The 72,089-nt window shown below is 31.8% G+C and overlaps 3 protein-coding genes across 4 annotated transcripts in view; all 3 read left to right on the top strand.

The window, feature by feature from the left end:
- The first annotated feature begins 13,937 nt into the window (after positions 1-13,937).
- On the top strand, positions 13,938-20,531 carry LOC111697885 (uncharacterized). Its single transcript, XM_023468020.1, has 4 exons — positions 13,938-14,090; positions 16,352-16,464; positions 19,879-19,957; positions 20,437-20,531. Exons 1-4 carry the CDS (start codon positions 13,956-13,958, stop codon positions 20,503-20,505), a joined length of 396 nt encoding a protein of 131 aa, XP_023323788.1. The 5' UTR covers positions 13,938-13,955; the 3' UTR covers positions 20,506-20,531.
- A 4,542-nt stretch (positions 20,532-25,073) lies between these two features.
- On the top strand, positions 25,074-51,571 carry LOC111697878 (double C2-like domain-containing protein beta). The gene is made up of 21 exons (XM_023468011.1): positions 25,074-25,223; positions 27,196-27,232; positions 27,486-27,556; positions 28,094-28,156; positions 29,252-29,365; positions 29,559-30,058; positions 30,926-30,959; positions 31,401-31,461; positions 31,934-31,971; positions 35,207-35,274; positions 37,161-37,240; positions 37,440-37,514; positions 37,878-38,001; positions 39,338-39,450; positions 41,456-41,542; positions 42,414-42,478; positions 45,964-46,048; positions 47,447-47,540; positions 48,640-48,716; positions 49,480-50,403; positions 50,865-51,571. Exons 1-20 carry the CDS (start codon positions 25,117-25,119, stop codon positions 49,522-49,524), a joined length of 1,938 nt encoding a protein of 645 aa, XP_023323779.1. The 5' UTR covers positions 25,074-25,116; the 3' UTR covers positions 49,525-50,403; positions 50,865-51,571.
- A 7,559-nt stretch (positions 51,572-59,130) lies between these two features.
- Positions 59,131-72,089, top strand: part of LOC111697879 (PDZ and LIM domain protein 1) — a 17,247-nt gene continuing 4,288 nt past the window's right edge. Inside the window, exons 1-8 of one of the 2 annotated variants that reach the window (XM_023468012.1) lie at positions 59,131-59,221; positions 63,974-64,002; positions 64,755-64,791; positions 65,285-65,302; positions 65,457-65,512; positions 67,190-67,292; positions 70,167-70,220; positions 71,498-71,572. In XM_023468012.1, coding sequence (XP_023323780.1) covers positions 59,135-59,221; positions 63,974-64,002; positions 64,755-64,791; positions 65,285-65,302; positions 65,457-65,512; positions 67,190-67,292; positions 70,167-70,220; positions 71,498-71,572 — 459 coding nt within the window. In that variant the 5' untranslated portion in view covers positions 59,131-59,134. The remainder of the gene's footprint in view (positions 59,222-63,973; positions 64,003-64,754; positions 64,792-65,284; positions 65,303-65,456; positions 65,513-67,189; positions 67,293-70,166; positions 70,221-71,497; positions 71,573-72,089) is intronic. The other variant, XM_023468013.1, reaches the window with a different exon arrangement.

Raw genomic sequence — 72,089 nt, 5'->3', positions numbered from 1 at the left:
AAACAGAGATTATTACTTTATGAATAAAGATGTGAATTAAAGTATCTTATCTTGTCTGTAATCCGTATGATGCAGATACAGGGTGAATAGTATTGAATGTCAATTCCAAGAGCTTTATGACTTTTTGCTCTTTAATTCATTAAAGAAATATTTTACTCAAATATATTTTACTTTCATATCAAAGGAACTGAGTTTTTGCCACAAATTATGATTTTACAATCGCCATATCTTTTCAACCTGATGGTGTAAAACTTTGATATTTCAAACTTTCATTATTTGCTCTAAAGAGATTCATCTCTGTCAATAAAATGGAAAGATATAGGGAAAAGAAAATCAGAGTTTGTGACAAAAACTCAATTCCTTTACTATAATAATAATATATACTATATTATAATAATATAATAATACTATAATTTACTATAATATAAATGTCATATAAAATTTTATTTTTCGCTTTGGTATCAAACAACTCAACTAAATATGGAAGAATTGAGATTTTAAACCATTTACCAACTGTCATGTTTTGTGGGACACCCTGTATATTATCTCTACAATCAATTGCACCGTCATGAAATGAATATCAAACATACGTAATTGTTACAAAATAGTATTAAACCTTTATCTTTTTCTCTTAATTTCTAGATTTTTGGGATTGAAGACATAATTTCATGATTTTTCCATGATTTTACTTTTGAAAATTGATTATTTTCAATTCTGATTTCTCTATATAAGTGAATTTGCGGATCTATACTTCAGAAACTTCAGAAACAGAGGAGGAAATTTCTTGAATCAAATACAGATGCCGATATTTTACGACACATTGTTTATCATTAAAGGGACCGTTCACTTATTTGGGTTATTTCAGGGTAAACTAAACAGCCTATTCGCTCTTGGTTGGTAATAGTCTTACTTTTCAAAGACAACTGTGGCCGGAGAAAAAGTCGATTTTTCGTTCAGAATTCGTGCGCAAAGGGACGGTCCCTCACATTGTTAATCATTAAAGGGACTTTTGTGAATTGGTGATGGCACTCATTTAATGGGCGGTCACTTCAATTATACTTCAATGACATTAATTGTATAAAAGTTTGAATACATTCTCGTAAACCATTTTTTTTATAAAGAGTATAATTGTTGGACATTCTTTATGCTAGTATAGATATATGTGTTTAATGAGGGCTGTTTGCATACTTTTATATATATATGTGTATATACCCACATAACCTTGATGCAATATTCAACATTAAACATTGTTCAATATATTTAACCAAATACAGGAAAACATAACAAATGTAGAAAATAACTTTAGCAACCTCTCGTGATTTTCCTATTCCAGGTTAGGTTAGGGTTGGATTTAAAATATAGTTATGAACATTTTCTTTTTGTCAGAAGGAATAAAATACATGTTCTGGTATTAATTTTGCCCCTTTTCTTATGAAAAATATAGTTTTGTCATTTTATTTTCTCACCAGAAACTCTCCATAGTACTCGGAGCAAGGAGTATGGAATAGGAAGGATTAGGAATCGACCAATTCCGCCTCATCATATGATTAGACACATTTTTTTGTTTAACCAGTCTTCCATTTGGAAAATACATGTTCTGGTATTAATTTTGCCCCTTTTCTTATGAAAAATATAGTTTTGTCATTTTATTTTCTCACCATAGACTCTCCAAGTACAATTATAGCAAAGAGTATGGAATAGGAAGGATTAGGAATCGACCCATTCCGCCTCATTATATGATCAAATACATCTTTTTGTTTAACCGGTCTTCCATAATAATAATAATGTCTTAAAATTCGTTCTTTATGAGTAGATATTCATAAAAGCAATTGAATCAAATTCACTTTTGTTAATTCAAAAATAAAGTTAGTCTCACACATTTGTTGCATCACCCCAATTAGCGTTATTCAATCTACTTCTTATCCTGTAAAATGTGCAAGATTCAATTACTATAATTCTATAAATTCAGCTGGATTTATACTTTGAGCAAATAGTTCAGGAAAGTCCAAACGACGACATTTAAAAACATGTATTAAATTTAAACATCATGATTAGGCGGAACTGGTCGGGTTATAACTTCGAGACTCGGATTCATTGTTGTTTTCAAAAAAAAGAATCTTGAATCTTGATATAATTGCTCTTCAAAATTTACTATTAACTCCTGGTTCGTAAATGAAAATGTAAATGAGAAAGCAGTACTTTTGACTCAGCAGAAATTAATTATTCCTAATTTTTACAAATTGCCCTAAATGGAGTTTAAGATTTTATTGGGGGGGGGGGGGGAGATTTTTACCTTAATAAAGTTAACGAGATTTTTTTTAGATGAAGTACGCTGTCGGTGTAGATCCCGGCCTAAACATTTGTGTTCTATACACTATATATAACCTCGTTGATTTAGATATGTTTACTTGTATATCAATCAATCAATAATAATAATAAATTCAATACCAGAGCCCAAAACTTAAGACAGGGTATCGTTATGAAAACCAATTTTGAAACCCGGGTTTCACTAATAGGGTTAGGCAGTTTTGTGGATATAAATATTTTTCTTATGAAATATTATTTTTTTCAGTGTCTTCATATTCTTCATTTTTTTGAATTTCTTAAATCAAAATCTACACAAATGCTAAGACCACAAAAATTAAGGTAACTCGGGAGTTTCGTTCAACGATACTCTTTTAAATTTATAGCTCAGACTTTCGGCCGGATATACGCACGCAAGCGAGAGTTCAAAAGATATTTGAATATTTAGAAAATTTAGAGAATAAAATTGAAAAGGAAATATAGAAGGTTAAAGTGGAAAAAGATTTAATTGAAGAAAGAGAATTGATTCATACTTGGTTAAAACAACAACAACACAACAACAACAACAACAACAACAACAACAACAACAACAACAACAACAAAAAGAAAAACAACAACAACAACAACAACAACAACAACAACAACAACAACAAAAAGAAAAACAACAACAACAACAACAACAACAACAACAACAAAAACAACAACAACAACAAATGGAAAGATATAGGGAAAAGAAAATCAGAGTTTGTGACAAAAACTCAATTCCTTTACTATAATAATAATATATACTATATTATAATAATATATACAACAACAACAACAACAACAACAACAACAGAAATATCAACAACAACAACTACAGCTACAACAACAACAACAGCAACAACAAAAACAACAACAACAACAACAACAACAACAACAACACAACAACAACAACAGCAATATCAACAACAAAAACAACAACAACTACAACTACAACAACAACAACAGCAACAACAAAAATAACAACAACAACAACAACAACAACAAAAACAACAACAATATCATAACGAGAACAAGAACAATAACATAAAACGAGCAAGAACAAGAATAAGAGCCACGACATCAACGTATTGATAGTTTCAACAAGAACAAGAACAAGAACAAGAACAAAAAAAGAACAAGAATAAGGACAAGTAATATCTTAATGACCAGAACAAAAACAAGAACAAAATAAGAACAATGGCAAGAAAAATAACAATACCAAGAACCGGCACCAGAACAAAGACGAGAAAAGGGGACAAGCACAAGGACAAGAACAAGGACAAGACCAAGAACAAGAACACAACCCGGAACCAGAACAAGAACGAGAATAAGAATTAGATCATAATCCCGAATGATCATTGAATATATTTAAAATTGTGTAGAAACTAAAATAAACTTATATTATGCTGTAATTATCTTTAATCTTTTAATGACCAATTGATTTTCTGTAAGCATAGCGTGATAGTTCCAATACTCCAGAATTTACAGATTTCAGACGATTCTTTTATAAAATCCAATTTTGAAAACAAAATTTATTTGGAAATTAGAAAACTTTCTTTGACAACAAAATTTCAAGTGAGCACCCATTGATAGAGTTTCATGTTCAATTCACAGTGGTACTATTTAAAACTATATATCGGCAAATTGGAAAAATAGTTTTTCTTCTTCAAACTTTTATTAACGAAAAAAGAAAACATAAACCGTAGTATTTTAATCTTTATTCCGCGATTGTGAATCGCTTTTCCCGATTTACCACAATCGATCAATTTTCAAAAGGAAAAAAGATATCTCTATAATTTTTTGCATGTCTAACACTTCATCATAAAATGTTTTCTAACTATAGACGGTGAATTTTTAGAAATGGATGAATTTCGATGCTAAACATTCCTTTAAAGAGAGAAAGAGATCAGTTTGAGAGAAATGGAGATAATTTAACTATCCTTTGTTTCCATCATTATAAACGTACATGAATGGTTCACTGACTTTCTTTATGTTTTCTCTCTCTTTCTCTCTCTCTCAGTATAATGATACAGGTGTTGTGGAGGCTGTAGGGTTAGTTGAATATAATTCCCAAACCTTGCAGGGTCTGAGAACCGAGGTTCAGTTCTATACATCTCCTCCTCCAACCACAACCAGACTAGAACAGATGTTCAGTGTTTATCTTTATACTCAACTAGAATTAGTGAACTATTGATGTGAATATTTTAAGGAAAGAAGAGGAGGGGGTGGAGGGGGGGACTGTTTATTTTTTTCAGAGTGTATTCTAGTTTAAATTATAATAGTGCCATGTGCGCTCATATGGTTGATTTTATTTCTAAAACCTTTTGTGTACAAAGAGCAGAACAATTTTAAATACGTTTTTTTATGATATTTGGTATACACATGTGTACATATTAGGATACCACCTTCTTGAAAACATTTTTATACCAACTCAAGTTTATATTTTCTTCAACTGTTAACTCACACGATGTTACTCTGCTCGGGTAATTTCCCAGATGTTCAAGATTTAATCTTCCAAACCAACTTTTCCCGACCAAACTTTTCCCAAACCTACTTTTTCCCAAACCATCTTTTATACAAACCAACTTTTTCCCAAACCAACGTTTCCCCAAAATATTCAGAAAGTTCTGTTCTTGTCATAACTGCAGCGCTCGACCCACTTCACCACCCTCGCGTACCTCGTCAAAATCAAAATGATTTACAATTTTCCATTGACATTCGATAAGTTTTGTTAATTTTATTGTAGGTAATTTTTTAAGACTGCAAAAATTCAAATTTTCGACGAAAAAAACTCAAACAGTAGTTCTTGGCTTACCTAACACAACGTTGACAATTATTTTTGAGGTTGGGGAAATAAAAAAAACGATTGTATTTTGCGAAAACCAAACTACAAAAGTGAACATTTTTCTAAAACGCACAACAAAATAACTTTTAGGTTTTAAAGTAAAGATTGAAAAAATAGTTACTAAAAATAACTGATAATGAAACAATAAAAAAATTCCTCCCCCTTCACGGAAAACTTGAGGTTCAGGTCACTCATTAAATGTAGATTTTTTGTACGCCATATATTTTATACTTTTTGTTTGTATTTTGAATAATTAAGTTCATATTGTCTATTGCGCCTTTTTAAAAATCTGAATAAAAAATGAAAATATTCCCATTTAGAAAATTTTCACTTCGTTGTAGTAAATNAAAATGTATTAATTTGAACCTTGGAACATTTATCTGAATGCATTTTCAGGAAATATAATTAATCAGGAGCAATCAATTGACCAATCTTTCTTTATATATCGTTTGTAAAGCAAAGTGCATATTTATTTTTAGAACGATATTTTATGTTTAGTAAACACATTACACACACACATGGTAAAAACAACTTTTTATTTAACCTGATATTACTATGTCTATATATGTCTAGCCAGAGGGATTTTTTGGACGGGAAGAGGGTGGGGGGGGGGAGTTATTATTTTTTGTGTTATGATTTTGTTTTTATGAATTATTGTCATGTCTGATATAAGTTTGAAAACCGCAACAAAGTATCTTTATTACCTGGACAAGGGCACGAAAACTCAATGCTTTTTTTAAGATGTTAAATGGTTGCATTTTTCAATTGTAAGGTTTTCCCATGTTCATGATCAGGAGACTGGAACTTCTGTGTGGATATTTTAAATATTAAACGCTTGATCTAAATATCCAATTGTGGGAACTTTTAAATTCAAGGATCAATGCTTGATCCAGCGCTCAAATCGTGAAACACTCGGCAGAAAACGAACTCCTCTCCTGTGCCAAAACAATTATCTTGATGATGAATATTGAATATGCTATCCTACTATCTCCCGGAGGCAACTGTAACAATTTTGTATTTTTGTTGTGACTCTTGAAAGTGTTGGGGTTTGTCCAGAGCTCTAAGCAATAAATAAACACACATACATATTTCAAGAAAATACATTTTTTTATTTTAGAAATCTCTCATTGTTTACAGCAAAATTCGAAACATTTTGAGTTTTACAAGTACGAAGGGAAATTGCCGCCTAATAGCAAGAATCAGACGCTTATTTTGTTGTTTAAAGAGGGGCGCAAAGCGCCCTGAAACCACAGTAAAATAAAAAGGGAGAAAAAAAATATTAACTGAACGTTGCAAAGCCAAAATAAAATTAAACCTTTTCTGAGAATATCTTTTTCTAATAATCAAATTTTGAAATGAAAGTAAATTCCCCAAAAGATTAGAAAACCTTTTATTTAGTTTGATTTACTTTTAAATTGATTTAAGAGTGGGAATTTTTTAAACATGAAACCGTTTTCTTTTAATTCCTTTTTATAAATTGAATAATTCTTCAAATGTACAACTATTAAGGTTTCTGTAATTCCTTTAACCAAATTAATATAAATCTCGATGATCAAAAGTGGATTTTTTCAAGTGATCTTCTATAGTAAGTTGTGTGGTATGAATCTCAGATAAGTCTACGAAAATATTAAAATCAGAATTTTGGATATATTAAATAGATCTTCTGTCTTTAATAGGTCTTACATAGGTCTTTAATAGGACGTTATTAAGTCTTGAAGAGGTCTCCAGAAGTTTTGCAATAGCTTTTAATAGATATTTAAAAAATCTTTAATTATCTTCAATAGATCTTTTAAAGATCTTCAATAGATCTTTTAAAGATCTTCAATAGATATTTAATAGATCTTTAATGGATCTTTAATAGATATTCAATAGATCTTCGATATGGTTTCAATAGATCTTCAAGAGATCTTCAAGAGATCTTCAATAGATCTTCAAGAGATCTTCAATAGATCTTCGATATGTTTTTAATAGGTCTTCTAAAGATCTCAATAGATCTTAAAGAGGTTGCAATAGGTCTTCAATAGATCTTCAATAGATCTTCAATAGATCTTTAATAGATCTTGAATCGATCTTAAATAAGTCTTCAATCGATCTTCAATAGGTCTGAAATAGGTAATATTTAAGAAAGTTATCCATCATGCAAAATAATCAAAAGTGAATGAAATGTGAAGTAAAGAGAAAATAAATGTCAATAATCATCAAATGTCATGTAGCTTGAGTTTTATTTTTCTGGTCTAATATGTACTTTTCATGATAAAATGTTTGAAAATCTGTTCTACATTGTGACGTTGATATTTTTGGGGGGTTGGAAATTCATTGTGTTTTAAAAATATGTTAGAAAAATATACATTCTTAACTTAGAAGTGTTATAATGGTGCAATTTCAAACTTATAATAGTGTATCCTTGTTCAATTATATATAATATATAGATATATATATTTATATTCAACACAAAATTCATATTAATATTATACCTTTATTTACTTGAATATAGTTATGATTGTTTATTTCCCCTGTCTGTATAAATAGATAGTATATATTTATACATGAATTCTTAATCAAGCAAACCTATTTACTTTTACTTACAAGACATATTACATGTATATAGATCTGTTTCTTAGCTTTTCTGTTTAGAGCCAATATATAGTATATAGATCTGTTTCTTAGCTTTTCTGTTTAGAGCCAATATATAGTATATAGATCTGTTTCTTAGATTTTCTGTTTAGATCCAATATATAGTACATAGATCTGTTTCTGAGCCTTTTTGTATAAAGACAATATATAGTATATAGATCTGTTTCTTAGCTTTTCTGTTTAGAGCCAGTATATAGTATATAGATCTGTTTCTTAGCTTTTCTGTTTAGAGCCAATAAAACAGAAACTGCTGAACTGATGAGGAGCAAAATTTTGCTTTGGACCTCATACGAACCAAAGAACGTTTATCGGACAGTCATAAAAAATACATTATTTTTTTTCTTCCAAAGGAATTGAGTTTTTTCCACAAACTCAAATCTTCTGATCCCAATATCTGTGCAACCAGATGGTGCAAACCTTTGATATTTCAAACTTAGATTATTCTATCTATAAGTATTAATAGTTTGAAATATCTAAGGTCTTCGACATTGGGTGGCAAAGATATAGAGAATAGAAAATCAGAGTTTGGGGCAAAAACTCAACTCCTTTAACTTAAAAAAAACAAAACAAATATTATCGCTTATTTAACAAATCCCCCATTGAAGACTGTTGGTGTGAAAACAGTTCCTAAAGAATTAAAAGTATTCATAACAATGATTTTTCTGCTGGTTTCTTGGTAAGAAATAATAATATAATAATGAAAATAACATATAGTTTTTTACAAATGTGATACATAACTATTGACTGTATGTATTCAAGGTTATAAATGAATCGTTGTATAAGCTGGGTAAAAACTATTTAATATTATATAACGGGAGCTATTACCAAGGTCAACGTCAAGGGAGCACACATGTGTTCTCTACAGCTGCTGACGCAATAGTTTAGTTTCGTCTCATTTCTCTCAATAAAAGGGATTGTTCATTATTCAAAACTGAATGATTTGAAAAATTTATTTAAAAAGTTTTTCTCTCAATTTCCCAAAGAAATGGGTTCTAGGGAAAGGGAAAACATAAAAAACATTGATGTAATTTACCTGAGCTGAGAACTTCTGGGTTGAATACCCATCCATAGTCTCATTCGCTTTATCTCGATGTCCACTGTGGACACTTTTGCATTTGTCGCAGAATTTACTTGACCTCTTGATTTGGGATATCAGCTATTTCTGTGTTAAACGAAAAATTCTTTGGCTTCTGATTGGCTCTTTGTTTTTTGTCACAGGCGACACACTTCACGGAATATCGAAGAGATTAAAGAAGATTTACAAAAGATTGAGATCAAAAAATGATTTCGATTTATTTGGTGGTTGGGGTCTATTTAGGATTATATCTTCAGTTGAATTACATTCCCAATAAAAATGATAATTACGGGAAAACAAACTTTATTCACGAAATAATCGAACATAACATTTTGAAAGTCAAAGTCCTTCCCAGAAATATTGCACAGATGAATATTTTGCAAATTTATAAATGTTGTGAATGCAAAATGTACAATTTGGATAAAACAATCAAACTTTGGGCGGATGAAAATTAATGACAAGGTAATGATTAAAACTTTATAAATATCAGATTTGTTACAGTTCTATGAAGAAACTGATTACTCAACTCAAATCTAATTTATATTTAAATAAGCGTAACCTTTTCAGTCCCTATGAGACACTCTTTATGCATGTTTCAGTTTCGTAGTTAGGGGGGGGGGAGTAGGGGATGGGGGAACATTGCATCGACAATTTGATAAGATTCTAACTGTTGTAAATGTACTAAACAGTCCTATAAAGTTATAATGTGAATAATCTGATAAGTGATTAAACTAATGTGTATCCTGCTGTTCATGCAGAGTAGGATTAGAGAGCTTATACAGCATGGTACCACTATAACCTTGCAACGCAACCTATTTATTCTCTACATTGTACAGTCTAAGATTTTGTATATCCATTTTTTTGGTGGATTTCAAACAATTTTATTGATAAATTGATTAATTATGAACCGGTGTTTAACCCTATTTACCCCGGGGGGGGGGGGGATCGTTTTTTTGCGATAACTAAAAAACTTGAATTAAGAAGCTCAAATTTTCTGACTTTTGCCCATTTTCTAACACATGCCCATCACTTAAGCTGGGCTTTTATACCTACTGCCTTATTTTACGTGTACCAGACAAAATATTTTTTGGATTTCAACATGTTATAGCACTTTGGAAAGCCTATAACAAAAGCATCCAGATTGCACAATGTTGGCAAAGAAATTTGCACAGATTTTTGCACCTTTAAAGGGAATTTGTACATTTTTCAGTTTTTCTTGAATTCACATTTAAGTTTTAAAAATTTTGCAAAAGTTTTTGAGCATTTGAATTTGCGAAGTCCAGGGCTTTTCAAAAGTGTACAATTTGTTGCAATTTGCAATTTTTTGCACATATTTTGCTTAATAACTAGACTTTGCAGTAAATATTTGAATTTTTGCAAATGTGCCACTTTTTTCCAAAAACGTATCAAATGTTATAGATTTGTATCACAATAAGAAAATAGAGGGGGGGGGTCAAGTTGACCCCCCCCCCAAGGAACCAGTCAGGGTTAATAGGGTCAACCATTTGAAAAATAAAAATAAAATATTAAACTAGATGATTAAATGTGCATCTATTTATAAATGTACATATAAAACTTTTCCACGATGTATAGTTGTACTGCGTTTGAGTGCAAAGTCGACGTTCAAAATCATGAATTTGGGTTGGTACGTTATCAGAATCGGTTTTTTAAAATTATTAAATAGCGACGACGAAAACTAGAGTATAAATTATACAGTAAACTAATTAGAAATAGATATTTCTTAAACGAAATTTTTCTTGGTTTTGAACGTCGACTTTGCGCTCAAACTTAGTAAATATACGTCGTAGAAACGTTTTATTTGTCTCAAATAATTCCTAAACAATTTGTCCACATTACTACATATTCAGTTTAACCACCATACATTGCCGTTCACTCCCTTTAACTACATATTGTTTATTGTTCATTATGACACATATATTTATATGTGCATGCAATATGTATATATATATATATATAAAGCTTAATAAGTCTTGTATATTGTACAACGATAGAAAGCCTTGGAATTAATCTTCTTTTCTAAATCTAAATATAGACTGGCTATAAATATATCTAGGTAAAATTATTTATTTAATAAAGCTCTTCGCTCAAATAATTTCATTTTTTAAGTAAACCTATGTTTGGGAGTAACATAGACTAAACAAGTTGACATTTTTTTCTTCTTCTAAATTCGAATTTTTTATTTTTCAAGCGTTTATAAATTATATATAAATACATATAGGAATATATAAATGTATCTAGATACATCTATAAATATATTTCATCGTGATAAAAATAGATACACGTACTAGAATATATATTGGAATATGAAATATATCTAGTTATATCTATAAATATACATACATCATGATAAAAATCGAAACACGAACTAGAATATCTATTAGGATATGAAATATATCTTAATGTTATATCTATAAATATATCATATCGTGATAAAAATAGACACACGGACTCAAAGTACTAATGCAAGGAAAGTTATTTCAGATGTGTGCGCATTTTTTGTACTGCAGTATACTGTCTTTGGGCGGAAAAGTAAACACAAGACGGATGTCACAGCCTGACATGGAATCAATTTTCACAAAAATAATCTATGAAATATTCTCGTCATAGGAAACTATTATGTGAATATTTAAAATTATCAAAATTTAATGCTTTCATCTTCCTCGGATACTAGACGAAAACTAATGCAAATATTCTTGTTTACAAATTCCGCCCAGAGAGAACTGGTTTCAATATGTACGCAGAGTGTACGCGACCGCAATTAACTTTGCTTGCATTAGTACCTTGCACGTACTAGAATATATATTGGGATATGCAGGAAAGGAAAAGAAAAGATCTAGACTACTATGAAAAGTTGCATCAATTATTATGACATTGAAATTCTCCATATTGACTTAACACCTCAATTACATACTTAAACTCCAAGGGTGTATTGCAAGGAAAGGTTATTGCGGCCGTGTATACTCTGCGTACACATTGAAACCAGTTTTCTTTGTAAACAAGAATAGATGCATCAGTGTTCTTTTAGTATCCGAGGAGGTTAAATGCATTAAATTTTGATAATTTTGATGATTCACATAATAGTTTCCTATGACCAGAATATTTTATTGATTTTTTTTTGTGAAAGATGGATCCCATGTCAGGCTTTCTTGTGTTTACGTTACCGCCCAGAGACAGTACACTGCAGTACAAAAGATGTGTACACTTCTGAAATAACTATCCTTGCATTACATCCTTGGCCCCATCCATGTACATTTTAGATCTCTATACAACTAATTGGCAAAACCATAGCAAATCGTGTAATCGAACTTCTCTTTTTTGGGCATCTTTTATAGTTTTTTTTTGGACATCTTTTATAGTTCTTTTTTGGGCATCTTTTATAGTTTTTTTTGGACATCTTTTATAGTTTTTTTTGGACATCTTTTATAGGTTTTTTTGGGCATCTTTTATAGTTTTTTTTGGACATCTTTTATAGTTTTTTTTTTTTGGACGCAAATCGTTTAAGATATAATGTTTTCGAATATTAATCGAAAAAAAATAAAATTTGAAAATGATAATTATTTTTATGCTTCCATGCTATAAAGTGTACAGTGTACATCCACAGCATCAGTTCATGGAAGTATCATAGCCAATTACACACCAAACAAAACTAAATTAAACTAAATTTTACGAAAAATTAAAACCCTTCATGTTTATAACAATTTTAAATCTTTACCCAACTATTGAATAAATCATAAAAAGCGTATGTTTCAGAGTTTCAAGTTATCTAAACAATATGCATTATCCTTCGTGGGTAAAAGGAAGCATCTATTTTTCTTTGCAGTAAGAATTGTTTACAAATGTACAAGATAGCCTGATATCCAATTTTCTATCGAACCTATTTGTTGTCAATTCTATATAGGTCGTCAAATATTTATGCAACACTGTCCAGTTAACGCTACTATATCTTCAGTGTACGGCAGATTACTGCAGTACACTGACCGAAAGCTTAGTTAAGGGTATGTTACATGTAGTGTGTATATTTTTCCTTTTATGTACTTTATGTACTTGTTTTATTGTTTGCAAATTCATTAACAGTAGTTGTATCTTGCGCATAATTGATTTTTTTCATAAAACAGGCTTATACACAAAGGACCAGAGACGACTGTACGGAATTTATGCTGTATATTTTCCTGCACCTGTACAGTGTACACTTGCCAACTTATTAAAAAGCCATTTCAAGACCACATTCAAGGCAGAATTTTATCTTGGGATCGTCATTGAAGAGTTTTAAGTCGTCTTTACAGTCCAATCCATTTTCTATCAATTGCAACAGATTGACTGAAATCGAGTGTAACTAAGCCAACTGTTTTTCATTCCTTTTAGATATCTTTTTTAGATTTAAAATGTATTAATTTTAACCTTGGAACATGAATTAGAAGTATCAAAATAAAGTTTAGAGTTTTTAATCATCTAGATTTTAATCATCTATAAAACTTTTTTGAAAAATTAATTCATGAATTTGAATAAATGAATTTAATTAAGTAATGCTGAATTTCCCCCAATTTTCCCAACATTGTAAAAGAAAATATTTGTAATCGCGTTAGTTTTTTGTTTCATAAAAGTTAGGTTTACAGTTGGAGGAAATTTATATCTAAATTTTCTGGTCACATATATGGATTTATAAGTCTTTTTTTTTTAAATACACTCCTTAGAGAAAAGTTTTACATTTGGCAACGGTCAGATGATAGTGCGCTGCGGGTAGGATAAGCTAAGACTGAATGTGGCTAGGAGGGCTATTCAGTAAATTCTGAAGGAATTGAGCATTTATCACAAACTCAAATTTGTAATCCCTATATCTTTGCAACTCAATGTCGTGGAACTTAGATATTTGAAACTATGAATTCTGTAAGATCGCATAATTTAAGTTTCAATCAGAGAATTACACCATCAGGTTACAAAGATATAGAATTAGAGAATTTGAGTATGTGGAGAAGATTCAATGCTCTCCCGAAAGACTAACATCCAAATTAATATTTCATAATTTTTTTTAGAAAAAATGGGCGGGGCTTAAGCATGAATGGAAGAGCAAGTATTGGGGGCGGGGTGGGGCAGCGACAGTCCCCTGTTGGCAGCGGCGGGAGCAGTTTGTCCCCGGGAGATTTCGACTCACGCCGTCGACTTTCAGCTCCTTGTAATACCATCAACCAGGTAACATTTTATTGTCAAGTGACCCTAAATTCAAAAACCCCAATGCCCGATTCACAACGGTACCCTTGAACCCTTTTTTTATAAAAAATGTGAAAGATATTGTCGTTTTTCCAGGTTTAAAGTTTGTATTTCTGATATTTCCATATGTTTTCCTGCAGGAGAAACAATTGTAAATAATCTATATATACTTCATCAACAGACAAAGGTTTTATAGGGTACGGTTGTGAATCGGGTGTTGTCATCTTTGCATGGAGAGTCACTTGAAATAAGGGAATTTATTACTCGCCACAAATTCTAATCTAGTTTCGATATGTTTAGTTTTTAATCTGGATTAGGTGGTAAAGATTAAAACTATTAAATTTTTCTGAGAAGAGAAATCAACAACGTTCATAAGATCATAAATAAATAAGGGTAACATTTTTACTTGGTATGTTTCTTAGAGTCAGATATACAGGGATAAACTTTTGAATTGAAGATTAACTCTTTAAATCGAAAGAGAAAGTTGTCCATTTCTGAGATGGAATTTAAAGAATTTGAGCCGCGGTTTAAATCCGTCAAAACCCGGTTTAAATTAAGCGCCGGCTTAAATCTTGACACATTTGATACAATTTTAAGTGGAACCAACCATATTTAAATCGCGGCTTAAATTTATACCGCCGCTCAAATTCTTAAAATTCGGCCTCTGGTAATACTAAGGTTTAATTGTCAACTTTTGTTTCTGTATTTTTTTTAAACAGGGTCAGAGAAAAAAATTAAAATGTTGTTTTGCAGTTTAATTCTCTTTTCAGGTTTTACTCTGATAAGATAAAATGAAAAGAATTTAGAAAACTTGTTCAAAGAAATTCCACAAATTGTTTTTTTTTCAGAACTATTGATAAATAATATAATTGTATCTAATAATTCTATTTTCTTTTCTTTTTCTAAAAATAGGTTAATACAAAGATTATTAAAAACAGTTCTTTAATAAAAAATAGGTTTTTAATTAATATAGATATAAGATTGCATAATTGCTATGACAAATTAATTGTAGAATGTTTTAATGACCGGATGAATAAATGATGGTTAATTTGAATGACTGATTATTAGAATAAAATCGAAGAATAGAGTAATTATTTTAATTAAACGAAACCACTAGTATGAATGATTTGATGAAGATGCTAGGGCAAATTATCGAATAAATCTCATCGCTTGTGTGTATGCTAAGAATATTCTAGGATGAATGATTTGATGAAGATGCTAGGGTGAATTATCGAATAAATCTCATCGCTTGTGTGTATGCTAAGAATATTCTAGCATGAATGAAAGAATGAAGATGCTAGGGTGAATTATCGAATAAATCTCATCGCTTGTAAGTTGTGTGTATGCTAAGCATATTCTAGGATGATTGATTTGATGAAGATGCTAGGGTGATTGAAAGAATTAAGATGCTAGGGTGAATTATCGAATAAATCTCATCGCTTGTGTGTATGCTAAGAATATTCTAGGATGAATGATTTGATGAAGATGCTAGGGTGAATTATCGAATAAATCTCATCGCTTGTGTGTATGCTAAGAATATTCTAGGATGAATGATTTGATGAAGATGCTAGGGTGAATTATCGAATAAATCTCATCTCTTGTGTGTATGCTAAGAATATTCTAGTATGAATGAAAGAATGAATGAAAGCGGAATATGTTTTTATCTTTATTATATTTGTATTGCAGTTTCATAATGTTAAAGCGAGGAAACAAGGATGAAACCATGAAATAACGTTATGATTAAGCCTTTATTCCATTCCATTGCACGGATTCAAATTAAATTAATTTCAGCACAGAGAGAAAGAAAACTCATTACAATTTTGAATTTATTACAAGCTGTGAAAAGAATAAAAAATCTAAAATTCTTTTTTTTAGCGTAAAGGATATTTTAATTCAAAACGTTATTTAACCTTAAATGTCGAACAAAATCTAAACAATACTGCGATATCGGTCTTTAAAATTAAAAACAAATCGGGATCAAAAAAGGCTAAAGGTTTAAATGTTCTTTGCTCAGATTCAGAATATATATACTATAGAATAACAGGTGGCACCTGGTATGACATTGGTATGACATTGTAAACATGTATTGGTATGATATTGTGTACTGTAGTACACTGTTCTGGGGGATTTGTTTTGATCAGTTGTAAATGAACAAAACGATCGTATTTTTTAATAAACTGATACAACTGTAAAAATATTTAATGATAACTTAAATTTTTTTTTGTAAAATTTTATTACTTTAGATATCTCCGACCTCCCCTGTGCACCGAGCCTCCTCCCCCTCCCTCGGGAGGGACAAGATGTCCTCCGACGCCTGGGTTTGCCCAAGCGATAGACAACTTGCTCTCAGAGCAAAGTAAGTATTGTAACTTCCATATGCATAGACATGTTCGATTCCCGACGGTACCGTTCAAATTCGTTGCTTCACACAGTGCCACAACCCTAGCTTTTTTCTTAGAAAAGTTTAAACAAAAGATTGACAACGACTTCCTCTCCTGTCGGGCATTTAAGTTATATTCATTTTATAAAGACTTTAATTTATATCTTGTAAAGTTTTTTTTTCCTCTTCTTGCTAAAGGAATTTAGTCTTCGCCACAAACTCTGATTTTTAAATCTCTATATTTTTGCAACCCAATATTGTAGACCTTAGATATTTCAAATTATAAATTCTGTCATGTCAAATATATCAAATAATCCAAGTTTGAAATATCAAAAGTTTACATCAATAGGTTTCAAAAGTATAGGAATTTGAAATTTTGAGTTTAAGAAACAAAGCACGGGCATCCGTAGTACATTTGAATTTCCGATCCGGGTCAACCTTTCCGGTCCCGGTTTGTACTGTATCGCCATTACATTGGGTAAATACAGCAGACACTTAATAGGACTAGCCGGTGCAACAAGGCTGACGCGGTCAGACTTTAGGTTAAATTTACTTTTACTAAAGGGTCAGAGGTGCGTGAAAGACTCAATTCCGTTAAAGTACACTTAAAAAGAAAAAACCAACAAGTCAATATTTTGTATTATATTTTAAAGTATCTGAAAATCCTTAGAGTTAAAAAAACCGGTTGAAAGTCAAACATTACCAAAAAAAGAAAAATAAAAGTTACGTATAAAATACATATTTGATCAAATTTTTATTAAATACAAATATTTACTTGTTTTCAATTTTCATGATCTTTGCAAAAAAAAAACAATTATCATCATTATTTTTAATCTCTTATTTCATGAATGAAAAGGTACTGAAATAGAAGATGTAGAAAAGTAAATTAAAGAAGATTGACGTATACATCTAATGATGATAAACTATTAAGATTATCTATGTTTATCTGAAAAGATGGATTCTAATAATGTTTTTCTTGTAACCAATCCATCCAATCCATCCAATCCATAGTTAATGGCAATAATAAGGGCTCAACTAAAAGGTTAAGCTGCTCTTCCAGTTTATATTATTTATCAAAAAGTTCAGAACATTTATGACAAGAATGTTTATATTATACCAAGTAAAACAATATTTTGACGTAAAACAAAACTTTCGATTTAAAATCAGTCAATTTAAAATTTGAAAACCAAGCTAAGAACATTCCAGTGGTTCTTCAGAGATCCCCAATCAAACTTTGAGGCAAATCGGTGTAGGGGTTCCTGAGTTATGATCGGACCAACAAACAGATAAACAAAGAACACTTCTTTGTATAAATACTAGGTTGGGAATCCAGCTTTGCATGGAGTTTCCGCATAAAACTAGGCTAATAAAATAGGTTCTTCTGAGTTAGGATCGGACATCCCTACAACCAGGGATTACTAATTTATATATATATTATTATATATTATTTGTGGGGTGGCGTGGAGAGTGTGTGACACCAGTTCTCGTTAGATCACTGAAGTTAAGCACACTTGTCCACAGCCAGTAATTGGATTGGTGTCCAGACTGGTGTTCACGGGTTCGATTCCCGTACTCCACACAAACCTGTGGTTTCAAAAACATCTGAAGCCGACATCTGGTTTAGCAGTTATGACCACCTGACGGATGTAGGAGGACAGAGGGGCGGCTGTCAACAGCTCTCGCAGCGAAAGGGTGCGTGCTTTCTACTCAACAAGAAAGAAGCTTCAAGTGGGATTGATCCAAGTGAATGACGATGAAGAGAGGAATGGTGGACAAGCAGGGAGAGTCTATGGTTGCCAGCTATAGGTACCTGGGGGTATCCAATCCGGGCTTACAGATGTTAGGGAGCAATGAGTGTGATGTTTCCTATCAGTACGGCACCCGGGCCTCATTCCAGTATATCAGAAGGATTCCTGCACTCTATATTCTCAGGCCTAAGAAGAATCTTAGGCAGCTGGAATCTTGTCAACCCTCTTCTCAGAATGAATGAAGCGTGGATGGATGAATGTGCTGCCAGATTACAACCCCTGGTAGATCAATAAAAAAACCCAGACAACACCAAACTTTCGCAATAGAAAAAATTCCGAGATTTGATCGTAACAACCCGATCATGTCCTGGGGACAAAAAAATCTCTTTTAAAAAAATTTATATATATACTTCGAAGTACTGGCTTAGGAACCCAGTTTTGCCTTAATATCTAAGCAATATTTTAAACAAAGCTAAGAACATTCCCGGAGTTTAACAAGTTTCCCTATCAACATTTAAGGCAGATCAGTGAAGAGGTTTCCGAGTTATGATCAGACACACAGAGATTACTACTTTATATATTTATCAAAAGATAAAAATTGGAATTGTCCTTATGCAGAATTTTGATTGAACATTATAAAATAACTGCTATCTTTTGAGATTCTTATTCTGGAATTTTCTCTGTGTTGTATTGAGTAAGAATTGATAAAATTTCTATTGTTATGATCAACATAAATACAAATTAGTTTTATAGTATATCCTGTATATCCGTGGTATCCCTCTACTAATCCCACTGTATTACAACGCATTCTCTCTATCCACTGATTTATACAAAATAGACAGGAATATACAGGGTGTCCCATATCATATTCACACTTGTATGCCGATTCCATTAGCGCTTCATCCAATCAGGGTTCAGTCAATTGTTTGTTGTCTATTCTGAACCAATAGAAATTTTATGGTGGTAACATCTATGTTTATTATCATTATCCAATTAGAGATATGAATCATTTAATAGGCGCCAACAGTAAATGGAAATACTTCTACTTAAACTCTAGTGTATTAGATCGTCAATGGGTCTAAATCACGTTTTTCGTGACGGATAAGAAATCTTAAGAAGAATAAATCATTTTGTGAAATTGAATAAGGCTTATATAAAATTTTCTTTAAAATAATGTTAGGTTTTTTTAGTATTATTTGTGTTTTTGGCGTTAAAGCTTGAAGATAATCTAATATGATACGGGCACTCTGTATTATTTAATCGTACAGGATGTCCCAAAAAATAACAATTTACTTTTATATCGCCTTAGAGCAGAAACTACAACTAATGTGTAACAATTTGGAAGGGAAACTAATTAATTCTTTGCTACTATCACTGATTTTCTAATTTCTTTATCTTTGCAACCCAATGTCGTAGACCTTAGATATTTCAAAATATAAATTCTGTTCGATCAAATAATCTAAGCTTGAAAAATCAAAGACATAACGGAAAAAAAAGATAAAGGCAATTGAACTCCTATGTCCCACGCCTGGGACATTTTTTTCTTTCTCACTCTTTTCGGTATGAAATGAGGTTTTTAAAGTTTATTTGTTTGTTGCCTTTTTCGGATTTCTTATTTTATTTACAAAAAATATGTTTTAAGGTTGCACGCAGGCTGGTCGGTGAAAACAGCAAGCATTAACCATTGGAAGCAGCCACAGCCTTTATCCAACTGCGAACAGGAAACCAAACCAAACCAAATAAATCTTAATAAAACAGTTTTTATTAAGAACAGGAGGGGAATTACAAAATGTAATACAGCTTAAGTTACTTCGTTATGTTTTTCAATTTGGAAATTTTTTAATTGGGACATGGGAGCTAGTTACTTGGAATTTCGTTCTTTGGGGGCTAGTTAGTTGAATTCCTCATTTTTAACATTTTAATTTTAATTTTGGGTAAATTACTTTATTTATCAAATGATTTGATTTGAATTTTAATTTTCTCAATTGGTTCTCAATTGGTTGATTGAGTTTATAGATCGATTGGTTGGCAAATTGAATGATTGATTAATTGATTGGTTGGTTGATTTATTTCTCAATTGGTTGATTGAATTGATTGATCGATTGTGTGTCAATTGATTGATAGATTAATTGATTGGTTGGTTGGTTGGTTGGCTAAATGATTGATTTATTGATGATTTAATTGGTTGGTTTTGGTACAGGAGAAGATAGTTTCCGTGATACAGAGAGCTGAGGCTCTCGAATATATTGAGAAGGAACGACTTCAGTAAGTTTTTGTTACACACAAATAAAAATCTCATTTTATAAAGACTGTACGCGTAATTTCAAGTAACCCTTCTAGCACAGATGATAATGCTCGATTCACAACGTTACCCTTTAATTTAGTCATCGAGGCAGGAAAACTCTGTCCAATCAAATGAAAACATCTACATCAACATAGTGTAAACCAAGGAAATAATGCAAGGAAAGTTTTTTCAGAAGTGTACGCATCTTGTGTACTGCAGTGTACTGTCTCTGGGTGGTAATGTAAACACAAGACGGATGTCAAAGCCTGACATGGGATCCATCTTTCACATGAAAAATCAATGAAATATTCTAGTCATAGGAAACTATTCTTTTAACCTCCTCGGATACTAAACGAACACTGATTCATCTATTATTGTTTACAAATTCCGCCCGTAGAGAACTGGTTTCAATATGTACCCAGAGTATACGCAACTGCAATTAACTTTCCTTGCATTATAACCTTGGTGTAAACAGGAACCCTGTTACACAAAAAAAGCTCGTATTTGACCTAAAAGTCTATGGTTAAAAGGGTACTGTTACCGAATAAAACGATATTAAATACTGGCTTTAACAACAATAATTAATAATTTACAGTCCCTTTAATAATTAAATAATGATTTATTATTCCAGAATGTATTAACAGAAATTATGGAATAAAACGATATTAAATACTGGCTTTAACAACAATAATTAATAATTTACACACTGTTAAACATATATTAAAATTTTAAGAGGCATTTCTTTTGAAACCTATTTAACATTTTTGCATTTCAAATTTGCACCATTTAGAAAATTATTCGAAACACTTTTTTAACATTTTACAGAACACTTTGCATCTAGAGCAATTTATAATAGATATGTTATGCAAAGATAAATATAAAGTAAATTTTTGACCAAAATCATAAATATATAAGGAGAATTCGTTGCATACTTTTTACGGGTAAGAAATTTCTTTCCAATTGAAAGTTTCAATAATCACTAGTTGTTTGCTATACCGGGTAAAACAAGTTTGATGATTAGAAAGGACCGAGTTAGATTAAAATCTTTTACGTTTTCAACCCTAACTTTTGCAATTGAAGAGCATAATTGTTTGTCATTTCTAAAATATAACCAAATATTTTTTCTTCTTCATATTTGTAAAATTAAATCTAGAGAAGATACGAGGTCACAAAATTATACCGGAGATCAGTTTCGGTTGCAGTGGGATAGTTGAATTATAGACCAATTAAATTCATATTAGAGAAACAGAATACATTTAGACCTGGTTAGTCCATGGGGTAAAATGGTTAGTCCATGGGGTGAAATGGTTAGTCCATGGGGTGAAATGGTTTTAGTCCATGGGGTAAAATGGTTAGTCCATGGGGTGAAATGGTTAGTCGATGGGGTGAAATGGTTAATCCATGGGGTGANAAGCTGATGGCGTAAACCTTTGAAAACTTTTTTATCTAAGCTCATAGTTTAAGATATTTGAGGTCTATATCGTGTCGCAAAGATATAAGGATTAAAAAATCAGGTTTTATAGAAAAGACTCAATTGCTTTTTTATTGGTGAAATTTAAAAAAAAAATATTCTTGAAGAAGACTTTTTACCAGCGATAAACCTTTCGTATAGACCATATCGATTAATCCCTTTTGACCTTTTTTAATGTCAATCATATGATCTTTTACGTATTTATCTACTAACCTTTATCATCATTATCTTAATAATTTTGGAGAAATAGTTTTATCTTCTTTACAAAAATATTCAACTTATCTTAATGAAGCTAAGCTGAAAAGAGCTACTCTCTTATTAAAAATATTTATTTTTAAAATACAAATTTTAAACATTGTTCTGAAAAAAATATTGTAACCTTTACTTTAAAATAATGAGTCTAATGAACGCCTTTAAGAAGGCTATAGATACATATTTTAATAATTAGACAAAATGTAGTTTCAGTAGAAGTAAATATTTCCATTTACTGTTTTAGTGCCGATATTAGAATTTGTCTCTAATTGGATAATGAGATAGATAGAAAGATAGATGTTACCGCCATACAATTTCAATTGGTTCAGAATAGACAACAAACACATGACTAAACCTTGATTGGATCAGGCGCTAATGGACTCGACAGACTATATGCTATTTAATCATAAATACAATTTATTTTCTGAGTTGTACGAAAAGTTTGACGCTGATTCCATGTATATACATGGAATCAGCGTCAAACTTTTCGTACAACTCAGAAAATAAATTGTATTTATGATTAAATAGCATATAGTCTGTCGAGTCCATTAGCGCCTGATCCAATCAAGGTTTAGTCATGTGTTTGTTGTCTATTCTGAACCAATTGAAATTGTATGGCGGTAACATCTATCTTTCTATCTATCTCATTATCCAATTAGAGACAAATTCTAATATCGGCACTAAAACAGTAAATGGAAATATTTACTTCTACTGAAACTACATTTTGTCTAATTATTAAAATATGTATCTATAGCCTTCTTAAAGGCGTTCATTAGACTCATTATTTTAAAGTAAAGGTTACAATATTTTTTTCAGAACAATGTTTAAAATTTGTATTTTAAAAATAAATATTTTTAATAAGAGAGTAGCTCTTTTCAGCTTAGCTTCATTAAGATAAGTTGAATATTTTTGTAAAGAAGATAAAACTATTTCTCCAAAATTATTAAGATAATGATGATAAAGGTTAGTAGATAAATACGTAAAAGATCATATGATTGACATTAAAAAAGGTCAAAAGGGATTAATCGATATGGTCTATACGAAAGGTTTATCGCTGGTAAAAAGTCTTCTTCAAGAATATTTTTTTTTTAAATTTCACCAATAAAAAAGCAATTGAGTCTTTTCTATAAAACCTGATTTTTTAATCCTTATATCTTTGCGACACGATATAGACCTCAAATATCTTAAACTATGAGCTTAGATAAAAAAGTTTTCAAAGGTTTACGCCATCAGCTTGCAAAGATATATGAATCAGAAAATTTGAGCACTCAAGATTAGCGTTACTACACTACACACATAAATCCCAACCTAGTTGGCTGGTTTTTCATTATTTGAAGACGGGTTTTCCCGAAACATATCGAACTAAAAAAAACTCTTAAAGGCCAAACTTCAGCTTCTGTTTAACTTTAGTAAAGTTAAACCAATACAATTATCTTTTTATCCTGCAACTACAAGTTGTAGGAGGAGGGGAATAATAAATTTCGGTTACAACCTTTTATTTTTGGAGACTTTTTGAGATTTCTTTTACATTATGTCCCAAATGTTTGAGATTTGTTTTACATTATGTCCCAAATGTTTAAGATTTGTTTTACATTATGTCCCAAATGTTTGAGATTTGTTTTACATTATGTCCCAAATGTTTAAGATTTGTTTTACATTATGTCCCAAATGTTTCAGATTTCTTTTACCTTATGTCCCAAATGTGTAGTGAGACATCATGAAATCAGTTTAAAATCTCATCTGAATATCTCAATGTCATAACTAAACTCAGGACAAGGTACTCGAGTACATAAATAAACTCAGGACTAGGTACTCGAGTACACAACTTAACTCAGGACTAGGTACTCGAGTACATAACTAAACTCAGGACTAGGTACTCGAGTACATAACTAAACTCAGGACTAGGTACACGAGTACATAACTAAACTCAGGACTAGGTACTAGTACATAACTAAACTCAGGACTACGTACTCGCACATAACTAAACTCAGGACTAGGTACTCGAGTACATAAATAAACTCAGGACTAGGTACTTGAGTACATAACTAAACTCATAACTACGTACTCGTACATAACTAAACTCAGGACTAGGTACTCGAGTACATAACTAAACTCAGGACTAGGTACTCGAGTATATAACTAAACTCAGGACTAGGTACTCCAGTACATAAATAAACTTAGGACTAGGTACTCGAGTACATAACTAAACTCAGGACTAGGTACTCGAGTACATAACTAAACTCAGGACTAGGAACTCCAGTACATATGCTGTTTATTATTGCATATGCAGACCCATAATATCAATATGTTAAGATTTCAGGACCATCAAAATTTCTCTTCGCAAAACTAAAAAAATATTTTATTTTATAGATATTGAGTTAGGATGACAAAGTAAATAATGTGGTGACCTGTGTTTAAGGATGAATCGTTTTATTTTATTTTCTGAAAAAAAACAAAATAATAGCTTCGTTAACGGATAACGACGTAGAAAAATCGAAAAACGAAAAGATCTTTCTTCAAAAGAATGGCTTTCTATAAATTAGAAAACGAAGTAGTAGTTTTGCTTTTTGTTCGTTGTTTCTTTACCGAAGGTAGGAATTTAAAAATCGTTAACGAGATACATTTTAAAAAAATATTGTTGTTAACATTATCTAGTTTTCCTTAAAATCATTTCTGAGTCGGACGAGCGGTCACAAATGTTAAAAATTATGTTTTTCGTTTTCAAGATATCAAATCAAACAGTTCATTAGATTTAACGTTGAAAAAGAAGGTTTCTTAGTTTTGAAAATTTTAAAAAAACGAAAATCGATGACTTTCTGTTCATTTTTTGAACGATTAACGATTAAAGTTAATTATTAAGGCATAAGAACCTGATGTGTGTTGACTGTAAGAAGGTGGTGTGTACTAAATGTGGAGTTGAGACCCAGGGCTGCGGAAAGGAAGGAACTATCTGGCTTTGTAAGATCTGCTCTGAAACCAGGTCTAGTAATAGAATCAGATAATCAAGGAAAACAAATTAAGGAGGGAAATCCATTCTTGTTTCAGGGGTTTCTTTTGATATTTATTTTAAACTAGTAATTAAGGAGGGAATATATTCTTGTTTCAGGGGTTTCTTTTGATAAAAAAACCTAAGATTAATATTTATTTTAAATTAGTAAGAATGTTTTTAAAATGTCAGATACATTTTTGTTAAAAATACCAAAAGGTTTACAAGATGTTTACAACAAAGGAAACCCATCTTGTAAGGATGCAGGAAAAATATGAGGTTTTCATGCAGACAAAAGAACTGAGTTTTTGTCACAAACTTTGATTTTCTAATCCCGTTATCTTTGCAGCCCGATGTTGTAGATCTTTAATATTTCAAACTATGAATTGTGACAGTTATAGTCTAAGTTTGAAATATTAACGATTTACACCATCAGGTTGCAAAGATATATGGATTAGAATATTTGAGTTTGTGGCAAAAACTCAGTTCCCTTGTTTTGTTTTACATTCTTTAAAAACGAAAAAGAAATTTGTGGATGTGCCGTATTTTAGAGAATTGCTGGTTGAATTTAATTCTTGAAGGAATTATTGACCTTATTCTTTGACTTAAATTTGCCTAACATCTCCATAATATCTCCATATTTTTTGGAAATATTAACATAATTAACAGCTAAAAGATGTTCTTGAGAGCCAGAATGTTCAAAAATTCTGTGTCCAAAGAATCATGGCGTTTTTTATCATGAAACCAAGTTTTCTGATAAATTTTGTCATTTTGTAGGTTCTATGGATATTTAAAGAATGTTGTTTTGTTTCTTAAAATTGTGATATTTTATATTTATTTTCAAATAAGTGAACCTTTCCTTAAAATGACACTTCCTTTACAAAATTGATTACGTAGACACATTCATATTCGATTATTCTTTCTAATAATACAGAAACTACAAATTATCTTTTCTCACACATATAAATTTATATTTTTGCAACCTACCGTATACGTAATGTATTCTGACCAAATTTCTAAAATTTGAAATTTATAATTTTATACCATCAGGTTGCAAGGAAATAAGGATTGGAAAATTAGAGTAAGTGTTCATTTAACCATTTCTGGGTCACTCAGAACCTTGTGGTAAAATAAGTTTGAAAAGTTTCTAAGCTTCAACTTGAGACTGTGTAATTAGATCTTGAAGAATCCTTCAACAAGGATAAAACGCAGTACACACATACAGATGACGACATCGTTTTTATCAACGCACGAATTTTTCGTTAACGATGGTGTCAGTTAGAAAAAAAACTATATAGACATCGGATTGTTTAGAAAAATGAAAAAAACAGTTTTTTCAAAAACGAATTTTCCAAAGAATTTGAAAAAGCGCCATTTTTTTATTAAACGAACGATTTTTTCGATTACAATTTTTAAAAACGATAGTTTTTTTCTGCAATAACAATTTTATTGAACGAACGATTTCTCGAGATGAATGATTTTTCTGAACGATCAGTGAAAAAAACGAAGAAAATAGAAGAAAAATGAACGATAATTTTAGACCAAACGAAATCATCTTTTTTAACGATCAAAAAAAACGAACGAAATGAATCAATCACAAACGATACACGAATGAAATTTTTTTTTTAATATTAACGCGCTTATCTCTAACTATACAGTGTGTATGTCTAGATTTCTAGACGGATACAGTGAAGAGATGCAAAAAAGTTTCTCATAACCACTTATTTTTGTAAATTTTAATATAATTTTGAACCAAAAAAAATTCACAACACATTTCTGAAATACTTCTGTTTTGCTTATGTTTACAAATATGGTTATTAGAATAAAATTTGTTTTACAAATTGTCTTTTAAAATTAAATTTTACATACTAAAACCAAACTAAGCTTTGCAATTTTTCTGTGCCCCCATTCTTAGTACGGAGAGAAACTCTGAACGAGGTTAAAAGATAAATATTTTATATTTCAGGGAGGTCTGGAAGAAGTCTGGAGCTTGGTTTTTCAAGGGAACACGGACCTTAGTCGTCATTAATAAATAATTATTAAGATTAAAGTTTAAAGTTTAAGAAAATATCTTTTCATATTTTCACAAATGTTTCTTATTAAACTAAACTAAGGCTTATCCATATTAATAACCATTTCTTTTATCACAAAAACGGATTAAATCGTTATTTAAATATTTAAGGTTGGTAAAATTAATAAGTTTTCTGTATCCTATATGTTCGTGTACTATGTATCCTATATGTTCGTGTACTACAGCAAGGAATGCCTATGCAGGATCTCATCGGAGAAGATTTATTCCAAACCAGTCCTGAAGAGCAGCATTCAAGGTAGAGTTCGACATTGTTTTTATCCGTTTAAAAAAAAATCTCAAACTTTTGCATATTTTTCTGTTTAACATTTTTTAAGGCAAAAATTTTCAACTTTGACCAGCCATAAACCTTCCTTGGGGTCAAGTGAGTTACAATAAACCTTCCTTGGGGTCAAGTGAGTTACCATAAACCTTCCTTGGGGTCAAGTGAGTTACCATAAACCTTCCTTGGGGTCAAGGGAGTTACCACAAAAATATGGTTGTTGTTACGTTTCTTAGATACAAAAAAACACCAGGGCAGACTAGCCAAAAACTGAGACTGTAAAGACGACCCAAAACTCTAAAAATATGACAATTTGAAGCTTGATTTTTAGTTTCTGCATTCAAAATATCTTGACTGACTCTGTGTTAAAAGTTGAAATATTTTAAACTTCGAAAATTTGTATAAAGCCTCTTGAAAGCCCTAAACCCCTGAATTTTAAAGCAACGAATACAATGCCCATTGCCAATTGCCCAATGCCATTGCCTAATGACCATTGCCTAACTTTGACTCTAGGGAACGAAGATACACCGTGTATAAACCAACAAGAAAGAAGGCTCCAGAAGATGCTGAGGAGAGGTAATTAATATTTCTGTCTTTCACTTTTATTGTTTGTGTCTAAACTTCAGCTAGAAATGTAACAAGTTTACCTCAAAAAGTTGCAAAAAAGATTAAATTGCAAATTATGCCACTAATGGAAGATCAAAAATGCAAATTTTTTTTGATATGTAAAATCCCCCCCCCACATCATCCCCCCCCATTCTAAAGGTAAAAGCTTAATACATAGGTCAAATCCGTGTATGTATAAATAAAAATAAAATATGCCAAAGGAATAATTCTGTCATATACTTTGATATTTATAAATATTATTTCTGATAAATCAAATTGTATAAAAGTTGCAAAGATGCAAAGATTCGAAAATTTAAGTTTGCAGCAAGTGTTCAAAGGCCGAACTTCAAGAATTTATGCTGCGGCTTAAATTTAAGCCACAGCTCAAATATGGTTGGTTCCACTTAAAATTGTATTAAATTTTTCAATTGAATCCAGTTTTTTGGCGGATTTAAGACGCGGCATAAACTCATTAAATTCGGACACAGGTCTTTTATACACTGTTATTGTGTTGTGTATACAGTGTGCTTTCAGCTTTCAGCTTTAATAGAACTGGGTAAAATCTAGTATTTGGAGTTTAAATATCGTATTAAACATTAAATTAAAACTAAAATAGTTTTATATTCTTCTAAATATACATTTTACAATCTCTGCAGGTCAAATTTAGCTTATACCATAATTTGTATATATGTATTTTTGTAAAAGGATTTGTTTATACTTTACATAGATATATGTAAATTACAGTTATATACTCTAATGTGAAGTTGCTTTCTTGATATAGTTATAAATTCTAAAATAGAGATTGATATATGAATATAATCTAATGTAGGGATGGGCATAAGTTTTTATAGAAATGGAGATATATATTTTGATGTAGGGATAGGGATATATTTATTTTACCACGGGCAACGCCGGGCCCTTCAGCTAGTAAGACATAAATATAATATCTTCAGTAAAGATGGGCATATGTAAATATATTTAAAAATTCAAATGTAGGGATGGGAAAATATTGAAATATGAATATATTCTAATGCAAATAATCGAAATATATATTTATAAATGTAGGGATGGGGATGAGGATGGAAGTAGTGATGAAGATGGAAGTTTATCCAAACGAACGTTTGCATTTAATCATGAGAAACGTGACAGTAATGGAAGCTGTTCTCTCTCTCTACAGAGGTATAGAAAAATAAAATAAATATTGAAAATAATAATATTAATAATATTTCTGTAATAAAAAAGGGAACAAAATCAGGTGTAAATTATACCTTATAATGGGGTTGATTAACCACTAGCTAATAGTACACTGATGTAAATAGATTATACATGTCCTCAGAAAACTAGACATTTTTAATCTGAACTTTACTTTCAGTAACTTCAGCTCTATGGATTCCCTGTACTGTCCTGAGACTGATCTATACAGAAGATCTGAACCTGGATCAGGGGGTAGACCAAACCTTCCTGCTCTTCCTCTCAGGGGTTCACCTGGTAGACGTCCTCCTCCGTCTAGAGGTAGTCCTTTACACTTCCGTCCCCGTCCACCACTTCCAAGGATGAACCGTCCACCTGGTCCTCCCTGGACCCACCGTCCTCCCTTCCCCTCCCCTAGAGGTCCCCGGCCACCCCCTTTAGGTAGTCCAAGAGGTTCTCCACGAGGTATGACTCGAGGACGACATCCTGGAGGTCGTCGACCACCGTCCTCCAGACCAGTTTCCTGTCCTCCATCTAGACATGAATCCTCCGGTTCTCAAACCCCTCCTCCTCTAGAGGATAGAGAGGTTACACCTGGAAAAGAATCTTCATCTCCGTCAGACTCCGACCTTACAGAGGTTCCGCTCTCTTTATCTCTGGACGGGAAACCTAGACATAGAGGTACACCGTACACTGTACACTATACACAGTACCTTGCTGTACACTATACACGGTACCCTGCTGTACACTATACACGGTATCCTGCTGTACACTATACACGGTACCCTACTGTATACTATGCAGTATACACGGTACCCTGCTGTACACTATACCCTGCTGTACACTATACAAGGTACCCTGCTGTACACTATACACGGTATCCTGATGAAGACTATACACGGTATCCTGCTGTACACTATACAAAGTATCCTGCTGTACTCTATACAGTATACACGATATCCTGTTGTATACTTTACACGGTATCCTGCTGTACACTATACACTGTACCCTGCTGTACACTATACACGGTACCCTGCTGTACACTATGCAAGGTATCCTGCTTTACACAATACACGGTATCCTGCTGTACATTATACACGATATCCTGCTGTACACTATACACGGTACCCTGCTGTACAAAATACAAGGTACACTGCTGTACACAATTCACGGTACATTGCTGTACACTATACACTGTCAACACTGCAAACTGAACACTGTACACTATACACTGCACACGGTACACTGCATATTGATATGTACTGCATATTGCTGTACACTGAACACTTTACCAATAATCGAAAAACAAAAGAGTTAATTAACTTATAAACTCTAATTCTTTATCTATTCTTCATAAATCATTGGAACTTAGCAATTTACTTTAATTATATACTTGAATTGAAGAAATATACAGAAAAATAATGCAGCAGTGGGTATTTATATTTTTTATGATTAGATTATGAAATGTATTAATTAATATAATGTTTATTCTCACCTAACTTCATCCAAGTTAATTCAAACAATTTTGAATAAATTAACTAATTTCAGGAAGCGCTGATGGTGTGATATCAACTTTAAGAAGGTATAAAGCATAATTAACAAGCATAAAATTAAATTTAATTTAACTTTCAGCACTCCTTAAACCCCTCATAGGAATGAAACTATTTCAAAAATGTCTTTGAAATCAAGAAACCTAAAAAAATCCCATTGAAAATATAAAGTTTCTTTCTTATTAAAAACTATTTTCAGTTTAAATTCTACCGAAAAAAAAGAATTTTAAGATAATTTGCGTAATAATTACAATTCTAAAGGGATCTCATACAAAATTCTTTTATAATGTTCCTTTTTTTAAAACTTAAAAAAAATTACATTATTTTTGTTCCTGATCCAACAATCAAAAGTTTAATTCTTTGTTCAGAATATTAAATGTCAGTGAAGGTTCCTACCCCTAACATTCCCCCCCATTCTACATTCACATTTCAAACAAGTTTTAGGACTCTTTTTGCATAATTATATTTTTCAGATTGAGCACAGTGAATCGAAAATCCAGATCTAAAAGACGGATTCAAGATTTTGGATTGGAGGTTAGGATTTTGCTTTTCGGGGATTTCAACATTCTGATTTTTTTTTTACTTAAAAGGGGATCTGCAAGATTTTTAAAATGATTATTTTATTTCAAAATTTAAATTATTGTAAGTTTGCTTTTATCATATGGCGTAAAATCGTAAAGAACTCCGATTATTTAGGAGATTTAAAAGTAAAATTTCAACTTTAGTTTAAACCAAAGATTAACTGAGTTTTAGCCACAAACTCAGATGTTCAGATATTTCAAACTTGCTTGAAGGTCTACGTCAGCACATCAGGATGCAAAGATATAGAAATTAACAACTTTGACACAGTTTTATATCCATTTCTCGAGACAGGGACATCGGATAGAACTAATTTTGGTTGTGATCAACTTCTGTAATCTCTAGACTTCAAGCCTTTACCCCCTTTTATTTTATCTTACCCCCTTTTATTAAATTAATTTAAAAAATTTATATTTTTTACTTTTAGTTGCAGGAGGAGGGAGCAGAGAAGGGCAGTTCTTCAAGGTTAAAATTTTAATATTTATCTTATTCATTAAATCGTCTCATACGTAATAATTTATGGCCTTTTTAAGAAATAAGAAGTTTTAATCGCCATAAGTTCAAATTAGAAAAACTAAATATTATTAATGGGATTCTTTTATCCGATATCGGTTAATCTTGAACCCTTGATCTCTATATACATCGTGGATACTTTTGAACTTGAAGGAAAATGCTTGATTCATCAAATACAGTCTGAGTGGATCGATTGGAATATAATTTGTTTAAAACTTAAAATTCGTCGACTTTGGATATTTTCCGAATGAATGAAAACCATTAGTTAATCAAACATAGAAAGCAGTTGGCGGATTTTTAAGCAGAGAATATATAAAAAAAGGAGAAAATATCTTTCTGCGACTTGCTAGCCTTTCAAATTTAGATTTCTTGTTGACAAGTTCTTGAAAAGAATACAATTTGATGGAGACAAATCTAAAATAAAAAAACCATTTTCTGGGTTAAATTGTGTTCTCTAGGTTTCCAACAAATTAAGTTGAAATTTCGGCAAAATATCAAAATTTCATATTTCAAATTTCTAAATTTCTACCCACTCTTCTACATACCATGAAATGTTAATATTGAACATTTAAAATTATTAAGTTAGCTTTATTTAGATCTAAAAGGAATCTAATGCCTACTTCATGGCTGGAAAATTTGTCTGTTTTGAAAATAGTTAGATACAGGGTGTCCCACGAAACATGACAGTTGGTAAATTGTTATCAATGTCGTCTTCCATACACTGCATTAGATATTAAAGGCTGTTTGCAGTTTATTTCGTTTAAAAGATCTTTTGCTCAAGTATAATTTAATTTAAAATTAATTTTACTATAGTATGTCTCCTATATAATATTTTTATAATTGTCTTTGGTATTAAACTACTTAACAAATTATGGAAGAAGACATTCTAAACTATTTACCAACTGTCATGTTTCATGGGACCCTGTATTAGTTGATCGATTAAAATAAAATTAATTGGCCCCTCTATTTGAATTGTGTCATAACGGAATCACTATGGCAATTTTTCATCACTTTTTTGAGAGAAGTGGTTGATTAAGTGATTGAGAACTTATACATTCATGGTAAACATAAAACAATGGAAAGATGGTCGTCTTCATTATTTTTTTAATTTATAAATGTCGTGAACGATTTTGTTATTTGTAACTGTTTTAATATATCATCGACATTTTATAATCAAAAATAGAATTCCACTATTTTCTGGTTACCCCTGTAGAAATAAACCAGTCATTTTCTGGTTACCCCTGTAGAAATAAACCAGTCATTTTCTGGTTACCCCTGTAGAAATAAACCAGTCATTTTCTGGTTGCCCCTGTAGAAATAAACCAGTCATTTTCTGGTTGCCCCTGTAGAAATAAACCAGTCATTTTTTTCTGAATTCATTTAGGTCTCGAAATCAACTTAAGATTTTTTAGAATGTGTTTAAGAAACTTCTTGATTGTGTTTTCAGAATGTGTTTAAGAAAATTCTTGATTGTGTTTTTAGAATGTGTTTAAGAAACTTCTTGATTGTGTTTTCAGAATGTGTTTAAGAAAATTCTTGATTGTGTTTTTAACTCACAGAGTATGGATAGAGGTTCAGTGTACTCAGTACAGTGGCAAAACTGTACAATTTTAGAAATATTCGGGTTGTTTGTGTACGTATTTTTAAAAAACAAATTATTTTTCCAGCGCTTCCTTTTTTACTTTCATATTTGTGGTTTACATCTTAGGGGAAAATATAGATCTATCTCTCTGATTATTTAGTATTGATGTGTACGCCGGCAAAATATGATCTATGATCTGTATGAACCCCACTTCCTCCTGTAATCGAGGTTCGGTGAGATGAGATGGCTAAGTTTATAAATATCAAGTCTGTGGTTTAACTCGAAATACTGGAAACTGATTTAATAAAGTATAGTTTCAAATGTTAAATGATGGTGCAAAGTTTCAGCTATATGTAATTGTCAGAAGTTGAGAATTTACCTTAAGAACAATTTTTAAGACTTATATTCAATTTTTTTTCTAGCTAAAAACAATTAGTTAGTAAGAATTATCTTTAAACCTAAATTTTAAAAATTAGATGATATCAGGCGCAATTTTTTCTCTCTGCTCTCACTCTGCAAATAGACCCTGTCCTTGTCACACAACTCCGACATTTCTTGTTACTCAGTTTCAATTCCGACATTTCTTGTTACTTAGTTTCAATTCCGACATTTTTTGTTACTCAGTTTCAATTCCGACATTTCTTTTTAATTAGTTTCAATTCCGACATTTTTTGTTACTCAGTTTCAATTCGGACATTTCTTTTTAATTAGTTTCAATTCCGGCATTTCTTGTTACTCAGTTTCAATTCCGACATTTTTTGTTACTCAGTTTCAATTCCGACAGTTTTTGCAGAAGTCAGAAGTTTTGTGTTGTAAACTTCCGAGATCAACCATTTATAAATATTTTTGATTTCCCGTGATGGTCATGCCCTGCAAGAATAACTTTAATCAAACATTGATCCTATGATTTAAAAGTGCCTCCATTGGATTTGGAGATCAAACAATATCCTTACCTAACTTCTTGTATTCATCATATAATCATCTTGGAAAATTTGAAGAATTTTTAAAAATATATTTTGAAATTCATGGAGAATTGAACCCGTTTTTAGTTTGGGTTTTGATTATTATCATGAATATTATTAATAATCATGCTTGCCAGATCTATTTCTTGAAAACATCCTTCCAATTCAAATTTTTCCGAGATTTATTAAAATTTAGTTTTTTGGAAACAAAACAAGCTAGTTTTTGCCTCAAACTTATATTTTAAATTCCTATATCTTTGCAAGACTAAACTATTTGATTCGAAGTTAAAATTATCTAAGGTATAACATCGGCTTGCAAAGATATAAGAATTGCAAAATCCGGTTTACGGCAAAACCTCGGCTCCTTTATTTTATACTAGCTTGGGAACCCAGCGTTGCACAGGGGTTTCAAAGTTATTCCCACCGTTTACCCGCACATGGTCGATTTTACCGAGAAACACAATTTTCGCTATTTTTGACCCACTAAAATAAGAACAACCAAGCTAAGAACATTCCCGGGGCTCTCCCGAGTTCCCATATCAAAATTTAAGGCAAATCGGCAAAGGGGTTCCTGAGTTTTGATCGGAAAAACAAACAGAGATTACAACTTTATACATATAGAAGATATATTTATTGTGTTTAGAAAAGAGAAGGATGTGAAGAGTCAAGGTTCAGATGATGGTACCTCTATGTCTCCTAGGACACCTGAAGGTTAGAACCCACATTATGTCACTGGAAATTCAGATAGATTAAAAACACGATTTTACAAAAATTTCGGTATAACGAATTGAAAAAAAATCTTGTTTTAATTCATTCATTCATATTTTTATTCAACTACAAAGCATGAGATATTACAAATACGCAATCGCAATTTACTATGCAGTTTGGACCCGTCTAACCAGGGATGGTTGTTTTGATTGGTTGGCCCGAAGTTAATTAACGATTAATTCTATTTGAGCAGTTTTGCCTTATTTGTTCATTGTAGAATCATTAAATTTTTTTGTAAAAGAAATCTTTCTTTCGTTTTCAAATAGTTTAATATAACGACGGACAAAAACTAATGGTTTTATCAAATCTCAAGCTTCATGCTAATTCTGAAATAAGACCGAGTCAGGATCATGGGTATCTGTCCTGATGAAATTCATATATTAATCAATACATGCGTAATAAATGAATCCAAACTATCAACTGACTCGGCCCGCTCCATTCCCCGGGCTCAGAAGTGCTTTAACCAATCAGAACCGCCCATATTGTTGACGGACCCTGAAACCTCTTCTGTACATAAACATAATCTGAAACTAAACCTTTATATCAAGAAAAAAATGGCATGTATAAGTAGAGTTATTTTACTTTTGTTTTCACGCACAATCGGTGTACATTTAAATATCCGAGTGGGGTCAACCTTGGCGGCACAGTTTGGACTCTACCAACCTCAAATAAGCTTTTAGTGTGTACTGGAGAGATATGCAGTACTCTGACCGAAGAAGTACAGGGATTTAGTGGAGAGAAGTACCGCCAATTTACAATTACTAAAGCGGCAATTTATTTTATTTACTATCGAATCAATAAAAAATGTCATGTATTTACTCTAGAAGTGAGGTTTTCCTCATTTGTTAATAGGTTTCTTGTGTGATGTGTTTACTTCAGTTGGTTTCTTTTTAATAATTTTGGGAATAATGGTGTTATGGGCAGAGGCAGGGTGGGGGGCATGATATTTAACAAATAAATAAATAAATTAATAAATTTGATTAATAAATATCAGAATGTTGGTGATACATTTTTGATCTAATGTTTTTTCTCTTTTTCTGGAAAGTTTTGATAGAGAGAATTTTAAAATTATCTTTTTTAGGAGAAATTAACAAATTGATTTCAGAATAATCATCATCAATTAGTTTCAAATTCAGTTTTTTTATTTCTTTGAAAAATTTGAAAAATTTTGTTTTATGTTTATACATCAAAGCAGACACTTCTAAGTTTTATATACATCTTTTTATATATACTTTTCTTGTTTCTCTTAATCCAATAAACAGCAAAACGGCTGATTGGGCCTACACTCACAGTTTTGTAGGCAAAATACATGTCCCAAGGGAAGGTTTATAGATGCTTAGAGCTGCACAAATTTATCTCCACAAAATAATATGATTGAATCTGCGAATCTTTTTTGTTTTATATTGAAGTACGAAAAGTAAATTCTAATAGCCTCAATTAAAAGTTGAAATAGAAGATGGGCACGAAGCGCCCTGAGAGCCTAGCAATATATTTAATAACTTGCATGGCTGTAGTAAATTATTCAAGTTTAATTTTCTAAGTTTGAGAGAAGTAGTTCTGAATCTTATGAAGATGGAACTAGGGGAAAAGGAGAATAAATAATTTAGCATTTTTAAATATCATATATTTTAATTTTAAATATCATTATATTAATTTTGAATATCATGATATTAATTTTAAATATCATTATATTAATTTTAAATAGCATTGTATTAGTTTTAAATAAAGTAGTGTATGATTATTATTATTTTTATTATTATATTACTTTTAAATGCAGGAATTTCTTATTATTATTAAGATTATTATTATTACATTATTTTGTAATGCAGGAAGTTCTGGACTGCTTGAATTTGCTCTCATCTACGACGAGACAGCATCCCTCCTACTAGTAAATATCCTTAGAGCAAAGGTAAGAACACCTTATTAGATTTATTATTTTAGAGATTTCTTCATGTGCATCTTTTTATAAAAAACCTTTTGCTTAGAACTTTTCTTTGGCAGTATTTTTAAAATCTTTAGATGGTAAATGAGACCTTTCTTTGGCAACTTTGATTTTCTTAACTTTCTTGTTTATCCTTTGACTTTAATTGTTTTATATCTGTTTTCAGGGTTTGAAAGGACTCGATGTGAACGGCCTATGTGATTCCTACTGCAGGGTTACCCTAGTACCCCCTAGTAAAAAGGTATTTTATTTACAAACTCCCCTCCCCCCGATTTTTAAATACTGTTAGTTCAGGACAGTTGAGTAGTAAACATCTCTCTGTAAGAGTGTTTTAGGCAGTTTACACACTGCTTTCTTAAAAAAAAAAAAAAAATTTATTTAAACAAATTTTAACTACACCATTTATATATGTATTTATATCTTTGTGTGTGAATAAATCTTTATAATAATATTTTTCATATTAGAAATTCAGTGCAAAACTTTGCTTTTAATAGAATATAGATTAAATTCCTCTTTTTAGATATTGAAATTATTAAATGAATACAACCCACAAATTTGCAATTTTAATCAAAAATCTGTACATCTAATATAAATAATATTGTAGGTAACCCACCAGAGAACTAAAACTGTGATGAAGAGTATACACCCTGAATATACAAGCTTACTCAACTTCCCAGATATACCAAGAGATCAGCTCTCTACTATGCATATGCTTATGCATATACTAGGTACCCCCCCCCACATCACAATTCTTTGCAACAAACCATTATTTGCTTATCCTTATATCTTTGCAAGCCAATGTCGTAGGCCATACATATTTCAGATTATGAATACTAATAGATCAATATAACTAAGGTTGAAATATCAAAGGTATTTACCATCAGGTTGCAACGATATACTGATTGAAACAATTTGAGTTAATGGAAAACACTCAATTCATTTAAATGAAATTGTATGGGAATACAACTTTGTAAGAATAAAGGTTGAAAAATAGAAAAAACGCGAATAAATCCAAAGGAATTAAGTTTTTGCCACAAACTCAAATATTCTTATCCCTTTATCTTTGCATACCATGGTCATGACCTTAGATATTTCAAACTATTAATTCTGTTAGATCAAATAATAGATCTTAAATATCAAAGGTTTACACTAAGCGGTTGCAGAGATATAAAAATTAGAAAATTTGAGTATGAGGCGAAAACTCAAATCCTTTAAGAAACTGAACGCATCAAGGGCCGCCTCTCCAGCTCCCACTCGATTGAATAAATAAAATCCCATGTCGTTTAGTAAATATTTCTAACTCCAAATTCTGATAGATAAAATAATCTAAGTTTAAAATATCAAAGATTTACGACTTCAGGTTGTGAAGATATAGGGATTAGAACATTTGAGTTTGCAGCAAAGACTCGATTCTTTAATTATCTTACTCTAAAATATTTGTACTTCCAATACAGTTGTAAATATGGATAATAGCAGTTTACCTTTTAAAAATATCATTAGATTTTCTTTAGACGGAGGAAAATACAAAAAAATCCAATTGATTAACTAAAAATCGAAAAATTCCCAAAAGCTTCTTTCAGAAATAAAAATTTAGAAGATTACTTTAACAGAATTACGCGGTATTTCTAAAATCTTCAAATTACATTGAATGTCTCAAATATTTATTTTGATAAAATAAAATAAAGGGATTGTAAGCGTAATTTTAAGTGACCCTCTATGTAAAGATGACAATTTCCGATTCACAACGATACCCTTTATAGCTTTGTCTGATCAAGTAAAAATTAAATTGTAACGTTTATAATTTTACAAACTAATTATTTTCAATTATGGTTTCTCTATGAAAGGGACTTGTGCATTTCCACTGCAGGTAAACATATAAGAAGGCTCACTTGAAATTACGCTTACACTCGCTCTTGAAAGTTTAATAACTAGCTCTCAAAAACTCGTTTGATTTTCATAGTACAAAAAATCAAGTTTCATAATTTACAACTTACAATTTCAATGGATCTGCCAAACTCCTTTCCAATTTTTACTGGCACTTTATTCATGAATATTTATCTCTAGATGAAGATATATCCGGAGATCATCTGTTAGCTGAAGCAAGGGTGGGTCTTATCAAAATATTTCCTCAAATGCAGAAACAATTTCAAGTTTGTCTTCACAGACCTGTTTTCCAGGTAAACTATCATGTTCAATGATATCTTCTCTTTATTAACACTAGCTTTAGTGCCCATTTGAGAACTTTTACCTTTAGGAAGTTGCCATTTGAGAACTTTTACCTTAAGGAAGTTGCCATTTGAGAACTTTTACCTTTATGAAGTTGCCATTTGGGAACTTTTACTTTTAGGAAGTTGCCATTTGGGAACTTTTACTTTTGGGAAGTTGCCATTTGGGAACTTTTACTTTTGGGAAGTTGCCATTTGGGAACTTTTACTTTTGGGTAGTTCACTTAGATATCTGACACAAACTGAAAACTTAGTTTCTTTACGAAAAAACATATTTGTAAAAACTTTCCAAAAAGTGAATTTATCTTTTTAGTTAAAACAAAAAAAGTTCTCAGATAACATTTAAAAACTTGTTCATCGTCGAATTTTTGTAATTTAGTATTCTAAACAAGATTTTTTTCTTATATTCTAGCTTAACGCAAATTACAAGTTTATACACGTTTTGTAAATTCCGAAATTTTTATCAGATCCGGATCTCTTAACGTTGATGTGTTTTGTTTTGACTTTCTAATGATTCTGCCCCCCCCCCCCTCCATCTCAATTCTCAGGATTTCCTTCATGCTTGATACTATGTTTGAATTTAAAAGAAAAAAACCAGGGTCTCACAAAACATTCATTATTCTTCATGAAGTGTCAACTGTGTAGACTGTGAAGTGCATATCTCCATATTTCATTGTAAAAATATACCAAGATTTTGGTTTCATATAAAATACTTCTTTTCTAGAAAACGCAAAAAATAAATCATACACGCTCTAGGACAAAAACCTATTTGAATTTTTTCAATTACTTCTTTTATACTGAATTAAGTTTCGAAAGATTTAATGTAGATTTGGTTTTATAAGTTGATGCATAATTTCCTTATCCATCTGGATGGATAGTGATAGTACACTGATAGCTAATGATTGCGGCCGAATGGAAATATCTGTTTAATCTCTAGGATGGAACTGACAGTATCTTGATAGCTAATGGAATTATGTACTTAATCTCTAAGATGGAAGTGACAGTATCCTGGTTGCTAGTGGATTTATCTGTTTAATCTCTAGGATGGAAATGACAGTATCCTGGTTGCTAGCGGTTTTATCTGTTTAATCTCTAGGGTGGAAGTGACAGTATCCTGGTTGCTAGTGGTTTTATCTGTTAAATCTCTAGGATGGAAATGATAGTATCCTGGTTGCTAGTGGTTTTATCTGTTAAATCTCTAGGGTGGAAGTGACAGTATCCTGGTTGCTAGTGGTTTTATCTGTTTAATCTCTAGGATGGAAATGACAGTATCCTGGTTGCTAGTGGAGTTATCTGTTTAATCTCTAGAATGGAAGTAACATTATTCTGTTAGTTGTAGCTAGTGGATTTATCTGTTTAATCTCTATTATGGAAGTGCCAGTATCTTGGTTTTTAGTGGATTTATCTGTTTAATTTCTAGGATAGAAGTGACAGTATCTTGGTAGCTAGTGGAATTATCTGGTTAATCTCAAGGATGGAAGTGACAGTATTCTGGTTGCTAGTTGATTTATCTGTTTAATCTCCAGGATGGGAGTGAAAGTATCCTGGGTGCTAGTGGATTTATATGTTTAATCACTAGGATGGAAGCGACAGTATTCTGGTAGTGGTAGCAAGTGGAATTATCTGGCTAATCTCTAGGATGGAAGTGAAAGTATTCTGGTTGCTAGTGGTTTTATCTGTTTAATCTCTAGGATGAAAGTGACAGTATCCTGGTAGCTAGTGGTTTTATCTGTTAATCTCTAGGATGGAAGTGACAGTATTCTGGTTGTTAGTGGATTTATATGTTTAATCTTTAGGATGGAAGTGACAGTATCCTGGTTGCTAGTGGTTTTATCTGTTTCAATCTCTAGGATGGAAGTGACAGTATTCTGGTTGCTAGTGGTTTTATCTGTTTCAATCTCTAGGATGGAAGTGACAGTATCCTGGTAGCTAGTGGTTTTATCTGTTTAATCTCTAGGATGGAAGTGACAGTATCCTGGTAGCTAGTGATTGCGGACAAATGGATTTATCTGTAGCTTTCTACTCACAACATGGAACTCTAAAGGTAGGTCTTTAGTTTCTATAAAACTGTTCATATAACTTTGTAATTAAACTAGAACAGATTGAATAAGTATATTTCATCTTGTGTCACCCAACTGTATTGATTGAAAATATCGATGTTTCCATCCACGAGATCAGAGCTGAGATTTTTCAAGTTTGCCCAAGACTCTAAATTTGGTAAAACCGACCTAGTTTTCTTTTTTTTTAAACTTGGTTCCAAGTAAAATCTCGGAAATTTTACTGTAGATTGGTGAAAACTGGATAATTTAATAAATAGCATGGCAAATTATAAATATTTAAAACCCTCCCCCTTCTAAAAGTTGAATTTTTTTCAGTCTAATACTTTTTACTAAATTCTCACATCTTCTGAAGTCTGTTTCATTGTATTTAATCTTCTTGCTAAATTAATTTCTTAAAAATTGATATTCATGATTTTTTGTATTCTTATTTTTTTTCTAATAATCTAAAATTTTCTTCAATCAACTTTTCTGGATTTTTTTTTAATTTTTCGCAACTAAACTTTTTTTCGAAAAGATTTTGATTAAAATCTAATACCCTGTCTGTCAAAACTTTAAATGAATTCGGGTCTTTGAATTTCTATTTTATATAAAAAAGTTAATCATTTATTGAGAGGGATGAAAATTCTTTTTAGATAAATAAATTGATATACATTCTCTTAAAGATTATATTCGTAAATATAAAAGTAAATAGGTTTGTATTGTAAGTAATTAATTGTTTTTTTAATTGCCGTAAAAAATAATTAACTGCAAATCAAACAAATTGAACAAGTTTAAGTAAATCAATTAAGCACTATAAATTTTTTAATCACTGGAAATTTAATCTTGAAATTAGTTTTTATAAATCGATTTATTTAGGTCTCTATTATCAGCTGTAAAGGACTATCTCCCCTAGACGCGCAAGTAAACCCCTTCGTTAGAGTGTAAGTTAGTTTTTATATTTTCAAAACTGTACAGGCAATTGCCATTCTCTGTTGCGCGCAATGCTCCGTGAAATTCCAAAACAGAGAGAGGGGGATTGAATTTTGTAGATCCAGAAAAATGATATCTATGGAATGCCTGAGTAGAGACTGGTAGCTGGTGGGGTCTTTAATGGAAGACATGTGGCCGCAGCGCTCGGCCCCTAGCCTGTCCTAGCCGCAGCGCTCGGCCCAGAAAGTGTCTTAACCTAACCTAACCCTAAATAAATACTAATTTAAATATTTTTCTGGATCTACAAAATGCAATCCCCCTCTCTCCGTTTTGGAATTTCACGGAGCATTGCGCGCAACATAGAATGGCAACTCCCAGCTGTACATTGTACACAGAGCCCGAGTCGTCCAATTTGTACTTTTTGCAAACATATGACGTCTTCGACTGTGGCCGTCCGGTGAAACACGACCACTCTCGGCGAAAACAAATAGAAAGCATAGTAAATGTATATTATTTGCTGACACCTATACTTTGGGTGATATCTAGCGGACAAACACTATACAGTATGGAGACATACAAAGTACGTATTAGATACGCCTGTTAATTTCGGACGACTCGGGCTCTATATTGCAGGAATCAGAAAACTGGAGGAAGACGACATTGAAGCAAAACTTAAGTGTATTTGATGTAGCTACAAACCAATAGTTTTACAAGCAACTTATTTAATCTCTTGCGATGTAAAATGGGTCTGTTTAAACTGCACAATTGTTGTGTTTCATGTTTAAAGGACAATTTAATTTTGACTCGTTGTACATTGTACAACTAGTCAAAATTACACTTATATTTCACCAAGGATAACGTATTAAATCCTTGATGGGATCATTAGTCTAACTTTAAAAGAGAACGATTCATATAGTGTGCTGCTCCGTTTTGTCGTCTATGGCCTTTATCATTGAATTTACACTGTTAACTTGTGCTAGCTGCCTTAAAGTCGGTTTATACTTCAAATAAACCCGCGTGTGAGGGTCACTTGAAATTAGATCTCTCAAACTAAAATATGTTGAGAAGTGTTTTTAATTCCAAAAATTAAGAGATTAAAACTATTTTAAAATATGTAAAATATCCCTTTTTATATAGAATGTAAAGCATGAATGTGCGTGGGGGGATATTACTTTCAGAAATAATTTTGATATCAAATTTAACACTATATTTCCCATGATAGCTTTTAAGCATACAATATTACTCCCACTTGCCTCTCTTTATACTGACGTTATATATATTTGTTTATTAAGCACATTTGAACACACAAATGCTAATTTCTCCAACTAAAATATTTTAAATCCTGTTATAATGAATATCGTGTAACACTATATCTGTAAACCTGAACTACGTTGTACATTATTAGTTATCTACGTTAGTAAATAACTACGTAAAACCTATAGCATTATGTATCTTAACTGGGATGTAATGACTAAGTAACAGGATATATCATAACTACGCTGTATATAACTACGTAATATGATTAGCTAAATTACGTTTGTATATAATGACGTAAAACTTGTAATTACGCTGATAAAACTTAACTTGTAACATAAAACCCAGAATACATTTAGATGGATTTTACTCCGCTTTGATAATGGTGGGAGAGTAATTCTTCTTGTTTAGCGAACAAGAGGCGTCCTGAATCACTAACTTGGAAGATAGATAAAGACTGGAAATTACATTGAGTTGTATCTTTTAAGACAGATACCTGAGAATACAGACTGAGTCGTATCCGGATTGATATTGGCTATGGTATTTATGTGAACCTTGAGTTCCTGATTGAGTTGCATCTTGTAAAAGAGATACCTGAGTCTTCTAGTTAGATTGTAACTCTTACAACCTCATTTCAAATATTTGTTTTTGTAAAAGTAAATTCGATTAAAGGAATTGAATTTTCCCCACAAATTAAAATCGTCTAATCCGTATATCTTTGAAAACTAAGGGTGTAAGAATTTTATATTACAAACTCAGAATATATGATCTGAAAGAATTTATAGTTAGAAATCTCTACGGTCTTCGACGTTGGATTGCAGAGAACTATGAAAAAAAAATCTTATTTCCTTTGGAAAAACCTCAGTTCCTTTGTCATTGTCAATATTCTCATGTGAAATTTGGGTCACAAGAACCCACCACAAACACAGGGGGGGGGGGGGGCACCATTATTGCAACGCTTCTTTGAATTTTTAAGCATAATTTTGGAGCAGGAAAAGAGGCACCAGAGTCAATGAGAAATCTCCTTGAACTCAGGGAATCCTGTAGATAAATTAAAGGAGATGAGGTAGAGGGCCCGGCAGGTAGGGTATGAACATCCTCCTGCCAGTGAACTAGTTTCCCGACCAGGAACACGGAGCTCTGCATTTATTGGCCTTAGAACCCCAGGAGTGATGGTAGTAACACAGGGTAGGAGATAATGATCTGTTATCCTGGTGGCTGCTGGCGTGAGGAGTAGCTGAACGGCGGGGCCTGTTGGTAGCTGAGGATCTAACGGCGTTGACAGAGAACTCCAGGGCGCTAGAAACGACATATACAGAAACTCTGCTCTGATAGATTTCATCTGCTTTCAAGGCCAAGAATATAGGATCAGAAAAATCATCCCTGAGTAGGTGAGCTCGAACGTCGGCAGGCAATCTCTTGAGAAACGCTCCACGGAGAAAGAAACACGGTTTGTGACCAACAGGCAGTAGAGCAAGCATATTCGACATGAGCTTTGATGGCTTCATATCACCGGATAGAGGGAGGTTAGAGATTGCTTCATACCTTTGAAAGTCGTCGAGAGCAAACAACTTCAACAATTGGTTCTTCAAAGCTTCGTAAGGTTCGGAAGACGGAGGAGATTGATAAGATCCAGAACCTGGTTTGCAGTTTCCTGGTTGAACGATTAGACGCAGTAGTAGAACTTGGTGGAACTGACGGTCCCTCCCTTGAGGGCAAACTGAGCCTCAACCTGGACGAACCAGGATCCGCAGAATCTGGCCAAAAAGCTGGAACTTTCACTGAAACTGTATTTAATAGGTCCAGCGAGCTGGGTTCAGCTTGGACCCGGACATTATCACTGTCCTGAGGCATTATCACTTGAGGGTGTAGCTAATTAAAGTCTATAGCGGCGAGGAAACAAACAGCCTATAGTAATCGAACTTGGGGTCACCAATTTAGCCACACTCAGTTTAACAAACGCCGGGTTTAAATAATTACTTTATTAACTGATAAATAACTTATTGCAAATTTAAAACATCGAATAATTTTGTATATAGATGGTGACGTGGCAGGAAAAACGCTCAGCTTGCCGCGTCTTGATATCCGGCTCCAGACTCTTCAGACTAGATCGTCTTCCGCCACAGTATAATACATTTTTCTAGAAACCCTTATGTCTATGTTTAAAACTGTAATGTAGTTTCGGAAGAAAACTCTAGGACACTTTTTTTCTGCATAAACCTTGATTTATATTATTTTGCAGTACACTTCTGCCGGAAAACAATGGAGACAACAAAAGAAAAACAACAATGAAGTGGAAAACACCTGATCCTGAGTACAATGAACAGGTACATGGGCGTATACAGGGTTTCTTCCCCTAGGAGGGATCCCCCCCCCCCCAGAAATGAATGAGTCACAAACTCTAATTTTTTAATCCAAAATCCTGGCAAGCCAAAAGTCGTAGATTATATATATTTTAAACTCTGTTAGATCAAATAGTCTAAGTTTGAAGTGTCAAAGGTTTACATAATCAGCTTACAAAGATTTAGCTATTAAAAAATGTAGGTTCGTGGCAAAAACTCAATTTCTTTGTTGTTCACCTTTCAAAATAAATGGAGAATGAGATTTTTAGGATTTCTACAGTGTATAGATTGAGCATTGTTCCCTCCCCCTCCCCTCCCCGGCCCCTCCTCTGGATACGCCCCTAAATGTATTACAAAAATTGGTTTTTGAATTTTCAACATATGAAAATGGGGGGATAAAACAAATATCAAATTTCTTGAGATCTGTATTTTATGAATCTGTTGGATCTTGCTGCTTATTGATTATCGATACAATTTCATTAAATTGGGCACAGAACACAGAACACAGAACACAGATCACAGAACACAGAACACCGATCACAGAACACAGAACACAGAACACAGAACACAGAACACAGAACACAGAACGTAGATAATATAACACAGAATACAGAACACAGAACACAGAACACAGAACACAGAACAAAGAACACAGAACAAAGAACAAAGAACACAGAACACAGAACAAAGAACATAGATCACAGAACACAGAACACAGAACAGAATGAATAATGAATATATATATTTTCTGGAAGAATATTGAATAATGAATATACATATTTAGTTTGTTTACTTGATGCATATATATATATTTTATGGATGAATATTTACTGGATGAGTATTGAATAATGAATATATATATTTTTAGTTTATTTACTTGATGAATATATATATTTACTGGATGAATATTGAATAATGAATATATATATATTTACTGGATGAGTATTGAATAATGAATATATATATATATATTTAGTTTGTTTACTTGATGAATATATATATTTACCGGATGAGTATTGAATAATGAATATATATATTTACATGATGAGTATTGAATAATGAATATATAAATATTTAGTTTGTTTATTTGATGAATATATATATTTACTGGATGAGTATTGAATAATGAATATATATATTTACATGATGAGTATTGAATAATGAATATATAAATATTTAGTTTGTTTACTTGATGAATATATATATTTACTGGATGAGTATTGAATAATGAATATATATATTTACATGATGAGTATTGAATAATGAATATATAAATATTTAGTTTGTTTACTTGATGAATATATATATTTACATGATGAGTATTAATAATGAATATATATATTTACATGATGAGTATTGAATAATGAATATATATATATTTAGTTTGTTTACTTGACAAATATCACTGATCTACCAAAGCAGAGTTTATCTGTTACACTATGGAGTTACAACAAGGATGTACCAGAAGATTATTTGGGTAATTAGTCATTAAATTCATTTTTCTTTTTTACACAAACTATTCAAATAATCTCTTTTAGTTTATAAATATTTCCTTTCAAATCTTTGTTTCTGTCCGAGGATTTTTAGTTGATGTTTTTTGGTGTTAAATACAAAGAGAATATATAGAATATATATTAAAGTGGAATTTAGACAATCCCTCGGTATGAATTTTTCAGTACCTTTCAGCCTGAAACGGAGTTCAAAGTGTACAAATTATGTAAATGTTCAAAAATTGCAGTAGAGTACATAAATACAGTGTGATTTCTAGACTATCCCTTTCAATTTCGAGTAAAAACATCATTTGATTTATAGTTATAACGGTAAATCATCGTTTGTAAAGTGAAAGGCAGAGAGTCTATGTGAATTGATCATTGGTCAATTATGAAACCAGCCTATTTCATAATTTGGTTTTCTTTTAATATTAATTTGAAACTTTTTTATAAAATGATGTTCCAGGGCCCAAAAGGTTATATATCATAAATATGTGAAGTACACCTGCAGTATGGAAACAGTAAAACAAAATGGCCGTTTTACACTTTTTCTAGTAAATTCTACTCTAATATATATTCTATGCTCTATAATTATATATTTCTTTTGTTTTATAAGGTATTCTTTATTTTATAGCTCTGTCATTCATTCATCATTCATTCATCCTAAACAGATTTTATTTTCGAATATACTTGTGTTATTTTATTCGAGCTTTCTTTACAAAGAGCTCTCAGCAAATAGCTGAAATATCTGAATGCATTATGTTAAACGGATTTTTAGAACTATTCCATTTTTCTCAACAGTCCGTAATATAAAATATAAAAACCATACTGCTGAAACGAAAAGTAACATTTTTTCGTATTCTTGATAAGAATAAATTTTACGACAAGATAAAGTTTATTTCTTTAACTTTTATCATTTATACAGTCGATCAAATGCTTATTCCAGGTTTTTGTAGGATAGCCAAAAACAGGTTTTTATAAAAAAAATATGGTGCGAAGCCTTGTTTTGGATAATTTTGGATTCTAATTTCATCCATAGTTGTGCTCGAACCTGAAAATAAAGACTATATAATTTGAATTGTTTAGGTGGTTTGGTGCTGGGACTAGGATGCAAGGGAGAACGATTAAAACACTGGGCGAGTGTGATTAAACATCCAAATAAGGAAATTGCAATATCATTCAATAAATGTGGAGATATTAATAATTTACATTAGCTCCTCCTATATTTTACAAGTGCATTTGCACCAAATTTGAAAAATATTGGATTAAAAAAGATAAGATATATATCTCTTAAGATTATAAGAACTTTCCAAAATAAATAATGAAATTTTTAAAGATGGCCGGCTGCGAGCTAATTTAATAAAAAACCTAAAAAGATCGAAAAAAATATCAAAATATATCGATATGAGCCTAAACCTAAAGAATGCGCGAAATTTAAGTAATAGCTTAAAATTTCTGTAAAATAATGAGTTTCTACTAAAATATTACACTTTCTTTAACCTTGAAAGTAAATTTGAATCTGAACCATGGATGTTAAAAGATTAGTCTTAAAACAATGAATTTACAAAGAAGGTTATTTTCACAAGGATTCGTTGATTATTTTTCAATTTATCTTTTCCTTTTTATAAATTTATGTAAAGCAAAAACTCCGTCTTTTTCAAATTTATTCAGATTTGCTAAAAAATCTCATCTTGGGTCCAACAAATGAATATAAACCGTAAATGATGAAAATATCTTTTTCTTAATCTTAAAATTGACGAGTTTTAATCGTGGTTTCTCTTTAAAAGCGACTTTTACAGCGGAGACAAGGAAGACTATTATTAGATTTTATCTCTTTTGAAGACAAAGGATTAAAGACCTTCTAAGGTTTGATATTTTGCACCTTCACAAACATTAATAATGAGGTTAATATTGCAATTTATCCAGGTTCACAAAAAAACTCATACTCTGAGCTCAAATTTTCTTGGTTAACGAAACCAAACCCTCCAGCTTTCTTTAATTTTGTTTAGTTAAACCCAACCCTCCATCATTTTTGAACCTTGGTTGGTGAAACCCAACCCTGCATCCTTTCTGAACCTTGGATAGTGAAACCCAACCCTCCATCCTTTCTGAACCTTGGATAGTGAAACCCAACCCTCTATCTTTTCTGAAACTTGGTTAGTGAAACCCAACCCTCCATCCTTTCTGAACCTTGGTTAGTGAAACCCAAACCTCCATTCCTTCTGAACCTTGGATAGTGAAACCCAACCCTCCATCCTTTCTGAACCTTGGATAGTGAAACCCAACCCTACATCCATTTTTAAACCTTGGATAGTGAAATCCAACCCTCCATGCTTTCTAAAACTTGGATAGTGAAACCCATCCCTCCATCCTTTCTGAACATTGGTTAGTGAAACCCAACCCTCCATCCTTTCTGAACCTTGGTTAGTGAAACCCAACCCTCCATCATTTCTGAACATTGGTTAATGAAACGGAAACCCAACCCTCCATCTTTTCTGAATTTTGGATAGTGAAACCCAACCCTCCATCCTTTCTGAACCTTGAATAGTGAAATCAAACTATCCATCTTTTTTCAACTATATTCTTCTTCTCTAAACTCTACCTTAGCTCGAAGCATGTTGAAACTTCTCAAAACTTCTCTAGATTTATGAAGCTTATGAAAAACTTTTATGAATATCGACCTGGGAGAAATAGTCGATATAAAGGAACTAGTTTTCTAATACTACATCGCCCTTTCTAATCAATATTCATGGACACAGCCCCTACTAGAGACATATTTCGATAAAATTATAAATAGTTTGTAAAACAGAAATTGTCAACTATTCTCCCAGTGTAGGAAAATTCCAACAGGTTGTAAGAATTCAGTCAAATTATTTAACTTTACAATTCCTTAATACTTAATGTTTTTTCCATACTCTTACAGTTTCTATACGCTTGAATCCCGCCCTTTTTACAAAAATACATATTACATATATATATATATATTTATTATATAAACTATATTAAGTTAAAATGTCAGATTTCGACTGCATCTGTGATTTCTAATCTGTTTAGTTTATTACAAGGTTTACCTCCTTGGTCAATATATAAGGGATTGCTTATGAATATTAAAGAGGGGGTCCAAGGGCCGAATTAAAAAAATGCTAAAAAAACGTGTATTTGAAAAGTAGTTATTATCCTTTGGGCCATTCTTAAAATTGATGTTTTTTCTCGTTTGATTAAATTTCGTTCTTACACCTCTTTTTAAAAATCCTAAAATCTCCCTTATAGTTAAATAGTTCTGAATTTACACTATTACCTTGACTTTGAAGTTATGTATTTTATTATGTGTTTATCATGCTAGTTTACAACTTTTTATATTCAAATTTTTTAATCTAAATTTTCTATTTGTACAATACTTACTTATTGAACTTTCTGCTCCATTTTCCTTAGTTCTTTGAGAAATGTTTCCGGGAAAGGAGTTAAATATGTGTTGACCAACTTTTTTTTATTTTTTGCTTCAATCCTGATATTTAACTCTATTTACAAATCCTTCAATTTCAATATATTTTAAAGGGACTGTAAGCGTAATTTCAAGTGACCTTGGATTTATGGAGTGGCACATCATGTCTGATTTACAACAAACCCCTTTAAATCTTTGTTTAATTAAGGATTTATAAAGCGGGAAATTAAGTGCCAAGAATTACCCCGGGAGTGTACAACAGCATGGAGTGTATAGTTCACACTGCACTCAATCTATATTATACCAATGAGAGAATCTACCTCTTTGTTAGCCGGACAAAGGTTTAAAGGGTACTAGTGGGAATCGAACATGCATCTCATAAGTGAAAGGTCGCTTGAAATTACGCTTACAGTCCCTTTAACCAGTAAAATTTATAAATATTAAATTTTATTGAAATCATTAAATTGTATGCACTTGTAAACATCTTGTCTGCACCTTCATTCAAACTCATATTAGCTTCTTAACAAATTGTAATATCTTAAAAGATTCTGAAAATAAATTCTATTAACTCGTTGACAAACATCGTTTTAAAAAATGTATTGTAAACATGGAGAGAGGCTTATTTGTAAATAAACTACAGTTAACAATAGGAGTGGGACGGATAACAAGTCATCTCATCTATATCGTGTAAAATGATTCGGCCGTTAAAAAATGCCAACCCAGAGAATGCTTTGAATGCATGTTTGGGCGCGTGTAGAACCAAAGCCCCTGTTGGACCAGGAATCATATTTTCTAAGTTTGAATTCAAGCCAATAGGCATGGGACACGGCTTGACATGAGGCAGAAGGAAATAGAAATAGCCTGGGCTAAAACCGAAACAAAAAGTTAGTATTCAAAAGGAATCCAAAGACGGAAGATTAACTCGTCGTTTCAAAATTTTCAAAATTCAATGCTTTTTTCCTCCTCGGATACTAAACGAACACTGATGCATCTATTCTTGTTTACAAATTCCGGACAGAGAGAACTGGTTTCAATAATGTACGCAGAGTATACGCGTACTACAATTAACTTTCCTTGCATTATAACCTTGCTTTAAGCGAAGTACTGTCCATGCTGGCTTTGTTTACATTTCTACCCAGAAACTGCAGTACACATTTTTTTAATGGAAGTTGATGGGATGGGTGTTTTTTTCTAATGATAAAAATATAAAAAAAAAAACATGGCCGAATATATATTTGTAATTGTAATCCCATTTTTGTTTTTGCAAACTTCAATTAGCTGTACTACTTTCCTCAATGTTTAATTCCTTATGCAGATCTACAGATTAATCTAATTTCTCTTCGGTATCCCTTGAGGGTCCCTGCAGGGATAGATATACTGGAGGGGTCAATCATTGATCCTCAGATTTAAAAGTGCCCACTTTGAATATCGAGATCAAGCGTTCAATATTAACAATATTCACACAAAAGACTTGATCTCAAAACGCTGTAAAACATACTTTTTTAGAAAGACACGGTCTGTTTTTACAAGGAAGATTTCTCGAGATTTTGCATTGTTTTAAAATGACTTAAAAATGTTTTGAAAATGTATTTTCAAGGTAATGTTTACACTGATGTGAAAGGTTGGGTATTATCCAAGATCTCTAAGAAGCTGAGAATAAACATGTTGTTTGAAATTTTAAATATTTCTTTTCAGAATAAGATGAGAATTAGCTATATTAAAAGTACGGCATTTTTGCAACTAGCAAAAGACGTTTCTTTCTCTGGAAAAGATTTTCAGCAAGTTATTCTCAGTGCAACAAATTTTTCAGCACATTATTTTCCTTGGAACAGATTATTCAGCACATTACTTTCTTTGCAGTGATTATTTAGCACGTTACTTTCCTTGGAAGAGATTATTCAGCACCTTATTTTCATTGACACATAATATTCAGCATATTTCTTAGTTTGTAAGAGTTTATTTCGCACGTTACTTTCATTGGAAGAGATTATTCAGCTCGTTATTTTCATTGACACATATTATTCAGCACTTTACTTTCCTTGGAAGAGATTATTCAGCACGTTATTTTCATTGACACAGATTATTTAGTACATTACTTAATTTGGAACAGATTATTCAGCACGTTACTTTCATTGGAAGGGATTATTCAGCTCGTTATTTTCATTGGCACAGATTATTCAGCACGATACTTTCCTTGGAAGAGATTATTCAGCACGTTATTTTCATTGACACAGATTATTCAGCACATTACTTAGTTTGGACGAGATTATTCAGCAGTTACTTTCCTTGGAACAGATTATTCAGCACATTACTTTCTTTAGGGAAAGAGAAGGTAAAAGAAAACTGTAAACATGAAAGAAGAGAGAAGGGGAAGAGAGAAGGAGAAAGGAGATAGAAAACTACTGTGGATGGGGGGGAGGGATGGAAGGTAGAGTGGGGGGGGGGAGAAGGAAAGAAAGTATGGATGGCAGAGGGGGAGGAAAAGCCCCCGCCCCTTCCATGAAAAAGTAGTGTAAAAATTGAATCAAAAAAACTTTGACCAGGTTTTTTAAAGAAAGGAAATTGGACGTGAAAGTAATGAAAAAAAACTGGTTTTTAACATAAAAATGCAAGGTTAAATTAGCAAGGCAGTACGAATTTATGGATTCGTAGCTAGGGTTCCTAACAGGGAATAGGAATAACTACTGAGCATACAAAATTTGGGTGTGTTTGTGTATTTATGTATTCAGGTAATTAGGGATTCAAGTAGCGATGCCCTCCTTTTTCTAGGGACAATGTTGAAGTGGAAAGAAAATATTTTTATATTCTAAAATATAAACAAAATAATCTTTATATCATGATATCCTCAGAGCAGATTAATTAAATATAAATCGATTTTTTAATTACAATTATTATTTGAAGTAATATTTTTTCATTATATTAATGAATTTAAAATACAGTAATATAGATTAGTAAAATTCAGATTTTATTGATTTATAAAACAAATTCCGGTGTTTGTGCGCCTCCATATCCAATGCTAATATTTTCTAAATACCATGAGAGAAAACAATTTTTTTCAATATAGATATTTTATTTAACAATTAAAAACACTATACACAATACAAACAACACTTACTTAAATACATACACCCTGTCCGATGAGCTCTGACATTTTTTGGAATTTTTACAACCTGTAAAAAGATTCGAGCAACTTTAATATGAACGTTTTGTAATAAACAAAATATCTTAGGGTTTACAGTCGTAATTACGTTACGCGTAATTACGCGTAACACTTTCTTTCACTTACGCAGGAGCATTACGCGTAATTACGCATTTATTACGTTTACGAAAGAAAGACTAGTTTCGCGTAATTAAGGCGTAATTACGCGAAATTACGTAATACAAAACTAATAAATAAAGTACATATTAATTCTCAGAAATAATTATAACGGGACAGTGTGTGTAGGGATATGCCTGTCAAAAATATTTTGACGATTTTATTGACATTTTTTTCAAACAAGGAAGTTAAACTTGAGAAAGTAGGTTGAAATATCAGTGGCGTAAAATAGGGGGGTTATTGGGGTTATATACCCCCCCCCCAAAAACCCGGGGGGAAATACCCCCCCCCCCTAGAATCCAGGGGGTAAATAACACCCTAGAATCCTGGGGCCCCTAGAATTTGTTGTTAAAAAAGGTTGATTTTAAAATTGAATATCTATAAAATTTGCACGAAAATAATTCAAATGTGCAATTTTGGTGAAATATTCTAAGTTTGAAATATCAAAGATTTACACCACTCGGTGCAAAGATTTAGGGATTAGAATATTTGAGTCTGTCCTTTTTCAATGTAGGTGATTAAAATTATATATGTATTTTGATAATATAATAATAAAACTGATTATTTCTTGTAATTATATCTGTAATTATTATTTAAATTAAAAGTTAAAACTTCAAAATTTCATAGACGTAATTATTGCAAAATTTCGCAAAATTACTTTGTAGAAATTGAAGTTTTGCTAATTACGCTTAATTAATACAAAATTTTGCGAAATTACATTGTAGAAATTACGCGAAATTAGGCCGTAATTATGCGTAATTATAGTTTCGCTTATTACGCGTAATCATTACGAAATGTCGCGAAATTACGTTGTAGAAATTACGCGAAATTACGCCGTAATTTCGCGAAATGAATATTTCCCCAATTACGCGTAATCCTGCAAAATTACACGAAATGAAAATTATTACGCGTAACTGCACGTAATTACGCGTAAGAGAATAATCTATTACGTTGGAAACCCTAAAATATCTGCAACATGTATTGCAGAAAAAAAACACAAATATAGTTTTCCTATACTCCAGTATTTCGATAAAACGTATTGCGCACAGTTTCACCTTTCTTTGAGTCAAGGCTGGTTAGATAAAACTAATTTTGCACTAAGATAGCCAAGGTTAAGAGCTAAAATTCGTTGATACCTCCTTCGGCCGGATTGACGTTGAATAGTTAATCTTCAAAGTCAATCCGGCCAAAAAACTTCCTAAAGTTTTAGTCAATTTTCGCACTAGACCCTTATTATGCAAGAAAATGGCGGTCATTTTAACACTTGTTAAAGAAAAAGAAGTGAATCCAGTTACAACAATTTAAAAATTGGCAAGATTAAAAGGACACCCTGTGTTTTGCAGCTCTGTTTTTTGGTTTTCCTAATATTTGGTAAAATAAGATTGAGAATGTCAAGGGCTCTTTTCGTCTATTTTGCGCAATATTTGTTTTCGTGGTTTTTTTCTGTTTTCTGTAATGAATGAAAAAAAAACTCGAATTAACGGTAATTGGATCGTACTGCTTGATTGGGTCTAGAAGATTGGAGAAAATAAACTCAAACACTTGCAAATCTCAAAAAGGTTCTGACTTGCACATTTTAAGTTCTAAAGAACTAAATGATTAAAATACTAAATTGCGTCTTGGAACTGGGAGTTTACAGTGCTTAAGTTTATGCAGTATTCAATAGAACATTAATTATTTTGATAAAAATATTTTTATGGATTTTATACTATGTAATTTTTAGTTTTTCTTGATTAAAAATTAAAATTTTTGCATATTTGAAATGGCATGGTCAAGGGCTTTTCAAAAATGTATAATTTTTCATTTTTTGGAAAATTTTTTTTTGCAAACATTTTTACTATATAACTGGATTTTGCGATAAAAAATTCAATTTTTGCAAATTTGCAATTTTTTTTGTAGATTCTAAAAGTAGAGCACAAGAGCTTTCCAATGAAGTATCATTTTTCATATTTGGACATCAAACATGGGATTTAGAGGGGGGGTCAAATTGACCCCCATCCCCAGCATATACTGGTTTTCAAGTACCCCAGCAGAGATAGGGTTAACGCGTCTAGCAAAGCACTAATGAGAAAGCATACAAGCTCTCATCTGACTGGTGCTATTATAAGTAAGTGCAATTAAAACCGTGTGTTACAAGTTACATATGTCTAAAAAATGTTAAGAGTACATTTTCAGAAACAAATTAGTTACAGCTTACAACATCGCTGGCAACATTGCATGATAAAAAGCATGAAAGAAGACGACAATCAATACACTATTTTCTAGTTGCTACTTTTAAGAACAAGTTACTGAGACCAGGAACTGAGAAGGAACAGGGTACTGGTACCAGGAGCAGAGAAGGAAAAGGGTACTCGGACCAGGAACTGAGTAGCAACAGCGTACTGGGATTGAGTAGGAACAGGGTAATGGGACCAGGAACAGAGAAGGAACAGGGTACTAGGACCAGGAACTGAGAAGGAACAGGGTACTGGGACAAGGAAAAGAGAAGGAACAGGGTACTAGGACCAGAAACTGAGTAGGAACAGGGTACTGGGACCAGGGACTGAGAAGTAGAATGGTACTGGGACCAGGAACTGAGTAGGAACAGGGTACTGAGATCAGGGACTGAGAAGTAGCGGGGTACTAGGACCAGGAACTGAGTATAAACAGGGTACTGGGACGAGGAACAGAGAAGGAACAGGATACTAAGACCAGGGATAGAGTAGGAACAGAGTACTGAGACCAGGAACAGAGAAGGAACAGGGCACTAAGACCAGGAACTAAGAACGAACAGGATACTGAGACCAGGGACTGAGTAGGAACAGGGTACTGAGACCAGGAACTGAGAAGGAACAGGGTACTGGGACCAGGAACTGAGAAGTAGCAGGGTACTAGGACCAGGAACTGAGAAGGAACAGGGTACTGAGACCAGGAACTGAAATGGAACAGGGTACTGAGACCAGGAACTGAGTAGGAACAGGGTACTAGGACCAGGAACAGAGAAGGAATAGGGTACTGAGACTAGGGCCTGAGTAGGAACAGGGTACTAAGACCAGGAACTGAGAAGAAACAGGGTACTAGGACCAGGAACTGAGAAGGAACAGGGTATTAGGACCAGGAACAGAGAGTGAATAGAGTACTGAGACTAGGTACTGAGTAGGAACAGGGAACTGAGATCAGGAACTGAGAAGAAACAGGGTACTGAGACCAGGAACTGAGAAGAAACAGGGTACTAGGACCAGGAACTGAGAAGGAACAGGGTACTGAGACCAGCAACTAGGAAGGAACAGGGTAACTGATACCAGGAACTGAGAAGGAACAAGTATGACATGTCTTTTAGTTAAACATAAGTTGTATATATTGACTGTAAAGAAGCAGGTATGAGAATATATAAAACAAGTTTACATCAGCAACTATCTAACTATCTATCTATCTATCTAACTATCTAACTATCTATCTATCCTGCTCTGCCCGTAACATTGCCCAGTACTAAAGGCCTCCTGGAGAATTGTTTGTCAAGACAATACCTGGAAAGGAGCCTCAGTACTTAGTAGTGAGGGTGGAGAACGTGTAGTGAACAAGGAGTACAAGGGCCTATACGAGTATATGCCCTCTTTACAATAATGCTATTTTTATTTTAACTTTTTTAATCGGAAAAATATCAAATTGCCGTTTTCTTACTTTTTTCTGTAAAAATAAACAATTTTTTCCACAAAAAAAGGCTTCGGATAAAGAAAAGAAATCACAGATTGAAGAGAGCAATTATTTTCAATAGTATTTGTTTTTTTTAAATTCGGTGATGGTGATGGACCAAACCTCTGTAGAGTAAACAAAGTAGATGTTAGTTTAACATTTATTGAATGTTTAGTATATTATTTATAAAATTATTGAGTTTAACTTTGAAAGAGCTCAAAATAATTGTAAATAATGTATTTTCATCGTAAAAAAAAGAAGTTTTGAACGATTTAAAGTACTTCGAAGGATCCTGTTACAAATCTTTTTAAATCTTATAAATCACGATATTGGACAAATCTTTGAAATTTGCTGTACACAACCATTCTAAAATTATGAAAACATGCTATGCTTAAAAAATAACACTGAAATTATGAAAACATACTATGCTAAAAAATAACACTGAAATGAAAGGACTAGTAGTAGTCTTGGGGTGATCGACTTGGCACTTTTCCGGCTTTTGGACTTTATGCCAAATTTTAGCCGTATAAGTTGAAAATGTTTTTCCGATATGCAAAACGGTTAAATCAAGTTTTAAAAATTTCATGATACGTACAAATATACAAAGAGAATAGATTACATTAGCAAACTGTGAACTTCTCAGAGCTGAAAACTTTAGAATTAAATATCCTTAATCCCATTTGGTTAATTAATCTGGAGATTAATAATAAGATGAGAACAAGCAATATTTAATCTGGAGATTTAGAAAAAGAGAAGATCAAGCATTGATCTCGATATCCCCCATACTGAAGTTTTCATCTCAGCTTCATCTTCTGATAAAATTCACTTATAGGCGTTCCTATTCTCTATATATTTATTGGTATAAAAAAGATTATTTAGTACACTCGTCGTCGTATTTATCAATACAATGAAAACTACTTTCTATTTCAATTTTGATTTCTACCAAGCTCTCCAACAGCTTGGATGAACATAAAAATGGAAACAAAGAGAAGCTGTCAATTATCAGATTCTCTTTATTGTTAGAAATTTAAACCTAACTAGAAAAGTCGTCTTCATTGTATTGATATAAACTCTGACCTGTACTGTACTCTGTAGGTGTTTAATAATTCCTTTTGACATGCCTATAAAAGGTGACTTTTCTCTTAGAAAAAATGGCGAAACATATGTTGACTGTACACTTGAGGAGGAAGACTACATCTACTCCCTGGGGATTTTCTCTGACAGGAGGCCCAGATCAGGAATATTTTCTTTTCAACCATTTATAACAGTAAATAGTATATATCTTGGACTAAAAGTTAATAATTTAAACGATTGCAAAATTCAAGAGAGATTAGATTTTTTAAAAGGGATACGTGGACACTCATCTTTTTATTTGAGTTAGAGCTTCCATTGAAACTGAGATCTATTCTGGTTCATTCTGAAGATTTGATTTAGCTAGTTTTAGTTTCTATTTATAAAACTGGTAGATTTAGATACATCTGGAAATTAGATTTCAGACAAAATGCATCGCAAGACAACTTTAGAAGCGAACTGTGCTCAAACCTTTTATCACATTTTCTTTTTCTGGTTTGGATGAGGGATATTTAAAAAAATATTAAGTAGCGGCTAGAACCTTGATTTAAAATTTTGGAATTGAGTTTATTCAACGAAAATATTAACAAGTAAAATATCAATCAATCAAGGCATTTGAAATATGTATTTATGATTTATAGATATTTTCTTATCTTTTATTAAGTTACAATGTCGACATTATTGGGTAGGTATAATAACTTGAAAATGGACCCGAACAAATAGAATGTTAATTTAGTTTGGGTATTCAATTCTTAAATAGAGAGATTGTAATATGTTTGTTAAAACAATCAATGACAGTTGACGGGGTTTCTTACTTTTTTGGTCCATAGATTTCTTACACAATTGTGCTTGCACAAAAAGTTTGAAATTTAGTTTTTTCTCGATTCGATATGAAAGAACAGAAAATAAAAAGAATATAAGAAAACATTTTTTACTTCAATTTAAAACAACATTGATGCACTATGTTGCCTATGTATTATATTTATCTTCTGTATTTCATAATTCACAATTTTGAACTATACTAAAATATCTTTGTAATGTTTGAGAAAAAATTTAATTTCTTCAAAATAATATCAAGGATTACAGAGAACAAATATTTAGCTGGCAAAATTTTGGAGGAAAAGAATTTAATTTCTTCAAAATAATATCAAGGACTACAGAGAACAAATATTTAGCTGGGAAAATTTTGGAGGAAAAGAATTGAATTTTTTGTTTAAAAAACTTTTATCCCGGTCTTAATCTTATCTTATGAAGGTCTGTTTTAAAATGGAAGAATGAACTTTTTTTCTAGTTCTTTTCTTTGCTGAACTCCTTGCTAGAAAACTTAATAAACTTTAAACTTTAATTAGTATAATCCAATTTTCAAAAAGTTTTTATCCCACATTGTTTACTCTAAATTTGTTAATCCGGCCCTGGGATAAAAAGTTTGTTCCGAGGCAAATTATTAACATTGTAGCCCAGAAAACCCAGTTTTGCAGATTTTCATAAACATGGTTTCTGCATGTATTTATCAAATATGGTGGACAAATATCTTATTCATGCTTTAAAAAAGTATGTTTTTATTTTTGGATTTTTTGCACAAAAAATATTATTCTGAACGATATTTTCAAAGGAGACGCTTTTCCAGGAGTCTGCATTTAATGAGAAGTTAATTTCTCTTGATCAAAATCCGCTCTAATCTAGGGTTGGGAAGTATGAACAAAGAGAATAGAATATGATAATCTTATGAGGAAAAAATGTAATAATGGAAATTCTTAAACTCGATGAAATAATCTTGATGTATTCTTTAACGATGGCCGCTATACTTTATTCGTACCGGCCATATCCTCGTACTACGTTAGTAAATATACTGGGATTCCAATCCATGATTGGATATCACTGGGATCTTGCCAGGATACACGTGCTGGGTTGACTTTGCTCTGGGTAGTCTAGACTGGACGGTACGACTGAATGCATATACAGTACATGTTGTACCCGCTTGGATCATGCAACAAATAATAAGAGTAAAATGCTATACTTAATTTAAATTTGAATGACATAAAAAAATCACTTTAGCTGGTCCTGTGACTGAGATACGTTATCAAAAAAGCTTGTTCAGTGGATATCTAGTTTAGGCGCTGAAACTAGGCGCTATCCCAATCAAAGGTTTTCACCTGAGGAATATCCAATACCTAGTGAAGAGGTAGAAATGTATCCTCATTATCAGTTCTTGGACAGATTATAAGCATTAAAAGAATTATTTTAATTGGATTATTTTAAGAAAGGAAACTATTAATATTTTGTTATTTTTGAGTTTTTAAAGAAACTATAATAGGGATCAGCCCTTCAGAGTGACCTTTGACCTGAAAAATGGATTCCTAGAACCCAAAAAGCAATAAATAACATATATTATGATTTTTGAGATTTTTTGTTCTTAACATACCCAAGGAGTCGATAGCAACGTTTTTTTTAGAAACTAATACAGAATTTAAATGAATATACTTTACAAAAGAGAATTGTTTTAAATAGCTTATGTTTTTTTGTTTTATTTAACTCTTAAAATATTTTAAAATTTTTTTTCAGCAAATTTAATTATAAGAATGTTTATCTAAAAGTTAAGTTAAAATTTGACTTTTACAAAAAAAAAATTTGCACAATCTAAAAAAAAACATTTTCTCATATAATTTAAATTTTTCAAAATGTTGCTGCCCTTCCACTCTGACCCCGGAGGTCATTAAAAGATTTTGTAAAATGAAATATGTTTTTTTCTGTGTGCAAAATTTTAGCCAGATTAGAGATTGTCAAATAATTGTCTCATTTGTTTTAGAATGACCCCTCTGGAATATCCTATATCTTGTATCCTGATATATAGAATAAATCCTATATTTGAAAACTCATTTAATCTGCAAATTGTAAACTGGAGTGGGCTTTTATCAGAATTGATGTACAAGTACAGCCAAATACTGCCATTTTAGGATTATATTTAGAAAGATATTTTTGATTAAATGAAACTTAAAACCAAAAATAGCTGAACCCAGAGAACAACTGAGTGCTTGCCACAAACTCTGATTTTCTAATCCTCATATCTTTGAAACCAGATATTGTAGACCTTTTGTTACAAGATTTAAACTTTGTTAGATCAGACAATATAAACTTGAAAATATTCTTTTATTCTGACCACCCTGTAATTATTTTATTTTGCTGTGCTGTAAGAGTTACATAATTCCCCCAAGGTTATGAGTTCCTACAACTGTTGAAGCAAATTGGATTTCTCAATTCAATTTAAGATTGTCTACAAGTCTTTACTCTAAATGTAAAAATTAGAAATGTATTTTTTTTCTCAACACTTAAATCTGCATCAAGTTCCATTAATGGTGAACAATTTTTCTAGAATTAAAAATGTATTCTTCTAGGAAATCTGAGAAGGTATTGTTCACAAAAATTAAAATGTCCGTCGCAAATAGGTTTTAATGATCATAAGGCTGAGATAAAGGCATTCAACTCGTAAATGTTGGGGTCCATTTTCGTTAAATACATTTTCCGAGTCAAAGTTTGTGAATGAAAGGCCCGAATTAGTTTACGTGTGTTTTCTATTTGTAGAATTCCCAACATTTATATTCATTATAGACAGTTTAAGGACAGATAAAATAGAATATAAGAATTGTAATTATTAGATTCAGGCCCGTAGCTAGGAATTTTTAATGGGGGGGGGGCGCAAAATAGAAAAATAGCATAAATATATAAGTAGAGGGCGCGCTGAAGGCGAAACAGTTTTTTGACCTGAAAAAATCAATAATTGTCAAAATTAATGAATGAATTATATCTTTAATTTATCACACATTACAATTATTAAAAAGTTTTTTTGCCTGTTTTCTTCGCCTCAAGTGCTATTGAGGAGCTGTTTGTATCAAAAGAATAAGCTTCTCAAAATACAAAAACTTTATTTAAACCCTATCATTTCACAAGACAGGATAGAAATAAAAATTACCAAATAATTTATTTCAGAAAGCTCTCAATTTTTCTATGATTTGAAGAACAAACAATCCTTTACACATAGTATTAGTGAGAACAATTTTTGCAAATTTTTTCCTCTTTTTTCTTCTCTTTCATTTTTTGTTTTCTTCTTTTCATTTTTTCATTTTATTTTTTTTGTCTCATAAATTGTGCCCCATAGATATATATATAGATATGAGCCTGATTAGATTATTTTAAGTCAGCTGCAGTATGTCTAAAACTAATCCGGTTTTATACCCACTCCACTTAGCGATTGGAACCCTTTCTGGAAGGGCTCCGAACCACAGCTGATGAAAAGGGACAACTCCGCATTCTGCATGGGAGTGCACACTAAAATGCGATACTACCTTAGGAATTCCGCTGGACTGGGAAACAGTATAACATGTGGACAAATGGAGTGTTTTTTAAAAAAACATTCCTGATATGCCACTCCTACAAACCCTTATCTTCATCTTTACTCTCCTCTACTTCTATTGGAAAGTAAAAATGTGCGGTTCAAAGCATGGAAACTATTGCTTCCTCACTGCAAATAAAAACTAACTTGAAGTTTTAGGAGTGGCCTGAACTAGAAAATGCAAGTAGACAAGATGTGCAGCGCTGAGGCTGCAATTACGATTATGCAAACTAAACAAAAAACAGAGAGGTGGACATCTATTCAATGAAAGGGTGATCGTGCACTGTCTTATAATGGCGCAAAGACAGCGAATCGTAAACATTCTTTCAAAATCAGCGCCATAAATGGACGGGCAAAGGGAAGTAAGAAAAAGAGAACCTGCGGACGTGCAGACGGAGAAAGGAGAAAAAAGATGAAATGAACATTTGAAATTAACTGCCTCGTACCATTTTATTTTATGAAAATTATAAAAAAAAAAAATTATAAAACGCTTGTAAAACAGATTATTTTAAGAAAGGAAAATATTATTCAGGGGTTCGCGCTGAAAATTGGAACAGTCAGGTGAATATTTATTATTATTATTTAATAAAATATAAGATATTTAGTTTCACTTTAATATCCCTGACACAGCGCTCCCTCACATTCAATCTTGTTGTATTTAAAGAAACAATTTTTTATAAAACATTCGGAGTCCGAATTTAATAAATTTAAGCCGTGTCTTAAATCCGCCAAAAACCGGTTTCAATTGAGCGCCGACTTAAATCTTGAGACATTGAATAGAAGTTTAAGTCACACGTGGAACCAACCATATTTGAGCCGCGCTTAAAATTCTATAAATTCGGCCTCAAAAGAGCCTTTAAAAAGTTAAACTTTTATAATTTTCTTGTTATGTACCATGTTATTGACTAATTCAATCAATCCATGATATTTATTCAAAATTTAAATATACAGTTAAACCCTAAATAAGCCCTACATCGAAAGAATTCGTCAGATGTCGTATTCTTCACTTTCTGATAATGGAATGTTGCAGATATTTAGATTTTTAATTAAAGGATTACATTGAGCTCTTTAAAACTTTTCCCGCATATTCTTGGCTATTTTTTTATTTTCGCAAATACTGAGATTTACGTCAAATAGTATAAAGCCCATTGAAAAATTGTCAAAACGACATTTGATAAATTCTTCCGATGTATGGCTCATTTAGGGTTTAACTGCAGATATTTGTTGTTGTTCATATGACATTCGTTAGATTTAAATTTTTGTTTTTATTCTCACAGCTGTTGATGCTTTTATATATTTATCATGTTTTTAAGGGAAGAGTCTGTAGCTGATCTTGCTGGTCTGAATAAGGTCATCATAATTAAAAAATTAGTTATATTTTTATTGTTAATGTTCTTTCCATACTTATTATTAATACTATTAGTATTATTATCATTATTTTAAATAATGTTATAATCATTATCATTATTATTATCAAATTATTTCCTCCATTAATTTTCTATAATATACAAATCTACATTAAATATTAAATATCAATTGTGATTTGATACTTTGAAACAATTTCATTAATTCAAGTGTTCGCTCAATTATCGAGAGGCCTATCTGATTCACAACCCTTTTAACCTTAGTCTTGGTAGCAATGAGAAAGTAAGCGTTAAACATTATCAATTAACTTTCTTTTCAAGAGAACCCCCAATTGAAAACAACACCTTTTTAGCTTGAAAAACAAGGCCATCTCAAACATTTAAAGGGTACCATTGTGAATCCGACCTAGCATCTATAAAACTAGAAATAAAGTCATCAGTTCCTAGCTTTGAATGTAAACTTGTTTTTCTTGTTTTAGATGGACTATCTCTGGAAGGAAAGATTCGGACTAACAAAATTTATTTGATCATAAAAATAATAATTGTTTTTATAAAAAAAACTACTCAGTTTCCTTTAGATAAATATATTAATTAATTTGAAATATGAAATTGTAAAAATGCTTGAAAAATATTTGGTTTGGATCGTTAAAGGTGAATGGGCAGTCAGTTTTCGGTTTAACACATAAACAGTGCGCTCAACTCATCAAGTAAGATCTTAATTAAAGTTGATTTTCTTAAAATAGCAACTGAGCCGAGATCTATTGAATTGTGGATCTTTTGCTATTAAACATCTTTATCATTAACCCATGTCGTCTGTCAAAAACGAACAGCCAATCAGAAGCCAGGAATTTTGCGTTCAACCTATGAGAGAACATAGAAATGGCAATATCTCCAAAATCAAGAGATCCAGCAGGTTCTCTGTCAAATTTAACAGGGCCCACAGTGGATTTTGAGATTAAGCGATCGTTCCCAGCTCTGTAACTTAAACTCTAGTTTTATTAATATAGATCCCTATATCTCAGCAACCTTTTTAAATTTTGAGTATTTGATTTATCAAAATTCCTAGTTTTAAATGCATCAAATCACACTGCATGCATGGACGTAACACAAACTATACTACAGTGAGAACCAAAATATACTACAGTGAGAACCAAAATATACTACAGTGAGAACCAAAATATAATACAGTGAGAACCAAAATATACTACAGTGAGAACCAAAATATAATACAGTGAGAACCAAAATATACTATAGTCATAGGAACACGACAATAAAGCAATATTCAAGTATATTCGACGCTCATAAAATGCAAATATTTTCACTAATAGCTTAAAAATAACTTTTTAAAGTTAAATGGCCTGAGCTGTGAACTTTAGAATTGGATTTCTTAAATCCCGATCGATTAATCTGAATTTCCTGCTTAATCTTCTCTTTTCTCCCTTATTTTATAACCATACAAGATTTAGACAAATTAAGAAGCGCGTAAAATTTCAAATATTCTCGACTTCTGATTGGCTCTTCAAAATTTTGCATACGCCATTTTGTTGGTTGAATTTAATGCACTGTTCAGGAACAAACTGGAGATTATACTAGTCTGGAAAATAATAAAAAGATGAGATCAAGCATTGATTTCAATATCTAAAATTCTAAAGTTTTCAGCTCTTAGCTGGGAACTTTTTCTGACCTCGAGATTAAATAAGACTTGTTCTCCTCCTTTTATTAATCTCCAGATTAATTAACCAATCAGGATTTTAGCTCTGGACACATATTTTGAAATATAACGTCGTATTCAACAGTTTTCTGGTTCTCACTGTAATATTATATATATAATTATTATAATCTGAAGCGCGGATCTATATTGATTCAGAGCTGAAAACTTTAGAATGGGATATCTTTAATCCGATCGGTTAATTAATCTGAAGATTAATATCAAGAGAAGAACAAGCATTATTTAATCTCGAGATTAAGAAAAAGAGTTGATCAAGCATTAATCCCGATATCAAAAGTTTACAGCTCTGATGGCCTACACTTTCTCCTTATTTTTGGGATAATTTGTTATTGTAAGTGTTCATTTTCTATCTTGTTCAAGAGTACCAGGTTAAATATCAAGATCATGTTTTCGGAGTGCCGGGTTTACCCAAGATCTTGTTCAAGAGTACCATGTTAACTATCAAGATCATGTTTTCGGAGTGCCGGGTTTAACCAAGATCTTGTTCAAGAGTACCAAGTTAACTATCAAGATCGTGTTTTCGGAGTGCCGGGTTTAATCAAGATCTTGTTCAAGAGTACCAAGTTAACGATCTAAATCTTGTTTTAGGAGTGACGGGTTAACTCTAGATCTTGTTTTAAAAGTGTCTGCTTAACTCTAGATGATCTTGTTTAAGGAGTGCAGGGTTGAATCTAGATCTTGAAATAGAAAGAGGAGAGAATATTGTTCCCTCCTTTACGCAGATTTACAAACTAAAGAAGCAGAATTCGTCTCCTCAGGTTAGTCAAACGTTACAGCGCTTTGCGTTCATTTTGGCACAATTTGTGAATACGACTCATGAGATTTGACAATTTTTTAAAGAATAATCTGTATTAATTACGGCTAAACTCCATATTTCCAACAGGTCTGACCTCAAGAGTCGCTTCAATATGTTTAATGATAACTTTATGTTCAGGGTTTGCTGTTTTTTAGCCATGACCGCCCATGACATGTTTAAGAACAAAATACATTTGGGCACATTTAGTAGATTAAGCTTAAAATTTTGAAGAATGCATGCTATAAAGATGTTTAAATATATTCTTTAAAAATATGCAATCATTCAATTTATTTGCTGAAAAATTTTATATTTTTAACATTTAAACTTGAACTCTGACTATTTTATTGTTTTACTTGTTTTGATATTTTGTGTTTTCAAAGTTAAATTAAATAGTCATCACTCAACTTAAATTTGTTAGCGTCACAGCTCCCAACTTCATTTCCCTCACTACTTGTATTCTTCACTTCACTCCCAACTTTTATTCTTTACTTCACTACCAACTTTTATTCTTCACTTCCCTCACAACTTTTATTCTTTACTTCACTACCAACTTGTATTCTTCACTTCCCTCACAACTTTTATTCTTTACTTCACTACCAACTTTTATTCTTCACTTCCCTCACAACTTGTATTCTTCACTTCACTACCAACTTTTATTCTTCACTTCCCTCACAACTTTTATTCTTTACTTCCCTAACAACTTTAATTCTTCACTTCACTCCCAACTTTTATTCTTCACTTCCCTCACAACTTTTATTCTTCACTTCACTCCCAACTTTAATTCTTCACTTCACTCCCAACTTTTATTCTTTACTTCACTTCCAACTTTTATTCTCCACTTCCCTCACAACTTTTATTCTTCACTTCACTCCCAACTTTAATTCTTCACTTCCCTCACAACTTTTATTCTTCACTTCACTCCCAACTTTTATTCTTCACTTCCCTCACAACTTTTATTCTTCACTTCACTCCCAAATTTTATTCTTCACTTCCCTCACAACTTTTATTCTTCACTTCACTCCCAACTTTTATTCTATACTTACCTAACAACTTTTATTCTTCACTTCACTCCCAACTTTAATTCCACACTTCCCTCACAACTTTTATTCTTCACTTCACTCCCAACTTTAATTCTTCACTTCCCTCACAACTTTTATTCTTCACTACTCTCCCAACTTTTATTCTACACTTCCCTCACAACTTTTATTCTTCATTTCACTCCCAACTTTTATTCTTCACCTCCCTCACAACTTTTATTCTTCACTTCACTCCCAACTTTTATTCTTCACTTCCCTCACAACTTTTATTCTTCACTTCACTCCCAACTTTTATTATTCACTTCCCTTACAACTTTTATTCATCACTCCCAACTTTTATTCTTCACTTCCCTCACAACTTTTTTTCTTCCCTACTCTCCCAACTTTTATTCTTCACTTCCCTCACAACTTTTATTCCTCACTTTACACCAAACTTTCATCTTCACTTCACTCCTAACTTTAATCTTCTCTTCACTCCCAACTTTTATTCTTTACTTCACTCTCAACTTTAATTCTTAACTTCACTCCCAACTTTTATTCTACACTTCACTCCCAACTTTTATTCTTCACTTCACTCCCAACTTTTATTCTTCACTTCCCTAACAACTTTTATTTTTCACTTCACACCAAACTTTCATCTTCACTTCACTCCTAACTTTTATCTTCTCTTCACTCCCAACTTTTATTCTTTACTTCAATCTCAACTTTAATTCTTAACGTCACTCCCAACTTTTATTCTACACTTCACTCCCAACTTTTATTCTTCATTTCACTCCCAACTTGTGTTCTTCACTTCCATCACAACTTTTATTTTCACTTCACACCAAACTTTCATCTTCACTTCACTTCTAACCTTTATCTCTACTTCACTCCCAACTTTTATTCTTTACTTTACTCTCAACTTTAATTCTTCACTTCACTCCCAACTTTTATTCTACACTTCACTCCCAACTTTTATTCTACACTTCTATCCCAACTTTAATTCCTCTCTTCACTCTCAACTTTTATTCTACACTTAACTACCAACTTTTATTCTTTACTTCACTACCAACTTTTATTCTTTACTTTACTCCCAACTTTTATTCTTTACTTCACTTTTAACTGTTATTCTACACTTCACACTTCAAACTTTTATTCTTTAACTTTCCAAAATAGTTTTGAAAATAACAGTTTTGTTTAAAGGGAAAATACACCAAAGGGCAAAACTTTTAAAGAGGAAAAACTTTAGCGACTGAGCTTGACATTGACTGCGTAAACTGATATAATTTACTAGTTTATAGAAGAGAATTTCGCAAATGATTTAGAACGAGCGCGCAAAAATTGATAGAAATTTTGTTATTGCAAAATTTATAAAGCAAATGCAGAATATGAAATTACGCAAGGAAGACGACATTTATCCCTTGTCAAGGGGTGAATAGTTGCGTGGAAAGGAGCCTGAAGCGCTGAAGTCAAAGGTTTATGATTTAAAAGCCTTCACTTTAGGAACCTTTCAGCTCAAATTAAATAATAATTAAACTAAATAATACAGACTTTTAGAATTAAATTATTAAATTAATTAAGGAAAATGAGACAAAGTAATTGTTTTGTGAATAATGGATTTAATTACTTACTAGTAAAATATTTCCTTTGTAACAATATAAGATACACTTCCTGCTTTTATGACGTCTTCCTTTTTCACTGTTTTTTGGTCCTCACTGCATTAAAATATACACATTTGGGTTCAAAACATCTGCAAACAGTTCATAAATTCTCCTACATTATACACAACAAATATCCAGCTTGATTTTTCTTTTTTTTAGATACAACGGAAAGATTGTCTGACTGGAGATGCGTATTACAAGGCAGCTATGAAGGTAAAGGCTTTTATTCAATATACAAAGTAATGAATGACTTACACTCTCTTTTTTATAAAATAACAAACCTTTGATCATTTAAAGTTGCAGCAGAGACATAGAGAGAAAATGTTAGAATTCATATTTTATCATATTTTTCTGTAAAAAATGATTTTCTTTTCTGAATTGTTACTAATATAAAGGTTCAAGGGGAGGCGTCAGCAGACATGCAAGTCTCTTTATTAAAGGGAGTGACCGGCTATGTAAGGTAGTTGAACTGAGTATGCAGTGTTGTGGAAAACTTTTTTTCGGATTCATTTGAGACATATAAACTTTTCAATCGAAAATAAGTATTCTTGTTCAATTAATAGTTTCTATTTTCTCATTATTCTGGTTTCTCATTATTACAAAGATTTTCTGCAGATTTTCTGAAATATTATTAAAAGGCGACATTTGAAGAAATAAGCGAATTAATTCAAAGAAAATAAGAAATTCAATATAATGATGAAAACGAAATAATTGATTCTAGCATTGATTTATTGACAAATTTCTTTTGAGAAATATGTTCCTAATCATCTAATTGGATTACTGTAAAATTTTACTTTATTTTTTGTCGTCGTTGTTTAGTAATGTTTCAATGTTTCAAATGAATCCGAAAGAAGTTTTCCACAACACTGCATCATGGATCAACTAGTTGTTCCATGCACTGCATACTCTGTTCGACTACCTTACATAGCTGGTCACACCTTTTAAATTGAATTATCAACTCTAAAAGTAAGTGTTCGAAAAAAAATTCAGTAAATTTATGGAGTTGCAATATCCCGGTCAAAACCATTCAACTAAATATATGATTGATCATTCATATCTTACAATGTATAAATTTCAAATTAGATTGTAAATATGCAAAATATGATTGATGCGCGGCATTCTCGCTTTTTTATAGAAATTATTATAAAGTTGTAATCCAGCGCGCAGGGGATAACGATGAATTAATTGAAGACATTGCATTTACATCGCTTTTACATAACCATTTATTCATTGCAGTAGCTACAATAGAATCGCTCCATAATTGGCTTTTTATTTTGGTCTACCGTCCCGTTTTGCCTTAATTAAGCTGTATGACAGTAAAGCTTGCTCTTGCTGCTTAGCAGTAGGGCCGGTACTTGAAATTAACCAGAGTTTACAGTGGCTACGATTTCATTGGGGACAATGGATTCCAGATTAAACATTCTTTCATTTTTCGCAAATATTTCCTTCAAATTGTTTAACCGATTCCAGATTCAATTTCTGTTGTTTAGGATCATGGGCTTCCGGGGAAAATTCCAACGAAGTTCACAACAGTTGGGAAACCTTTCTTTATTGAAAACAAACAGGAATATTTTACAATTGAGGGAGTTTCAAGCAGTTAGGGCCGCCAGCTACATGAATTGAAATCAGTTAAAGTATTAAAGCAATGATAACCTCCTCTTTGGGCTAAGAGAAAGGCGTGCTCTAGACATTTTATCTATTTATTAAACAATTAAGAAATATATTTTCAAAATTAAAAGAATCTTTTTATCAATTATGACGATTTCTAAAATTAGATTAAAGAACCTGTAAAATCTTTCCCTGGGATGTTTAGAAAGATTAAAATTTCCCTGTATGATAATTGAAGGACTGCAGTATGGTTTTGGTGAATTATATTGACGTACTAAGCAGCTAGGGGTGTCATAAATGATCTTTTTTCCATTTTTTTGAAAACGTCCCATAAACCTAAAAAGTTTAATTTTAATAAAACTTTTTGTCCTGGGTGATTGCATATATTTATAGAAAACTTTCTTAAATCAACACGTTTTTTCTAAATTCACTTTTTTAAGAGGTTAAGTTAAAACAATTATTGATATTGCTTTA

Source organism: Eurytemora carolleeae, unplaced genomic scaffold (assembly GCF_000591075.1).
Source record: "Eurytemora carolleeae unplaced genomic scaffold, Eaff_2.0 scaffold306, whole genome shotgun sequence".
Taxonomy (NCBI): Eukaryota; Metazoa; Arthropoda; class Copepoda; order Calanoida; family Temoridae; genus Eurytemora; species Eurytemora carolleeae.
The sequence above is the reverse complement of the archived record's forward strand: the minus strand, read 5'-3'. Positions and strand labels throughout refer to the sequence as shown.

What these genes read in the sequence shown, in the direction of transcription:
- LOC111697885 (XM_023468020.1), top strand. Translation starts at nt 13,956, where the DNA reads ATGAATGGAAGAGCAAGTATTGGGGGCGGGGTGGGGCAGCGACAGTCC. An exon ending in CTTGTAATACCATCAACCAG is followed by an intron (nt 14,091 to 16,351) that starts GTAACATTTTAT and finishes TTATTACTTTAG; the next exon opens with ATATCTCCGACCTCCCCTGT. An exon ending in CTTTATCCAACTGCGAACAG is followed by an intron (nt 19,958 to 20,436) that starts GAAACCAAACCA and finishes GTTTTGGTACAG; the next exon opens with GAGAAGATAGTTTCCGTGAT.
- LOC111697878 (XM_023468011.1), top strand. Translation starts at nt 25,117, where the DNA reads ATGTGTGTTGACTGTAAGAAGGTGGTGTGTACTAAATGTGGAGTTGAG. An exon ending in GTAAACCCCTTCGTTAGAGT is followed by an intron (nt 42,479 to 45,963) that starts GTAAGTTAGTTT and finishes ATTATTTTGCAG; the next exon opens with TACACTTCTGCCGGAAAACA. An exon ending in ATCCTGAGTACAATGAACAG is followed by an intron (nt 46,049 to 47,446) that starts GTACATGGGCGT and finishes ATATATATTTAG; the next exon opens with TTTGTTTACTTGACAAATAT.